The sequence below is a fragment of the Glycine soja genome, chromosome 11, assembly GCF_004193775.1.
Source record: "Glycine soja cultivar W05 chromosome 11, ASM419377v2, whole genome shotgun sequence".
Classification (NCBI taxonomy): Eukaryota; Viridiplantae; Streptophyta; class Magnoliopsida; order Fabales; family Fabaceae; genus Glycine; species Glycine soja.
Genome location: NC_041012.1, coordinates 49,382,731 through 49,454,819, shown reverse-complemented (window position 1 = coordinate 49,454,819; position 72,089 = coordinate 49,382,731). Strand labels below are relative to the sequence as shown.

General features: G+C 30.7%; 5 protein-coding genes and 1 long non-coding RNA gene across 7 annotated transcripts; 5 read left to right on the top strand and 1 right to left on the bottom strand.

Moving 5' to 3' along the window:
- The first annotated feature begins 10,444 nt into the window (after positions 1 to 10,444).
- LOC114375001 lies at positions 10,445 to 12,304 on the top strand. The gene is made up of 2 exons (XR_003658677.1): positions 10,445 to 11,723; positions 11,904 to 12,304. It is a non-coding gene; the product is annotated as an uncharacterized LOC114375001 (long non-coding RNA).
- A 12,667-nt stretch (positions 12,305 to 24,971) lies between these two features.
- Positions 24,972 to 27,592, top strand: LOC114374100 (high affinity nitrate transporter 2.4-like). The gene is made up of 3 exons (XM_028331699.1): positions 24,972 to 25,859; positions 26,242 to 26,357; positions 26,480 to 27,592. The coding sequence occupies exons 1-3, from the start codon at positions 25,050 to 25,052 to the stop codon at positions 27,144 to 27,146; spliced, it is 1,593 nt and encodes a 530-aa protein (XP_028187500.1). The 5' UTR covers positions 24,972 to 25,049; the 3' UTR covers positions 27,147 to 27,592.
- Positions 27,593 to 38,414: 10,822 nt separating this feature from the next.
- Positions 38,415 to 43,982, bottom strand: LOC114374003 (cell division cycle protein 48 homolog). The gene is made up of 9 exons (XM_028331583.1): positions 43,846 to 43,982; positions 43,538 to 43,703; positions 42,812 to 43,040; positions 41,108 to 41,874; positions 40,605 to 40,826; positions 40,441 to 40,512; positions 40,072 to 40,353; positions 39,478 to 39,837; positions 38,415 to 38,890 (listed from the first exon to the last, which is right to left on the bottom strand). Exons 1-9 carry the CDS (start codon positions 43,872 to 43,874, stop codon positions 38,594 to 38,596), a joined length of 2,424 nt encoding a protein of 807 aa, XP_028187384.1. The 5' UTR covers positions 43,875 to 43,982; the 3' UTR covers positions 38,415 to 38,593.
- Positions 43,983 to 47,679: 3,697 nt separating this feature from the next.
- Positions 47,680 to 54,110, top strand: LOC114376963 (ABC transporter G family member 3). Its single transcript, XM_028335307.1, has 12 exons — positions 47,680 to 47,889; positions 48,678 to 49,311; positions 49,416 to 49,495; positions 50,254 to 50,540; positions 50,665 to 50,836; positions 51,117 to 51,230; positions 51,335 to 51,463; positions 52,107 to 52,298; positions 52,445 to 52,531; positions 52,938 to 53,210; positions 53,374 to 53,481; positions 53,692 to 54,110. The coding sequence occupies exons 2-12, from the start codon at positions 48,840 to 48,842 to the stop codon at positions 53,950 to 53,952; spliced, it is 2,175 nt and encodes a 724-aa protein (XP_028191108.1). The 5' UTR covers positions 47,680 to 47,889; positions 48,678 to 48,839; the 3' UTR covers positions 53,953 to 54,110.
- A 921-nt stretch (positions 54,111 to 55,031) lies between these two features.
- On the top strand, positions 55,032 to 61,977 carry LOC114377416 (dolichol kinase EVAN-like). Of its 2 annotated transcripts, none has more exons than XM_028335908.1 (14): positions 55,032 to 55,366; positions 55,450 to 55,562; positions 55,679 to 55,867; positions 56,042 to 56,146; positions 56,314 to 56,384; positions 56,475 to 56,555; positions 56,631 to 56,845; positions 57,516 to 57,705; positions 58,637 to 58,702; positions 59,207 to 59,295; positions 59,400 to 59,514; positions 60,513 to 60,564; positions 60,652 to 60,752; positions 61,094 to 61,516. In XM_028335908.1, exons 1-14 carry the CDS (start codon positions 55,122 to 55,124, stop codon positions 61,133 to 61,135), a joined length of 1,674 nt encoding a protein of 557 aa, XP_028191709.1. In that variant the 5' UTR covers positions 55,032 to 55,121; the 3' UTR covers positions 61,136 to 61,516. The 2 variants fall into 2 exon arrangements, with proteins under 2 accessions (XP_028191709.1, XP_028191707.1); XM_028335906.1 differs by lacking the exon at positions 61,094 to 61,516 and adding an exon at positions 61,523 to 61,977 and having other exon boundaries at positions 55,034 to 55,366.
- Positions 61,978 to 70,504: 8,527 nt separating this feature from the next.
- Positions 70,505 to 71,170, top strand: LOC114374034 (auxin-responsive protein SAUR20). The gene has a single exon (XM_028331620.1). It carries the CDS (start codon positions 70,582 to 70,584, stop codon positions 71,014 to 71,016), a length of 435 nt encoding a protein of 144 aa, XP_028187421.1. The 5' UTR covers positions 70,505 to 70,581; the 3' UTR covers positions 71,017 to 71,170.
- The last annotated feature ends 919 nt before the right edge of the window (positions 71,171 to 72,089 follow it).

Genomic DNA, 72,089 nt, shown 5'->3' with positions numbered 1-72,089 from the left:
TGAGATTTTGAAAGATATACTTGAGATATTTTTTTATCTCTAAAGACTAAATTAAATCGAATAATTTCTTAAAGGACTAAATTAATTAATTATTTATTCAAATTCTCACTTGTCAATAACTATTCTTCAGAACAGCGTTGGCCGTATGTAATATATACTATAAGATAAGATTTGACTAAAGTTTAAAAGGCTTAAAGGGCATAATCGAGGAGTTAATAGTTTGAACAATAGATCTATACATGATCTTATGCTGATCTTTTATACTGCTAGCTGTAGATATTTGTGGAACATTTCTGTAAGTTTATCCAGTGCCTAGAAACCTTAATTATGCAAGGAGGAAGTTGCCAATAAAAAAAATGCGAGGTGGAAGTCTGAAATTATCATTTCATAAATGGTTCTACGTAATGTCAAATTTAGTTTGAATTTCCGTAAATAATTACAAATAAAAAAGTAGTAGAATTTTCATTTGTTGAAATTATAATAAATCATATAAAATATATATGAGCACCACACAGGGTTTAAGAAATATTTGAATTTATAAAATTTGATTAAATAAATTTTGCAAAATCTTAACCATAGTCATAAACTATTAATTTAATGATTTTTTTAATCAAATTATCTCATTTTTTCTTTAGATGAGGAAAAAAAATTATTTTCTAATGAGTCAAACTAATTTTTTTTTCATTCAATTCATATCAATTTTTGGTCTAATGAATCCATCTAAACATAAATAATAAATATAAATAACAATATGTAACGCTTTTTAATTAATTAAGAATTATAAAATTATTATCATCATTATCTTGTTTGTTTCAATATACAGGAGTGAAAATTTGATATTTTTTTCCTAGTATGTTGTTCTTCAAATCCTATGTGCCGGTTACAAAAAAAAAAAAAATCAAATCCTATGCTATGAGTTTTCTCCGAATGGTTTTTTTACGGCTTATTCAATTATTCTTGATGAATAATGATTTAATAATTAGTATATTCTACTTAAGAGAGTGAACTCCGTGAAGTTCACACGTATTGGAAATAAGAAAGGTGAATGTCCCAAACATCGCGATAGGTTTCAGTTTTTGCGTCCCGCAGGATTATCAGTCCACAGATTACTCATAAATTAGGCAGTATATATATCGAAAGTTACTCTCGATTAAATTATAAGTGACACTCACCTTATTTTATGTTTTTTTTTAGTGAAAATACCTTATTTTATGTTAAAAAAATATTAATTCTATCAAACTGCTCAACAGAACACTTATTCCTGTAATAATATTGTGAAATATTAACTTATAAGCTTAATTACATATTTTATCATCTAACTATCATTATTTTATAAATCTTTATCACTCATATTTTTTCTTCACTTTCATCCTTTCAAAGAATCAATATTCTTCATCTTTTACTTTTTTTCCTTCCTTTTCTCTTATACTAGGGAAAAAGAGGCCATCCGTGTCTCTTTATATTTTTTAAATAATAAAAAAAGAAATTCAATACAGTAAATAAAAAATGATAGAATAAAAAAACTAATAATATGAAAATAATAGGAAGTTAATGTAAGTTAATTTTTTTTTTTAAATTTAAGAAATGGTTTAAAAGTAAAATTGTCCAATAAAAATAGAGAGTTGTTAGTGGGTGATTAATGATTTAAAAAAATATAAAAACCAAAAAAAGTTACACAAAATTATATCTCCTTTATATATTGGTATAAATTTATATTTTAATATTTATACTTTATCAAACACATGATTAGGTTGCTTAGTTACTAAAATAATCCAATTTCGATTCACATAAGAAATAATCTATTACAGGACTGGTGCATAATTTTGATTTTTCAGATCCATTTTTTCCGATGTTATTAATCGATAGTTTATTTTTACTAATATTTCCCTTGAAAAAAAGAAAAGAAAAAGAAGAAGAAGCATTTTTTGAATGAGATTTTTATCTTGGCTGATGGGTACAGGTGGGGTGCTTGATCATATTCATACCTAAATAAAGTTATATAAAAATTTCCTTTTATATTTAAAAGATGACGTGTGAGGTATATTAGAGAATCTACTCTTGGTGGATCCATCAAACGTTGAATGTCATTGAAAAGGCAGCATATAATAATATATGGAGGCGAAGTTGCAGGCAACAAGGAAAGGCAAGTATGTGGGGACATGATGATGGGTGTGGATGCAATTTTTCATTTTTCAGAGTTCAGCACTTGAAGCTGTTTGATTGCTGAGTTAGTAACGATCACCGCATTCAATGTGCATCCCTCGTCTTGGTCGTTGTCTGGGACTCCACTCCCTGTTTCCTTATTGCTCCACTTGTTTCTGTTAGCTTCCTCTTTATTACAAATTATGTTTCTATAATTTAAAAAATGCCAAGAGTAAATTAAGGGCAAATTTTTGCAATGGAATGATTCATATAATTAAGAGATAAAATATAATTTTCTTTCTTCATAGTATTATCGTTTGGACTTAAACTAATTATGATCAAGGAATAATTTTTAAACTATGAATTCGCCATGACGAGGAACGAAAAAGAAAGAAGAGATTGTAGTTATGTTTTTTTCTTTATAAAAGAAAATAAAAAAGAGCAGCGGCAAAGCCGCAGAGCCAGACCAGATTGTACGGATTGGGCCATGCTTTTTTCCATGTGGGACAGTTAGTGGGAGCCTCCCTTTGACAAGAGAGGGAATTCTTATAAAATGAATTTTTAGACTAAGTATTCAATACACAAAAAGTACGTTACGTAAAATAATTCGTTCGTTTTAAATTAATTATCTCATTTAAAAAGAAAACATTTAAAACAAAAATCACATCTAACTTTCTAATGTAATATTAATTATTTATTTTTTTTACTAATGTTCCTAACAAATGCGACTTTTGCTTTTTCAATATAATAGTATTAATACTAAGTTTTTTTTTCTGAGAGAAAGTATTAATACTAAATTAATATTGTAAAATTATAACTATTTTTAATCTATTTATTATTTTTTCTTGATTTATGTAAAATAATTTAAAAAATGCTTATTTTGATTAGGAGAGAGTAGTTTTTAGATTCTCAACTAATTAATCACAAATTATTATAAGTGCTCAATGTATGAGTGGTGTTTTTTTTCTTCTAAATTTTATTTAGTTGAGTTGTGTTTTTAAAATTTAGGATATATCACAAAACTCATTGAATATTTACAGAGATATTTACAAATTATTTATCAACAATATCTTTATATCGAGATTCAAATCACATCTTAAATATGAATCTAATCCTTAGTAATTGAGTTAAATTGGTGAGATAACTTAAAGTTAATTTAATTTGATTGTAACTTACCAGAAAGAAAATTAATTTTACAAATCTTCAAATCAATAAGTCTGGCGGAAGAAGGAACTAAATTTTGACAGATAGCATTTGCATTGTTCCTTCCCGTAAATTAAAGTGTGAGTATCAGGATAACTTCCCAATGATTACATATTAGCAACTTCTCGTAATGTGAAGAAGAAAAAAATGTTGAAACTGGGAAATGAATCATCATAATCAGATCCATCGAATTTCAATGTTTTAAATTGCGGTTACAACCACGGTTGCAATTACCTCCAAATTAGTAACGTGACAAATTACAGATAAATGTGGGGCAATTAAATTAGCAATATTGTCTTTTCCAATCTAACCTCCAAAGTTCGTACGACATGAGTTAGAAGTAGAACCAAACGTGGATGGTTTTATATATATCTAACATTCTAACGCAAGAAAGTAGGAAGCAAGCGATGCTTCTTGAGAAATTGAATGTTAACATATCTACGTGGGTTGAGAATATAGTGAAGAATACTTCTAATTTTGATGGTTGGACCACCGGTGAATGTGCGGTCTTCAAATTTCATGCTACAAAAGGCAGAGTCAAGAGTGAGTAATAAGTTGTACACATAAACCTTTAATCTAACTTTCAAGTTGAATTAGAATCTTGATTTTCAACAAAGAATTGAATCTGGTTCCGAATGATCACTAATGAACATATACATGTGACATACTATTTCTGGCGCACCAATTAAATTTCGCATGAAATACATTGGTATGGGGAGGAAAAAAAGAAAGAAAAAAAAAGGGATCTATGCTGTTTCGAAAACATCAAAATCCAGCTGTTGATATCAGTAGTGAGTGGGGGAAGAAAGTGAATGGAGCATTATAAAATTCCAATGGGTATGTGTGAACTCATATTGCAGTCTGAACAAGTGAATGGTCTCTGCATGGGCCATACAACGAGTTCTCAAATATCTCTCTTATTGCGAAGGACATGCCAAATTAAAAATTTGACTTTGTCAGGCATATGGAGCTACTTGGTGTTGCCAAACGTTTGCCCAGGAAATAGATGTGTCAGCTTTTATCCACCATAACTTTTAAGTATAATTAATTAAAATGGTTTTAATTTTAATTTGAGGCATTCTTTTTCTAGTTATTCTAGATTACTATGACTTTAATTTTAAAATTTAAAAAAAAACTTAACTAAGAGTAGATCGAAGCATGATTACGTGAGAACTGAGAACATAGATAAGTTAAACTGATAAAAAGAAAAAGAAAAAACCAAATAAACTACATCCACAAAGAACTACGTACCTTGGGTAACTTGATATAATTAAAAGATAAAGTGAATGAAGTCTTGTTTCTGGGGGGGTTCAGGACAAGGGTGCGCAGAAGGCACAAGATTGGGGGACCCGTATTCTGCTCTTGTAGTACTCAAGGTGGCTCCTCAGCCGATGGTAGACGACGGAAGACTTGCTCAGGGACCGATGGGGGTACCAAGGTGGCGACATCTCGATAGACTATATCACCTAGCTAGCTAGCTATGTTATGGATAGTTTGAGGTGGTAATAGTATAATTAGGAGTTAGAGACTTCATATTTTAAAAAGGAGAACAAAGTTACTATTTCTTGGCACTAATTAGGAGTATTGAGTCTTACATGGTTATTTATTAATTTCTACTCATGTTTGAATTCACAAGTATTTCTAGAAAAATAAAATATAAGAATATAAAATGAATTCAATTTCTTCCATAAAATAAATTCAATCCATACATTTAACTTCTATAAAATCTCTCATATGTAACTTTTCCAAAAGCTAAAAATGACATTAGTTAATTTTAACATTTGTGTTGCTATGCTGATTTCACATTCAAAAGACCTTTCGTAAGATATCAAGGAACTTTGTCACCACACGCCATCATACACAATTGGTATACATATGACAAATATAATATTATATGTTAAATTATCTATGTTATTAATTATAGAATCCATCCGATTATGTAATTCAACAAATGACTTATTGGTAACCAACCTAGTATCTCAATCAAATCAACAACCGATATGATTTTAATAACACTCTTTGAAAGAGGATGATGATCTTCCAAAGAATTATTGGTATAAACATGGATAGGGAGGTTGCGGCCCACCCTTTGATTCTCATTTCAAGTTGAACTGTATTGCTAAATGCACCTCCGTTATGTATTTTTTGTTTATTTTCCCCCCAAAATTACCCTTTTTCTAATAACTAATTATGTTTCAAAAACTATTTTCTAAAAGTGGTAGTGTTATCCAAAATTTACTTTTCATAAGCAAAAAATAAAGATTGTATGAATCTATTAAGAGAAATGCGAAGTAGGACTCTCTAAATACCATTGTCTCGAAGTCTGTCCTCTACACACTCTCATTAACACTTCCCCTCAATGCCTAGTCCTCCCCTATGCACCCCTCTACTGTTGCACATGTTGTTTCGTCCTCAAGTCCATTGGTATCATTGAGATTTGGATTTGCCCCTTCTACGAACAATTCAATCACTTTCCCCCATTACAGCTTCATCTCCAACAAATACTTTTCCACAATACACCATCGTTGAGCATGACTCAACCGTTGGCAGTGCAATTATGCCCCAATGTTCCTCTTCATTGTCGACACATGTATAATCGATCATAAAAGAGACTGGGTTCCTACATTCTGTATTATGCAGGCAGTGGAGTTGTTGCCTAATACACCTACCCTAACCATCCATTCTCGAGCACCTCCATCAACCCTCAACCCTAATGGATTATTTTCCATTCCAGGTACACAGTTGGGCTACAAAAATGAAGAACACATTAAAAAAAAGATTGATCTACTGTTAAGATAATAAAAGTTTACATATATTTTAATTATAAAAATATGGTTGAATTTAGTTTAAATTATTTAAGAAAGTTTTACAAGTTTTAATTTTTAAAATTTATAAAATTATTTTTTTTAAGAAAAAAATAGATATCATCGCTTAATAGTGATGGTATATATTACTTTTTCAAAATCTGCTAATACAATTAATACACATCATGTGACTAAATTATTATTACTTAAACCCTAATAATAATAATAATAATAATAATTATTATTATACACATGACATGCATACTGATCGAATATATATATATATATAATTTGAGTTAATACTCACTAGGTCAACCTATAATTGAATAACCTAATATCTCTACCAAATTAATGACCTACCTAGTTCAATAATGTTTATTTTATGTTTATCAAACTTAATTAATGTTACCAATGACCACTTTTTCTGGTAATATTTGACATAAGTAACCCTCTAACATTTAATTTGTTTTATTTAATTATAAGCGTACTATAATATATGCATATTAAATTTTAAGTAAAAGAAGATGTATATTAAATTTAAGTTATTTTAAGAAATCTTAAGTAAATTTAAAGTGCTTGTTAACACAATAGCAATTGCATCAAATTGTCTCAAGTAATAAAGTACTTGAAAGTCGAGTGTCAAATTCACCGAGACTTTGTTTGTACTTAAATTGATACAAACTCAATTTGCAAGTAAGAAATAAGAAAAAGAAATAAAAAATTTAAATGTAAAATTTAAATAAGGTAAGAGATAAGAAGGATAAGAAATTTAAAATTGAAGATTAGGAGATAAGATAAAAACTTAAATTAAAATATGATAAAGATAGAAGATAAAAATGATGATTAAAGGTGAATTCAGAATTTAAAATATGTAGGGCCTAACATGGCTAACTATCATTCATGTAATATTAATGTTTTTCTTTATTTAATGTTTTTTCAATTTTCACCAACATCTATTCACACACTCAACCCTGATCCCTAACGATGAAAAATCTAATTTATTTATTCTCTCTCAACTTCCTTTGCAAAGATAGAATAGTAAATTACAATATGGAGATGTAGGCAAAACAAAGTCTCTATCCTTAGCAATGAATTGTTTAGATGTCATTTTCTAGTTCTTTAGAAATTATCATTTTTCAATATAGAACCCATGAAACAAATTCATAGATGATCAGGCCATACAATAACAACAAAACACAGGAAATAAACAATAAAAATTGTCATTGCATTAAATAGATAGTAAGAAAAGATTACATTACAAGGAAACTTGGTTGCTAGGCTCCCAACAATAAAGTTTCAGCCTCTTGTTATCACGAGAGATTTTACACTTTAGAGCCTGATACGGATAAAAGAAGAAGGATGAATAGAGGAGGAGAAGGAGATAATGAACATAGAAAGGGGGTTTCTCATATTAGAGATACTTAAACTTAGGATGTATTTATTAGAGAGAGCTTTGAGTATCTGTGTGTTCGGTGTGTAGGGATTGGTACGTGTCTTTTTTCCTTTGTTTTCTACTTCTTCTATAGGTCTAAAGTAGCATAATTTTCACATGACCTCATGCTTAGCGTGGACTTTCATGCTAAGTGTACCTTTAAGCTTGCTTGTTCGTAGGCCTTGTTCGTGTTGAGCCTGAGTTGAGTTGATCGTTAAGCCTGTGTTACACGTTAAGCGAGCTGTCTCAGTTTTCATCTTTTCCTTCACGTTTTTACATTAATTTTCTTTCAAAACACTTAAAATTTTATTCTTTTAAATTCTGCTGATAAAAAATTAGAGTGATATTTATTTCTTTATTATTTAATTAAAAATAATATTAAAGTGAATAAATTATAATTATTTTTAGTGAAAATTAACTATCAATTTAACTAAAATTTTACGGTTATTAGTACTACTTAATAATTTTTTAATTGAATATATGAGTTTTGCACTACCTTTGAAACAAATGGTGCTAGGAATCGTTTGAAATAAGGAACGTGGACCTTCACTAGTTGTGACTTGTGACACTTTAATAAATATATAAAGAAAAATAAATACAGACACCATATATTTTTATGCCCTACACACTTAATCAGAAAATATATTATATGAAAAAATAAAGAAGGATATAAAGTAAAGAGAGAGATAAATAAATAGATATCAATATGGATATAATTATTTTATTTTATAAGTGATTATAAAATTTATTAATATATTTTAATTTTGATTTTTATTTATACAGTCAAACTTTATTAATTAATCTTACTCAATAGTCTTTTCAAATGATCATTTAAATGCTTTATTTGATAAAATCATTAAATAAATAAACATGCACCATCTACGTAAATATTTTTAATGTTATCTCAACGCCACTCAAGATAGTAAGTTTATTAAATTTTATAATAATTACTTTAAATCATATTAAGGGTGATGGAAGAATTTTTTTTATTTTTTGTAGAAGTGAAAATAGGTTAGATCATTTTACAGGTCTGCTAAAACAAGTCAGACTTGTTTAAAAAATAAATTAGGTCTAAACTATTATAAAGGTAAGACTTTATGTCATTCAAAAAGTATTTTAAATTTTATAAGTTGGCATATTTAAGTAAATTAATTAATATTTTTTATTAATATTATTATTATATTAATTTTGTTATGATGAATTAAAATTATATATTTATTTTTAAAAAAATATTAAACATGTTGACTTACGTAAAAGTTAAACCTATAAACTTATTAAAGAATAATTTTTTTCATATTTAGAGTTGTTACAAAATAAGCTTTTGAATCAGGAAAGTTAAATTAGATCTTAAAAATAACTTTATATCATATAAACATGTTAGTTTAAAATTTTATACAATATAATATTTTATTTTTATATTTTTCTTATGCATTGAGTAACAATTATTTTAATTTTCATAGATTATAATTTATTTTACATATCTTTTTCCCTATTAGCTAGGGATGTTCACCAATATACTAGTCATCTGTCAACCCAAATTGACCCAAATCAATCCAAGTGATTTTGGATTGAGTCATTTATGTATTTGAATCAAAACTAAACTAAACTGAATCGATCAAAACTGTTCATGTACAGGTTGAGTCACGAGTTTCGATTTATAGATCCGATCCAGACCGAACCGAACCGATTAAAATCAATAAAATTTTTTAGAGTTATTTGATATTGGGACTCCAAGTGTTGAAATTGCTAGTGTCAAGACTACTAGTGTTGAAACTTCGTAAGGTATTACTTTTAGGTACATTATTTTTGTTTCAGCCTTTTTCATGTTTATTTTTTGTCATGTTTAGAATATTAAGGAATCATATTTTATTCATTTGTTTCAATAAATCTAGTTGCAGCAAATCCGGTTGCAGCAAAACTTATTACAAGAAATTAGTTTGTAGAAAATAATTGTGATTCAGACTATTATAGAGTAAATTTCATTGAAGAATATTTTGTTTTAATTTGTATTAGTCTATTTTAGAATATTATATTGATTGTATTAAATGAATCAATTTTATTACTTTCAGACATTTTTGATAATATTATCTTAATTGTATTAGATATTTGGATGAATCATGATATAAAATAATAATTTTAAGAAAAAAAATGATCAAATTTAAAAGGGTAATTTGTTGGCTCAAAACGAACAAAATCATTTATGAATAAGTTGGATTGGATTGGATTTCAAAAAAAAATTATAAAAATTGAACTGCACTAAACTAATCAAATTTGATTAGGTTGGATTTTAAATTTGACCAAAATCTGTCCAAACTAACTTGCGAACATCCTTACTATTAGAGGAAAATTAGATGAAATGGACTTATAAATAAACTAATAAACTAAATTACACTTTCAAATAAGTTTTACAAGGCCTAAGTAATACGTTAAGCCTAGACTTCAAATTTTTTAAGCAAATTCTTATTCAAAATAGCTTAATTTTATTTTCACCCTTATACTAACAATATAGACTTTATAGTGCAATGCATACCTATTGATTCAAAATAAGTTATCAGAGATAATTTTTTTATTTAAATTATAATTTAAAATTTTTAAAATGCCAAATTAACCAAACATGCACATGGTTGGACGATCCTATGGTGTGGAAAATGAGCAGGTTTTTGTGGCATCAACCGTCCGCCAATGAAGTTGAAATTAGGGTTTAGGGTAGATTACAATGCGTATCTGGCCACATAAAACCCGGTACAGTACCTTATATACAGCTCAGTCCAACCAATGGGAATATAGAGAAAGCAAATCATATATATATTTTCAACCAACACAGGCGCGTTCCTCCCTCTATATATTAGTCCCCATTCTTCATCTACTGTTACCATTCAACACATACTTCCTTCTCTCTCTTCCTAACTTTTCTATTTTCTCCTTCTCCTTAGTTTTCCCCTCAGGGTTAGATCTCAGGCGTTTTGCGACATACTGTGTATATATATTTAATATAATCTATATCCATATATCTCTTCCTTCTGATTCTAATCCGATCTATAATCTATTTCAAGCATACATATATATAAATATGAAATATTTGGAAGTACCCTTTTTTTATTTTCTTTTGAGAAACCTCTCCTTCCTAGCTATATGGATTTGCCAAGGTACGTGAGTCTTTCCCTCTTTAAGGGATTACTGTTGGGTTTTGATTCATACATCAGGGGTTCCTTTTTTTTCTTTTTCATTTTTAAATCTCTTTCCTTAAGTGAAAGTATATGGCTTTTAATCGATACAACAAAGCCTGTAGATTGTAAAAGTATAGTTAACAGGCTTTGAACCCCGTTTGTTTTGATTTTCTGGAGGTTCTGAAAGTAAGCGCTTTTGTTGTTCTTTATAGAGTTGTTGTTGTTGAATTTTCTTGTTTTTTTTTTCTTTTTTTTTAATTGGGGTTTTGGCTTTTCTTTTGTTCTTGAGGTATGAATTGAGTTCATGTGGTTAGATTCCATTTGGGTACCCCAACTGGCCTCGTGTGCCAAACATACACTAACCACTGGCAACAAGCCACATCAGCTACTCCTCGTGGCCTTGCTGCTAAAATTCCACATAAAATCTCAATTTTCCGTGTCCCCTCTTTCTTTTCTATTTTTTACCCGCTCTTTGCTTTCTCTCTGTTTGATGTTGTTCCCCCCTTCTTTTTATTTTATTTTCTCTCTAGACAATTTTCCGTGACATTAATTGGTCTTCACTCTGAGTAACCTATAAGTCTTTTTACCCCTATATAAGTTTCACTAAGTTTGGTAATAATGCAAGCTTCTAAATATATATGCGCATATGTGTATATGTACCTTTCTTTGTCAGCAGCTATAGTTGCATGGACAGATTGACAGTCGTTGTTTGCGGATGTAGCATCATCAAGATTCACATGCAAATGAAGGTGGGTGGGACTATGATGCAATCCAAGTGCTCTGCCAATCCATCGGTCTTTTTGATGTGAGAATCTTGATGATGCTGCATCAGCCATAAACGGCTTTAAAAAGTTGAACAAGTACTAGTTGAACCCCCCAATAAAAGAGAGGAGATAAAAAAAAAGTGTGTGTAGGTCTACACACAGCTCAGACTTCCAGATACTGTCCATGAGATCATGATGCATAACAAGACAGGTGATTCTTTGTGCTGCTTTCCTTTCTGTTGTTGTCAGGTGGCTTTTATATATCTTTTGTTTGCAATTTGCAGTGACAAATTTTTATTTATTCACATTAATGGATGGCCTTATTGTCTATGCTTCTTCATTCTTTTTAAATATTATTATTGTACACTAATTAGCCCTTTTGCATTTGCAGACAATCCTAGGTTATCGAACATTGGCTATTTGGATTTTGGAGGCTGAGTGGAGCGGCTGTTAGGTCCTTTATGTGCTGACTTCACAGATCTATGAGTATTCCTTTTCAACAGAAAATGCTCGAAAAATGGTGTCTTTTCAGGTTTCTTAATATATATTGAAACATCACTTTATCCAAATCTAGCTAGAGGCAATAAAGACCACACATAATACAGAGAGAGAAATTAATATTTGGATGTTAGGTTGCTGAGTGGTGTTCATGTTGCCTATATTATTATAGTAATTGTTTTATTTAGATCATCAGTATTTAGCTTCCAGTTATTCAGATTCATTGATCATATCTATCAAATTCTATAACCTTAAACTTTTACCTAATGTTATACTAAAGAACTTCAGCCTGCAGTTTTGTGGTGCCTAATTATAGCATGGTAGATAATAGGAGGATCTTTTAATATTGTTATCTTGATAACTTGTATTTTTTCCATCAACAAGTATTAGTTGTTAATTTTGTTAAAATATTACTAAAAAAGATTTGAATCCGTAATTTCTTCTTATCTCTTTCTCCTTTTAACCATGGACCAAACCAACCTCATGACTCTTGATAACTTATGTTAATTCCTGATTCTTGTAGTTTTCTTGGTTGGGGGGTGGGGTTCCCGTGTCTTCAAGGTTTGTCCTTGTTACAACATTTAATATTATATGTAGGAACGAAATATATATTAAGTAAGGACATTCTTCCAAGTGGCTTGCTTCTGAGGATCACTGAAAATTGAAGCTGGTTTGGGAATTGGATATGCCAAATCACGGACTTTGTCTTAGATTCAAATTCAAGTTTTGGCTTTAGCATGCACAAAATCCATCAGTAATCAATCTGGTTGGTCGAACAACAGCTAGACCCTTGGTAAGTTTTCTATATATATATATATATATAGAAATATATATATATATATATATGGCAGAGATGTTTCAACCCTTCCATTATTATTCACCCCTCTTATACATATATTATTGATCAAAGATAAGTAGAAGATTTTTATTTTAAAAAATGGTATATGTATATTTCGATATATTCTTCATTATTTTTGATGGTGATGATTCATGAGTCTATTTAAGATCTTGTCATGGAAAATTGTGTGCTCGCATCGCTGTCCAATCTTGGTTCACATATTTTCTCCACTTGTTCAAATTATATCACACACACGCTCTTCACTACCTTGCCCTATTTCTTTCGTACTACACACAAACCTTCATGGTCTCTCTCTCTCTCCGTTGGAAGAGGATACCAAAGGGCCATTATTGTGTTTTGATTTTGACTGACATACAAGCAGTTAACGATCCTAGTGTCTCCTTTTTGCTATAAAAGTTGAGAAATTATTTCAGAGTGAGGAATATATAAAAAGAGAAAAGAAATGAGTGTATGATATTATAAGTAAAGTAACGAAGAGATCCAAAGAAAAAATAATTTAATTAGAATGTTGAGACAGTACAAAAGTCATGTACACTATTATTCAATTATGGATCGTTAATTATTTTTATAATAATTATTTTAAGAGTTATATATATATTTACGATAATTTCTAAATTTTTAATTAGATAATAGTATAAGAATATTTATATAACAATATATCAAAATTTAATTCAAATAGTATCATAAAATGTGTTATACGATAATATTATATAAATAATATAACTTATAAAATTCAGGTGAAAATTTTTCTATAATGACGAATATAAATTAATTATTTGGTGTGAATGATGTTAAGGGTTTTGAATTTGATGCATACGAAATAAATATATAATATGTTTGCATTTGATGCATACGAAATAATGACAGGGAGTAGTGCATTTACAATACTTTTAATAAAAACTTCATTATAAAAAAAACTTTTTACTTTTTTTTTTTACCAATGATATCAGAACACAGTTTATCTTATTTTAAATCCTTTTATTCATCCATCGATCCTTTTACTTGGTTTATATTTGATAGAAATAACTAAAAAGTTAAAAAATTATTTTATAAAATTATAAGTGTTTGATAAAATTAGTTGTTGAGATAGTTAAAAAATATAAACTGACTTAAAAATAATAAATTTATGATTTATTTAAAAATGATAAGTAATAAATTTGATAAATATATTAAAAATAAAAGAAAAGAAATTATAAAAAACTAGAAACTAGAAATTAGTATTTTTAAAAAAATATTATTTTAAGTAGCATTTTAAAAAATACTAAAAAGTAAGAAATCTTGTTTACAGCTTAAAAACTAACTAAAAGTATAAGGTGAAATATAATTTTAATCAATAAATAAAATATTGGACACTTTTCATGATTTCAAGACATTAAAATGTGTTTTTTTTTTCTTTACAAAAATTTAAAAGAATTACTCGAGGCTAAAAGAAATCGTGCAATTATTTGAAAGGGAAAGATTGTCTAATAAGTAAAGAAACCAAATTGGCAGAGGGTAGAATCTCTTTTTTTTTTCTTTTTTTTTTTTTTGAAGATGAGGGTAGAATCTCTTGATTCCATTGTCGCTCTTAATGCTGCTAAATGTAAAACTGGCTCCAAGCTAACCTATAATTAAGCTTTAGCTAAATTCCTTCGACGAGGCAAATAACGTGGTTAGAAGTTTATTAGCAAATGGTTAATGACAGTAACCATCGGTTAAAACGAATATTCTCATCCAAGTTGGGGAGTTCATTCTGCCACTCCAATATATTAATTACCTCCAGATTCTCATACGTCTTTTGCAAATATTCACTTCGTATATGTGAATAAAGTAAATTTTCTTAGCCTGTGCAATTAATCAGTATTGTAATATGTATGTGACTTCATATACGGGAAAGGAGTGAAGTTAAAATAATAATAATATGTAAATTTATATTGCATTTAGTTTTTTTTGGGTCAATATAGTTCAAGTTGGGTTATAATTAAGTTTGGAAGAAAAATACATTTTTTTTACAAGTTCTTCTTTAGTTTTTAAGATTTTGATTATAAATTCTTTTAAAATAATAATTTAATTAAAAAGTATGGTGGTATATTGTTGTTTATGTAGTTTTTTTGTCGAGATTTGTCAACTCATTTTTTTAAGAAAAATACGCTTTCATTACTTTTATTTCTGTCAACATTCACTTTTAATTTAATTTAATGCAAGACCAAATTTATTTGAAGAGAAAAAATATTTTAAAAATGCATAAAAAATTATTTTTATAGACTATTAATAAATTCAAAAGTAGTTTTTATTTGGTTATAATTATAAAATTAATTTTTGTTTAGGTAAGACATTATAATTTTTTTAATAAAATTAAAATATATTTAGATTTTAATTTGTTTAAAAGCTTAAATAAATACATTTTTTTTTCAAAAGGGAATCTAGCTGAGATTTAAGATGGCTGAGTATTGTAAATTGACTAAATTCCACGATAAAAAAAATAACACACCTTTTTTAATCATGGAAAAAAAAAAAACTACTACTGCAAAGCAAGATAACTACATGTTTCCCGATATATTGACATGGTGCTGTTAGCATTTCAGACAAAGTAACAATATCATTCCATCCATTTTGAACTCTTCTTAACCATAGCCTTATGTCTAGTCGTACAGAAATTGCTGGGACACCTTCGCATGTTGTGCTAAACATTATAATAGTTCATTAGCCCTGGGTTAATTATCTTTTTTTCTTCTTCTTCTTTTTGCTTCGAGCCGTGGATTATCATTATATTATTGCGTACTGAATGCATGTATATAAGCATATTAAATTTAAATTTGATTCCTCACTTTTAAGAATAATTTTTTAATCGTAATAAAAAAATAGTTTGTTTCAAATCGTTTCCCTCTCGAAAGTCAGATATTCCTTTTCCTTTTAGCAAGGGTCTCTTATTTTATTAACTTTTTAAAATAGTATTGGTTAATATAAGAAATTATATTTATAAATTTTAATTCCATGCATTTGATTATTAATGCTTCATATTAAATTAATGGCTAACACATACAATATATATATATATATATATATATATATATATTCAATTTTTAAAAAGATTATCTCTTGATTTTTTCATATATAATGATTTTAAAAGTCTTATCCTTTTAATTTTTTCTAATATAATAAAAAATATTTTTTATTTTTAAGAATATTTTTTATATTCTTAACAATGAATTAGAACATCTTTTATTATACTTTATTTTTTCCTAAGATATGTAATTTTACTATTATTTGATAAAGGTGATACTTTTATTCTATATATTTCCATTTAACACCAATACCAAAAAAACAAAAATATTCCCCTTCAACATGTTTTTTTTTTAAGTTTACTTCAAATTAAAATAAAACAAAAATATAAAAAAGTTATTAACTACTTTTTATAATTATATGTTAATTATCTAAAATTTAAAATATGTATGATCATTTATATAATATGTCACATAATTTAATATCAAGGAGGATTAGTAAAAGGACTAATAACTATAAAATGGTTAACCGATTTATGAATTTCTACCAGAACATGTGCTCACAATTAAGGGGTTTAATTGTGTCTAAAACATAATTTTCTTTTGAGGAGAATAATACCTGTACATGAGAAAAAAAATAAAGAAAACGCCACATAATTTAAAATTTTCTTTATTTGACACGCACTGCAAAAAGTAATTATTCATTAATTTTTTTATGGATATTTAATAATGTTAAGTCATCGAGACTTCAGTTTATATTAAGTATATGCTTGGAACTTACTCCCTCCAAACTCAATAATGTACTCAGTATGGTTAAGTCATTTGACATGCACTGTAAAAAAATTACTCAATAATGTTAAGTCATTAAGAATTAAGTTTAGATTAAGTATATATGTTTTAAACTTGTTTTTAGAAGAAGTGTTTTAGTAAGTTATAACGTATAATTGTGTTAAAATACATTTAAGATGTTGTTATAACGTACATTATAATAAATAGCTGGGTATATATTAACAAATATTTATAGGGTTTGTATACTACGAGTGTTCGGGAATGATCTTCATGAGGTGTTTCATGAAAGAAGTGCGATGCAGGGATAATTTTAGTGAGAAATGGAGAGGTAGAGAAAATGATTATTTTTTTTCATAAAAAGTACTGATATGTCCCTACAAAAAAGAATTTTTTCTTAAAATTGATTATTTTTTTTTTTAAAAAAATTAGCAAACCTCATATATGTGCAAAATCAGACAAGTGCCTATAATCGTTGTTTTCATTTTTTTTCCAACACAAGTGGGAGATTAAATATCTATAATTTTTCACCAATTGAAAACAAAATTAATCTTTAATCTAATGAATTTAAAGATACTAATAATTTATGATTCGGAATAAAAAAAATAACTTCAATTTTTTGCCTTAAGATTGACATAATCATATTATTGAAATGGGTTTATATGTTTACCCATTAAAAAGTATTATTAAGTTTGGATTTTTTAATTCAATCAAAAGTTGATCCGATTGTTGATCCAATTCCTGGTTATTTTAAAAAACACTTTAATTTATTTTTATTTAAACTTATTTATGAAATCGAGTTGAACTTTTTGTTGGAATTTAACAAAAAAAATTAATCGGTCAATATTTAATTTTGAACTTAGACATGTGGTCCTTACATTTTTTTTTTTTAATTTAGGCTTTAAAAATTGAAAAAATAAATAAATAAATAAATAATTACCTATAAAGTTAGTTCGTTTTACTCGTGGCCCATAAAGAGTTAGAGTAGGCTAATGTTTTTGGCTACACATTTAAATTGGCTTAACTTAGTATAAGTTAAAAATCATTAGGGTAGTAATTAGAATGACTGGGCCCGTTTTGGCAATCTTGCCTCCTTGACCAATTAGATAATTAAATTGCGTCCATGGCTACATCTGTCCATCATCCAATCCAATCAATGTCTAAATATAACTCCTTTAGCAAAGCAAGAAAAGCAAGAGAAAATTGGATTCGATGAGTCTGTCCAGAATCAAAACTATTTCAAGCTAGGAACCATAGTTTGAACTTTGAAGTGGGATGCTCAAAGCTTTGTTTGACTATAGTTCCATAATTTCGTACAAAATGTTCTGAATGAATGAGATTCTTGTACTGCGTGTCATTATCATTATGAGGTACACATTGATCTCCGTCTAGCTTATATAGGTGTGATTGTGAAGGTAGAATTGATGACGTTCTCCTCCTTTTACTATTCATCCTTAACTTGTGTCTAATTGAGGAATGAAAATAGATGTATAATTATAAGAAATTAAAAGGAAAATAAAGATAGGAATAAATTGGATAAGAACATATGATAAGAAAAAATAGATGTATAATTATAAGAGATGCTATTTTAATTTGTGCTCTAGTATCTTCCATATATAAACGAAAAAGAAAGCATTACATGCTTACAGCACTTTTGCTTTCAGTGGCGATAAATATGTCAAAGTATGAACTTTAGGATTTGTATTCTTTTCAAATACAAGGTACATTATAGATATAAACAAAATCAATATTTTTTTTTCAATTTCTCCTACCACTAAAAAAATAAGGATTACTGTTTATTGTTAGGTCAGAATTTTCAGTATATATTTATTTAGGAGTTTAGTAATTAACCAATAATGTAAATATTTTTTTATATTGTCATTCAATAATAAATTAATATTTATCATAAATTTTTTAACTTTTATAACAATTATTTAAAAGATTAGACTACCTCAGATGATTTTTTATTTTTATCTATCATTGATTAATTCATAATTTTAAAGTTTTTTCTTGTTATATTTCTTGTTGTATAAATTTTAGACTATAATAACATATTGTATTTTCTTATGCACTGCAAGTATACCATTTATGTATTATCGACCCTATCCCAGACGAATTATTATATATTTGTGTGTGAAAAATCAAAAGCTTGAAATAAAATTTAGTGGATTGGGCCCTTTATGTTGGTTGGATATTATAAGTTTAGGGTTTTTTGGTCCCCGCGTATCGTACGTTATGGTCCCTGTGTATGTCATACTACTAGGCGTAAATGGGGCAGACATGCATCTCAAAGGACGGTTTTGGCCTTGTGTCCCGTGCACAAGATCTCCTTAGACAGCAAAATCACACCTATAGTATTTTCTTCAACTTATAATAGACTTTTTTCATAAATACTTTTATTTATTATTTTTGCCATAATTGAACTTGAAGTATATATCATGCAAAAGTATCTAGTAATGTTCTTTTTACGATGAAGGAATAAACTAGGCGTCTAATTATCTCTGATGGTGCATTATTTATTTCTGTTAGATATATTTATATTATAATGAACGATTAAGATGTTTGATAGATGGGTGCACTGTGTCTACTTGTCTTAGTGTTAATTTGATCTGTGTAATTTTTTTGGTTTGATAGGCACTGCAGTTGGAAGCCGCTGTGTGCTCGATGACTCAGTTTTTATTCGTACCAATTATGCTTTTAATATAATTCATCATTGCCCAGAAAAAAAGATGTTCGATGTGTAAACTAGTTAAATCTGCAACATCTTAACTAAAGTTGTGATTTCACTGATTCTGTCATTTTGCGATATACTTACAAAAGGGAGGGGTTCAACTCAACAAGACTCTTTTATCGCAATGGGCAATAACCTATTGTCCTCTTTTCAGTCTCCTTTTCCCCTCAGCCCACCTTGGTCACAAAGGTGATCATAAGAAATTAGAAAAAACCTAGCTGCAACAAGTTGTCTAGTGTTTCAAGAGTGAATTTCCTTGCAAATGGATAACATGGTTAGCTTTTCAATCCCATTCAATAAGCACGGCCAACTTTGCACTTCTCTCTGTACCATGTTTCATGTTTCTGATCCCATTGTGATTTCTTCTTATGAAAACTAGTTTCTATAGTGTATTTTTCACGGATTTGACATTTTTTAATTAAGAGACAAACAAAAATAAACATATGGCTTCATTCAGCAATGTATAAATGACCATTGTTATTTAATTATAATTCATGTATAACAATTCAATACGTAATGTTCTTTACTCAAATACATGTATTACAGAGGATTTTGGCAAAAATTAAAATGCCAACTGAGTAATGCGTGGAAAATCTCTTTTATCTTTGGAATTTATTTTACTCCATATAAAACGTTTAAGTTTTCTACAAATAACCTATAAAAGATATTTGAACTTCAACCCCCATATTTTTAAGAGAAAAAGGATTATAGTATAAATTTTTTTACATTATTATTTAATCAGAACCCAGTATATATCATAAAATTATTAATTTTTATGATAATTAATTTAAAAATTATATCAATAATAATTTTTATTAAAGATTATTTTATATCGTAAGTTTGTTATCATTAAACTATTTTTAATTGTGAATTTAACAAAGGTCTTTCATTGAGCAAATGCTGCAGTCCAAATGATGAAACGGGCAACTCGAATCCAATCATTGGCACGAGCTGCATGGAATTGGGCTAAAAGAGTCCGAATTTAATATGGGCTTAAAATTTGCAGTTTATTAGGGGATTGCTATTTCTATTTTTTTTCTTTTCACACCTTTACTTTCTATTTATATATTTTTAAAATATCCCTATTTGCAGTTCTCCTCTCTACCTCTCTCTACTTGCATTTTTTCTTTATTTTTTAAACAAAACAAATCAATGGTGGTGAGAATGAGTGACTGTGATTTCCTTGACTGAAGGTCATCCAAACCCCTCTTTCCCCCACTAAATGAAGAATGATATATAAATACTTAAAAGCATGTAAAACCAAACAATATTATGAGACGTCTTTTGAAATATATACTTACATATACATAATATAAGTTGAATTATATAAAATTATGTTAAAATGCTAATTAACGTGATTTTAAGTAAATATTGATGTTTGGTTGTACTTGTACATTACAAATTTGTCTCCAAGTTTAAATTTAATTTATAGTTGAAACAATTTTAATTTATTTTTGTATTGAATCAAAACTCCTTTACTAAATACGTACTTAAAAAAATTCAAATATAATTTACTTTTAATTCAAAATCAACTTTAACCTAATATAATTTATTTTTACAAAATTAATTTGATTTAAAATCAATTTTACCATTGATGGTTGTGTTTAATTATCCAGTAATTAGGACCTTTTATTTGACTTTCTGGCTTACTATATGGTTATGAAACTAGAACAAGAGTACGAATTACGTGAAGCAGAGTGCTTATCCATCGATCAATACTCGACATTGTGTAACTAATTGTCACGGGACACGTACTTTGAGTTTTCTTTTTTTACTTTTTTTTATTGCATGTACTTTGAATATATTTAGCAAGTTTGAAACTTCGGAAAGATTGTTGGTCAATTACTAAAAAAAGCATGTAGATGTATAAATACACACGCGTTAGTTATATCATTGGAAGCTATTTACATAAATATATATAGTTATTTAAAATAGTCAACTAAAAAAATGTTAAGTTATTACATTGAATAAGTGTATGATGGTTGCTCTGTATAATTTACTAAACTTAGACTAAACATGCATATGAAATTATTGGTGATTTTTACGTTATTATTATTAAGATAAAAAAACTATACCGACATCCAATTATAAATTATTATAAAATAGTTAAATTATTATTTTTTATAATAATTATTTTCAAAGTCATATAAAATAATTTATAATTAGTTAATAAAATAATATTTTAATAAATTATAAAAAATAAACTCTATTATTAATATTATTATTTTCTTCAAGTCTCATCATATTTATTTTCTAATTTCTATATATAATTACCAAATGTTTCAGTTCAGAGGTTCATTGACTTTTGGGCAAGTATTTGATAGAATCCTGATTATACAAACTTTATATATATATATATATATATATATATATATATATATATATATAAACTCTTACCGTTGCATTTATATATTCTTACTCTTTCTCTATCTATATAACTAGGTTTTTCCACAGGAAAAAAAAGGCTTTCCATCCATTAAAATAGTATAAAGTACTGTAATGTAAAATATCCGGCCTATCCAAGAACTCGAATATGCCCCCGAGATTTTTAAGATATTGAAGTATGAACTCCTTTTGAAAGTATTAAAGGATTCAGCAAGATTGGGTACCCAAAATACTCAATATATCAGAACATACTACTTGGGTACTTGGTGATGCCAAATACTCAGGTGCATCCCGCTATAAGATACAAGTTGTTAAAAACATTTCAGGTACCCAAATACAGGTCAAGAGATCTACTCTTCAGAAGGTATGTAGGTATTCAGTGGTACCTGAATACTCCCATACTCAAGGTATTAATTCCTTTCTTTAAACATACTTGGCTACTCGACACAGTCAAATACTTGAATATCCTAAATATATGAGAATATTCATAAAGCATTAGACAAAACTTTTAAGATAACGAATAAAACCCTTAATAATAATTATGAGAATATTATCTAATATGGTAATGATATACAAAAGCCACCTCCAAGATGTATTTGAATTTGTATAAATAATTACAAGAATAATAAGCTAAGATACTATTCACATATATTAAAGACATATTTATTGTTTTTATCCGAAAATTGACTTGAGGGTCAGAATACCTTATACAGGCATTTCCACTTCAGAACATGGATACCAAATAGTGAGAGAGGAAGATTTCAAGAAAGAAGCACAGAGAAAAATTATTTGTCTACCCTTTTACATTTACAAGTATATTTAACAAGATAAAGTGCAATAAATATTAACTAAAAGTGCAATAATTAATTTTAAATTTCAACTAAAAACAATATTTTAAATTTTAATAATCTCGTAATTAATTTTACGTATTCATTATAATAATATCAATTATTAATTTTTCAATTAAAAATTATTAGTATATTTTTATATATGTTTAATTTAAACTAAACTACGTTCTGCATGTTAAAAAAGTCAAATTTATGTAAGTCAATACTTAAAAAAGAGAAAGGAATTCAATTGTACCACAAACGTGAGCCAGTATCTTTTTTACATTAACGTGATAAATACAAGTTCTTATAAAATCGAAAAGCACTTATATTCAATGAACATTGGAACAAACGAGCGATTATATTGCTATTAATTATTATTATTACTGTGAACACACCAAATAGTCCTTTAAGAAGTGACACAAAAAAGGTCTACGCTTCCTAATGTGGTAAGGAAATAATATCCGGCGGAACAACTCTAAGAGCTCGTGAAAGGGTAAGCTAGGTCTGTAAGATATAGTTTCTGCTGCCATCAATTAATTGTTGCAATTTTCAATTACAGAGCCGTGAGAGAGAGAGAGAGAATACACGACTTGTTTATACTAATTTTAATCTAATAAGACAAACACAAGTCTATATATATGACTTGGCTAGCTGATTATCAATTTGATTATTGATTTGCATTAGTTAAGAGTTTTTCATTTTCATCATATATTGGAGTCAACCGTCGACATGATGATACAACAATAAGATGGATTGGGATGACAAGTAATCCTGACGAGTAAGGTGAATGCATACATTATGATAATATGTGATGATATTTGTTTTTTGAACAACTGATTATATGATTTATGTGAAAACCACTATGTCTATAATTGATTGACCTGCATGTTGTTTACCTTTGTCAAGGCCCAATTTTAATCAAGTTGGTCGCGTAGTGGTGGATTAATAGTTAATACAACTTGCCAAACATATGGATATTGAACAAGGGAGCCATTTTTAAATTCAAATTAATTAATAATTTTGATATAATGCCGACACAGAACAAGTACGACTTTCTGAAATAGTCATTAAATATGTGTATATTAAATTTTGAAATTGAAACTATATATATATAGTTAAATTGGTTTCCAAGAACATGAGCCACTAATAAATTGTTTTCTGAGATGAAAATTTTAAATTTATGTTTAAATATGAAAAAAGTATGACAAATTTATCTCAAATATAATTTAATGAAATTAATTTTTAAATTTTGTAACGTAATGTAAAATTGATTTTCAAAATATGTAAATTTATTGTTAAATTGATCTTTAAATATTATAATTTAATAATAAAATAATCTCATAAATTTAATATAAAGACTAATTTATGGAACTTTTTATATATTTAATGATTAAATTAGTATTTTTTATTTTTCAGGATCACGTATTATAATTTTATGAACTAATTTGACTATCTATCTATAAAAAATATAGTACATGGAAAGAAGCCGATCATCCATTTGCATTTCAAGAATTGCGAGGAATAATCTAGAAAATAAAGTACAACTGATTAAAAACCGGGATAAAATTAAGTATCTGTATATTAAATTTTGAAATTAATTTTAAAATTAATCATCAACTTTTTAACAGTTTAATTATGTAAAAGTTTGATACTATATAGCAATTAATAAGAAACTATCATTGATATAGTACATGTTTACAAAATTACTCCTGTACCGTACGATGGAGCATTGCCTTCACACTCTCAATTCGTGACCCGGTAACAAATTAGAAACTATTGCTATATATGCTCCAATAATCTGTCCACTTATCAAGAAATAAGAGTCATTATTAATACAGATATAAAGAAACAATAGTATAAAATAGTAACCCTTTAAAATTACTTTTGGAGAATTGTTTACTCCTAGTTATTATCTTAAAAAAATTGAATCATATAATTATATATTAAGTTTTGAATATGTGTTTCCATCTTATAGTTTATGAGATTACCATGTGTTTAACAGATTGGGATCTACAAACTTTAAAAGTAAGCAGTAGATACATAATAGTTTTATAGGCCTGGTTGGTTAGCTGAAATTTACAGCTACTACGCGGATAATGAACCCCAATGATGAAAACATGCAGACGCATGTTGCAGCATGGAAGTATTTTATTTAATAAGAATAATAATAAGGTAAGTGGTAGTAATTAAATTCCATATTCAGTATCATGGGAAATGAGATTCTTTGCCTTTGGGATACACCATTAGGCTTTTAGCCGTTCCACTGTGTATATGCGGCGAAATGCATTACTCCATGGCCCTTGGGAATCCACTTGCCTCCTATCAGACTCTTACGTAGTCAACGCCTTCGCCTACTATAAAAACACATGCACTACCACACTCCTTCCTTATACCATTCACTACACCAACACACTTTCTTCCTTAATTTTCTAGCTCTTGCTACGTACTTGAATTCAATTAGTTATTAATGGCTGAGATTGAGGGTTCTCCCGGAAGCTCCATGCATGGAGTAACAGGAAGAGAACAAACATTTGTAGCCTCAGTTGCTTCTCCAATTGTCCCTACAGACACCACAGCCAAATTTGCTCTCCCAGTGGATTCAGAACACAAGGCCAAGGTTTTCAAACTCTTCTCCCTGGCCAATCCCCACATGAGAACCTTCCACCTTTCTTGGATCTCCTTCTTCACCTGCTTCGTCTCGACATTCGCAGCAGCACCTCTTGTGCCCATCATCCGCGACAACCTTAACCTCACCAAAAGCGACATTGGAAACGCCGGGGTTGCTTCTGTCTCCGGAAGCATCTTCTCAAGGCTCGCAATGGGTGCAGTCTGTGACATGTTGGGTCCACGCTATGGCTGCGCCTTCCTCATCATGCTTTCGGCCCCTACGGTGTTCTGCATGTCCTTTGTGAAAGATGCTGCGGGGTACATAGCGGTTCGGTTCTTGATTGGGTTCTCGTTGGCGACGTTTGTGTCGTGCCAGTACTGGATGAGCACGATGTTCAACAGTAAGATTATAGGGCTTGCGAATGGGACTGCTGCGGGGTGGGGGAACATGGGAGGTGGAGCCACTCAGCTCATAATGCCTTTGGTGTATGAGCTTATCAGAAGAGCTGGGGCTACTCCCTTCACTGCTTGGAGGATTGCCTTCTTTGTTCCGGGTTTCATGCATGTCATCATGGGGATTCTTGTCCTCACTCTAGGCCAGGACTTGCCTGATGGAAACCTCGGGGCCTTGCGGAAGAAGGGTGATGTAGCTAAAGACAAGTTTTCCAAGGTTAGTCATCTCTTATTCTTTATCTATATATTAATTCTTTCAGAACATAGATAATATGTTTGAAAAAAATTTATGTAATCATGTTATAAAATAGTTTTATCCTATCATTTAATCACCATATATATATATATATCATTTTTGATGAATTAATTGACTTTTTACAATAAATATCTTAAAAATCATATTAATAATGATTTTTAATTAAAAAATAGTTTAAAATGAATTTATTTTATTAGTATGATTACTGAATTCTAATATGTGAGTGATTGAATGATATTTACAGTATGAGTCTTATTTATATGTTTGACTTCTCCATTAGTGGTGAATTTTAGTGGAGAAAACAAATCTTAAACTATGTAACGGATTTCACTTTTTTGTTCAGGTGCTATGGTATGCCATAACAAATTACAGGACATGGATTTTTGCTCTCCTCTATGGGTACTCCATGGGAGTTGAATTAACAACTGACAATGTCATTGCTGAGTATTTCTATGACAGGTTAGTTCAGCTCAAAGGCATCACAATTATTTGCATATATCACAATTGCATTAATTTAATAACTCTATTACTACACATTGCTGTTTTTAACCTTACATAATGAGTTAATTGATACAAAACAGATTTAATCTCAAGCTACACACTGCTGGAATCATTGCTGCTTCATTTGGAATGGCAAACTTAGTTGCTCGACCTTTTGGTGGATATGCTTCAGATGTTGCAGCCAGGCTGTTTGGCATGAGGGGAAGACTCTGGACCCTTTGGATCCTCCAAACCTTAGGAGGGGTTTTCTGTATTTGGCTTGGCCGTGCCAATTCTCTTCCTATTGCTGTATTGGCCATGATCCTGTTCTCTATAGGAGCTCAAGCTGCATGTGGTGCAACTTTTGGCATCATTCCTTTCATCTCAAGAAGGTCTTTGGGGATCATATCAGGTCTAACTGGTGCAGGTGGAAACTTTGGGTCTGGCCTCACCCAATTGGTCTTCTTTTCAACCTCCAAATTCTCTACTGCCACAGGTCTCTCCTTGATGGGTGTAATGATAGTGGCTTGCACTCTACCAGTGAGTGTTGTTCACTTCCCACAGTGGGGTAGCATGTTTCTACCACCCTCAAAAGATGTCAGCAAATCCACTGAAGAATTCTATTACACCTCTGAATGGAATGAGGAAGAGAAGCAGAAGGGTTTGCACCAGCAAAGTCTCAAATTTGCTGAGAATAGCCGATCTGAGAGAGGAAAGCGAGTGGCTTCAGCACCAACACCTCCAAATGCAACTCCCACTCATGTCTAGCCATAGCACTTCAATCAAAGAAGATCATGAAACATAATTACTGAGCAGTATTGGGAATGAAGAACCATGAGTGAAGATTTTTCTAATAAGAAATCTTGTAACATGTAGACATAGAATGTTCTGGTTCTGGTTTGCGTGTGGTGTAAGAGTTGTCTACTTGTGGTAAGTCATAAGTATCATAATCAGTATGTCAATGCAGATCTTGATGCTGAGTATCAATAGTATCAGTTTAGTTAATTTGATTTAAAATCAATTTTACCATTGCTGGTTGTGTTTAATTATCCAGTAATTAGGACCTTTTATTTGACTTTCTGGCTTACTATATGGTTGTCTACTTGTGGCAAGTCATAAGTATCATAATCAGAATGTTCTGGTTTGTATATTCTGTACTTGAAATGGAATCAGAAATGAAATTGATATTGTACTCTTTGCAAGTTGCAACTCAATTATTGTTGAGTTTTTTTTAAGAGAAATTGACCTGTCTCATTTCGTGAAGCATAGAACATACCAAGAAGTATATAATAATCTGATAAACGACCAAGCAGATACTAACGCAAGGTAATGCCAAAAATTAGATGAATTAAATAATTTTAAATTCTCTTACAACATGTTATCATATCATATGAATTTACCTGGTTTTGGTTCCGTGTGGATTGCGAAACAGAACTATAACATAGATATTATATATTTATTCACGTAAGGAGTGACTCATCTTTCGCGTTGGCTCAGGAAAAAAGAATGGTGGCCAACTAACCATTGTGTTGTTTGCTATACGCTACTTCCTGTTTCATTCAATTTCCCAAGTTTTTTGGACGGCAAAAACAACTACGCTTTTGACGGTGTTGAGAGGAAGACATTACAAGTAGAAATTGTGGGCTACTACGTCACCAGATGCATTATTTTCAGATTTTTATATTTCTTTTAATCTCTTACTTTTTTCACAGTATCATTCCTCACATTTTTTTATATATATTTATCTCTGCCTTCTATCAATCTTACATATAAAAGATTATGTGAGATAAACACTGTTGTTTTTATTTAAATAGAAAAGACAAACACATTTGCAGACCAACAAGTGATCAGTTTGAATGGAGTATGACTCAAGTTCTGATTTTGTGAATAAAAAAAATAAAATGTCACAAAAAAATGACCAGTTAAATTCTCCTATATGGAGATTATTTATTTATTAAACTTGTAAATGCATTACACCAAGTCACTACTAAATTGTTTTTTTCGGTTTAGTTTATGTCTATCATATAGGTGTAAGTTTAGGCAATTACTCCATGCACCTTTAAACTTGCTTCTTGCACATTTTTAAGCTTTCAAAAGCATTAATCAAGAGTATAAAATTACATTTTGTATGAAGAATGTAAATTTTTAGTTTCCAGAGAAAAGCTAATCCAGAATATAATTTTACATGTCAGATTAGGTGTTGGAAGCAAGTATTGGGGTGCAGAAGCAACTACCGTAAGTTTTGCCACTTTGCCATCGATTTCCCATACAGTCCGACATGGTCAAGGGCCCAAAGAAAGAAAAAAGGGGCTACATTCCTACGATCCAATCCAATCAGGTAGATTCCAATTTTCCAATAACACACGGCTAAATATCCAATTTAGTCCTTAAATTTACAAAAGTCTAAACTTGGTGGGTCTCTATGTTTTGAAAATATAAAATTGTCTTAATTTATAAAAATTAAGACAAATCTATCTTGATTTACATTTTTTTATTTTGTTAATGTTATTTGAAATATTATCTTAATACATAAAAAATGTATTCACAAATAGAATAACATACCATTAATGTCATAATTTGAAAACACAATTCAGAATTCTAACAAAATTTGAAAAAAGATATACTAACAAGTAATCACAACACTCAATACAATATAATCACAAATGACAATCCAACATAACAAATTATATTTTACATTTGTATACATTTTTTTATCAAAATTTGTTTTATAAATCATAAGAATCATATAAATAAAAAATACGAATAAGAAAAATTTTCAAATTAATTCAAAACTACTAAATCTATAAACACGTTTAAATATATATTATATAAAGTTTTTAATCGAATTACAGACAGATTTTTTGGTTAATTTAATTTTAATTTTCAAATTTTTATGATTAACATTAAATGGATTCGATTTATGAGAACTACTAAAAGTAACAACTACCCGGACTAACGTGCGCAAGTAAACAACACATCTTAATAAAACGTGTCTTCATTGCTGGGGTTTCTCCAGCACAACATTATGTCTAATTAGTTGAAAACAATTAAAGAGTGATGGTACAAGATCCAGCATTAATTCCTGTAACTTATTTCGGATTTACTATGGTTAAGGGGCTATCATAACTATCTGAAAATGGAAAAAAGTGAATTGTGTTTACCCGGAGCTAAACTATTACGCCATAAAGGATTGCAATGAATTAGCATGGTGGTTCCACCGAACACAACAGAACCATCCCCCCACTAGCTACGTTAAAAACGACACCCTTTATCTATCCCGTATTACTATGTTTAACTGCTAGTTTTATGAATAAGTTTCGGTTGGCATACCTATCACCAAGTACGAACCAGAGATTGCTGAGTAACTAATGTTTGAGAAAAAAATGTAGTAATATGAAACTGAAATTGATTGAAGGGTATAAAGTTATGTACACAATTAATTCAATGACGAGCTTCAATAGAAAAATAATTAATAACTTTAGGTATTTATAAAAAAAAAAATCAGGTAATTGTAGGCTGTGTTTTTGTAGACACTGCATGTATTATTCATGGGATGTCCTTTTGTTGGAACCTAGTAGAATTATTATAAATAACAAAAATTCTTTATTTAAATATTTAACATAATTACATGTTCGTGATTTAAACTCAAAATTACTAATTAAACTAAAATAATTTCATATATGTTAACTCATGTGTTTGAGGTAGTAATTATAAGCCATGTTTGGTTAATAAGAAATTGAGCAAAGAAAGAAAATAAAGAACAAATATACATAATAATATATATTTTTATTTTATTGAAGAACAACAAGAAAAAAGGAGAAATAATTTATGAAACAAAATTTCACATATCACTTTCAACTTCTTTAATTTCCATGCCTCAAATTCCCCCCTCACCAAAAATGCCTCAAATTTCCCTGTATTATTAACTGATTCTGGCTTTTGGAGGGTAGTCATATTTTTTTTCTTTCTATTTTTGCCTCCGTTTTTTTATTTTTTTTTTACAATGTTTTTTTGCCTACGTTGGGGATGAATGCAATGGATTTCATTTTTGCTAAATGAAACAGATACGGCCCATTGTTATGAGAGGTAGGGATCATTAGGATTTGTATTATGCTATTGAAGAAAAAAAAGGAGGGATTTGTCTTATCGCTTTTTTGTTGAACAATTTTTTGTCTTATCCTACTATCTCGATTTAGTATAAAATCTATTTAGATAAGGATCTTAAGGATTTGTCTTATTCTCCTACTATCCAGATTTGGTATAAAATTAATTTTGACGAGATTTTAGAAAATTGATGTAGATAAGTTTGGGTTACACTTTACAATTTTACATTTTTAATAATTATATAAAATAATAATTTTTTTAATTTGATAGAATAATATTATGTATAATAGGATATTATATTATTATCAATATTATTTACATTATGTTCATATATATAAAAGAAAATTAAATTATATCAATGTAATTTATACCAATTATTATATATATTATTCAATAACTTTAAAAGTTATTAAAATGATATAATAGTTTATCTAAATTAATTTATAGAATTTGATCATTCATATATTGTAAGTTATGGAAAAAGATCAAATAAAATAATATTTGATGAAGTTATTTTCTTCCAAAATTCTTGTGTTAAATTTTATTAATTCAACTGTTTAAAATTTTGATATTTACTCAACCATCATATACATCAAAGTTTAGATAAATCAAAAAATTTAATTATATAATCATATACTCAACATTTACTTATATTTTTTCTATTTGGTGAAGTGTAAACTAGTTTCAAAATTTTCTTAATCAATAAGAATTTTTATTTAATAATTAAATTAGTAAAAATTGATTTGTGTAAAAGTTATTAAAAAGAGAAATATCTCGCCTAAAATTTAGAATGCTGGTTATTTTATATGTAAATTCAAAATAGTACTTGATAACTTTATTTTTTCTCTATCTTTATGTTTTTGTGAAATCATATCATTTATTATATCTATATTTTTTCTCTCTTTCCTCTTTTTCTCTCTTAAGGTGTTAACTAGATTTTGTTTGTCTTTGTCAACAAATCTTTTTCCTAAAATGTAAGTAAAAATAGTCAAATTAAGGTATGACTCATACATTTATTAGATCTTTGTTTGGTCAAATTTAAATCTAAGCAATTAATCCTATCAACATTATAAGTAGAGAGTAAACTAAGCTCGTGCCAATTTATCTGGTGAATGTACAACATGGATAAAAGGCTTAGAGCTTGCCTCGTATTCTTTCTCTTAAATTTTACTATCACGCTTATAGGGTTGCTCTTCATGTACTTAGCCGGGTCTCCATCCGATTAACAGTGTTATTAGTCTTGAACGAAGATATATAACATGTGTTAACACTTAACAGTAGCAGTGGCATTAAGGATTGAAGAAGAAGAAGAGCTGAGGTATTATCTACCTACTTTTGAGTTTTGCCTGTGTTTTCCCAAGTATTTGTCATCCTTCCTCAACCTTAATATTAATCCTTTACATCTATATATCTTTTTTCATCCCAGAGAGATTCAATCAACAAAAACATAATTCTTCCCAATTGGTTCGCCGAAATATCCCCGTATAACCTCTTTTGTCATATGGGAAACATACGTATGCGAAGGAGGGAGATGATTGAGATGAATTATACATAAGGATGATTTTGTATTATTATTATTATTATTATTATTATTTAGCATTACTTATTCATCTTGTCTTTTAGAGAGCTAAAACAAAACACAAATAATTTTTTATTTAGAATTTTTTTTCCTACTTGTAGACTTGTTATTACGTGAGTATCTTTTAAGTTAGTTTAACAATAAAAAATAAATGGAAAAGATTAAATCATTAATTGGAAATTGGAAATTGGTACCGACAATTAAATCATTAACTCAGTTTTCTCACTCGGTATATCTTTTCCGTTTATATGCATTTGGAATTCATACGTACAAGATTTTAATAAAAAAACAAGCATGCACATAATATATTTATATCCACTTGGTCACTCGATCGTATATGATCATCAGATTTTTAATTGACTTACATTTTCATTATTGCAAAAGTGTTCGTACAAAGTAGTCATACTCAAATTTAAAAAGGAAAAGTAAAAGTAGCAAACAGTTAACCAATACATGAAAAATATTTTTTTTCCTATAACAACAATTTTCATTGCCATCTGACTGGTGGTGAGGTTTATTTGGGACAATAGTAAATACAAAATAAACTCACAATAAATGATTCACAGTTTTTTTTTATTTGAGCCTACATAATGAACTAAAATTTGTATATTCAACTCCATCTGTTGCTATAAATTAAAGTGTTTTAGTAGAGCTTATATAATTGCCTAGTAAAAATAGTTTCACTTTTTTTTTTTTAAGTTTTACACACGGATGTAAGTAGGTTAAATATATGAAGTGATGGCGAGACATGAAATAGGAATAGAAAAGAAAGATACACGCATATAAACAGTGAATGTGAAAAAAATAAAGAGTAAAGAATCAACATTCAATAACCATGGCTAGAAAATTCCTAACCTATAAATACATTGATAAAATCTGTCGATGAATACGTCATGTGTCTGGTTGCGTGTGAAAATTATTCCCACAATCCCAGCAGACAATTGAATGAGTATTATAAATTTTTAAGAACTATGAATATTTTTGCGGTTGGAGCGTGCTGTTGAGCCGTTCGTGCAAAGCAAGTGCTCTATTGATATAGTTTTAAGTCAAAAAATAAGTTACATGTATATTGAAAATTTAAAATTTTTTTATCATTAAGGTTTAAGTGGTTTAAATGTAAAATACTAGATAAATCTTAGTTGAATGGATACATTGAAAGTTATTTTTATTTCAACTTTCAAGAGAATTTATTTATTATAGTTGGTGACAATTTTTATTATAAATAAAGAAAAAATTTAGTGGAGAAACAACACACATGTAAAGGGAGTGTGTGAGAAGAGAAATTATGAAATAAAATCACTTTATTAAGAGAAAAGTGTCGTTTTGTGAGAGTATTATCATTTCTTGTAACCATTGAGTGAGATATTCGATTTTGTAGAATGATATACTATTTAGGATATGTTACAATCTTGTAATCATTTTTGTGATAGCGAAATATTTTTTGAGACAATTTTGTTAATGTAGACAAAAGGTGTTAAATCACGTTAAATTTTTGTGTTTGTTATTATTTTTCTACAGTATAATCTTTGTATGTGTTCTCACGATACTTTGCAGGTGTAAATAATTGTATTTGTGTAAGCATTGATTACCCAAAACTATTCCATTCCAAGAAGAAAACTCAACCGTGTTTAAATAAATAGGCTTTAGCAATTGGCAGAAAGGGTGTAAATAGTAAAAGGCAAGGCGACAAAGATTTGTTGAAGGTATTATTAGATTTGGAGGCGGAGCGCAACTCTAACCAGTGACGTGTATCGCGTGAGGAGAGTAAATTTTGGGCCTGCTTCTTTCTGAACCTTTTGTCGCTTCTACGCCATAACCAACCCTTCGCCGTGACATTACTGTGGCACCCCGTTGCACAATAAATTACTAGTAAGCACTTCAAATTTCATCTCTCTCTCTCTCTCTCTCTCTTTTAGTTTTTATTATGAATTCATATATACTTCTTCACCTTAGATAATCTTTTTTTCCAAAAAATTTAACACATTTATATATTTAGAACTCAAATTAAAAATTATTTATTAAGCTGAAACAAGTTCGTATAAACTAATTCATATCCTCGGTGATTCGAATTTGATGTCACTGAAGTGCCCTGACAGGGAAACTGAATCTCTTTCGTCCGTTTAAGCGGTTTAAAAATTTGTTGAGTTGGGGAGTAATAAATATAGTGAAGTTTGAACATTTTATTACGGGCCGTTCGACCATGTATGAGGTTTGGTAAATGGTTCTGGTAGAATCTTAATTCCATTCTTTTTTAGTTTTGGATAATTATTCCTGTCAGTAATAAAAGTGCAGGACGCAACCATGTCTATTATAATTCATACCAAACTTAACCAATTGTTCCCACGGACTCTGTATATAGAAATTTGGATATATTTCATGGGATGGAGAAGAATCATAAGCGGAGTTGCACTTGATGTTCATTTCTATCCCCTTTAAACTTCACAAGATACATATGGGCTTGTAGTTCATCCTCTCATTAACACATCACCTCATCTATCATCACTTAAGTATGCCCCGATAAAACAGTGAAGTATTAAATCGCAAATTTGTGGCTATATATGGGGTATTTTTATGGCTAAAACTTTACATACAATTACTGATGGTTTTTGTGTGTTATTCTCCAACCATAATTAGAATTTTTAATTTGATAAATTATGTTTTTTTTCAATGCAAATCTTTAGTTGGTACATAGATTACTATAGTAAAACTTTAATTTTGATCGGAAATCAACACTAAAAGTATCTAAAGAGAAAGCATCTTATTATAAGTTCTGTTCTATTTTTATTTTGAGTAATACTTTTGGGGGGTGGGGTGTTTGAGTCTACTAATTTTCCTATTACTTAAAATTAAATAGAAAAGTAAATATATTTAGTATTTTAAAATATTCGAATATTAATACTTTATTTATTTAATAAATCACATTTAATTAGATGTAAAATGATTGAGCTACTTTTCAACAATGCTAAATAGTACCAGAAAAACTATGGCAAAAAAACAAACAAATTCAAAGTCAATTAATCGAGTTTAACGTGACCATTAATTCACGGAAGAGAGATAATAAATTTTACTTAGCAGTAAAAATTGTGTCGGTAGTTTTCGTACTTATTCATTTCATTAAGACAAACTTTTTCATAATTTGTAGATAGGGGGCAAAGCTGCGTGCCAGCCCAAAAGAAGATTATTGTGGCTGTCTTATAGGGTTACCCACCAATTTAATGAAAGCTAAAGACTATGGCGATATTCATGGTAGAAACTTTGTTAATTGTCTTGAATTCTTACAATGACTGATCAACTGCCATGAAGAAAAACGCAAGAAACTTTTAACTACATTATTATGTAACCTTTAATGTTCCTTAAATGCGTTCCCCAATTGCTTGACAAAACCTAGATTATTTTTCACAAAAGAGTGGCTGTTAGATTCTCCTTTTTTTGTTTATAAATTGGAAGAGTTTTTTGTGTCATGTGGTGACTGCCGATAAAACATATGGATCTGGTTCCTAAGTGAATTGTTCATTTTAGCGGAAAATAAAGTACTATTGCCAAGAGAAAAACAACTGTTAATACAGTATCATATAAACATCCAAATTAAATGTAGATGTACTTTTTTAATCAATGACTAAAGTTATTTATTTTATCTATACTTACTCTAAGACAATTCCAAAAGATAATACTTAGATTTGAGAGATATTTTTTTTTAATCACGGTAATTAAGATTTTGGGCTTCTCCAAAATTTCGAGATATTTTTATAAATTTTAGTCTTTTAGGTTAATTATGACATTAATATTCAATTTCAAACTTATTTACGTTTAAAGTTGATCATTTCTCTCAAATAATATATTAGGTGGATAAGAGATATGAAAGGAAGAAAACAAAACAATATAAACAAATATGTTAGTTCATTAAATGGAAACCGATACAATTATTAGTTCAAAACTAACTATACCAAAACTCCTACATTAATGAGGGTATAGCATATAATTTGTCATATGGTAGATGATGTAGTAAAAAAAAAGGTTGAAACAGATAGAGCATGGCGCATGCAAAGTGATATAAATTAGTATGTACAAAAATGAATAATAATGAAGAGAAAGAAGAAAAAAATTGGCTAGGTGCAATAACATGAACTCACGAGCTTCCTCGCTTGCTGCCTGCACAGACCAAACGTGCACCCACCCTGCCAACTCATCAAAACCCCAAAGTAAATAGCGTACCAATAGCTATTCACGAGCCTATTTAAGGCACTTAGATTGGAACCCCTTTGCAAACAATTCAAGCAAAAAAAGCAACCTCTCTTTTCTTCACAAGCTCAAATCAAATAGTGAGTAGAACTTCAAAAAAAATTCAAACATGTCTACTACACATTTTTCCCTTCTAGCCATTTTTCTCCTTCTTTCACTAGATTCTCTTGGCACAACCATGGGTGGACGACTCATCCCCCCAAGTGCTCCAAGTACAGTTACAAGGCCACTAGTTTCATCAGAAGTTGAAAACTACGTGAAGCCACAGCTGAATCACAAGCTGAAAGCCTTACAAGGAAGAGAAGTTAAGGGGTGCTTGCCAAAAGGTTCAAGGCATAACTCGGCTCCTAGCAGATTCGTGAACTACAAGACACTAGGCTCTGGTGGCTGCTCTAGAATTCATTCAGGGAAACCTTGAAGATGTTTTTGTTGAATGGAATTGAAGAACTTTTTTGCATATGGGTTTTCATGGTCAAGTGTGGTAGAAACTTGAAGGATGAGAAAGTCACTTATGTTTTTACTTTGCTTATTATTAGCATATTTGGCTTCACGTTTCGGATGTGATTTTGCACGTTTTGGTTGTGATTTTGAGAAGCTAATAGCTTTAGCTTCCACATCCCAAAGGTGATTCCTCTGTTCCGGACTGGTTTCCAAACATACTATATGATGGATATATTTTGCGGGTTACAATTTTGAACGATGTGCATGGGAAGGTGAAGATGCTAGTGACTTTTCCTGCTATTAGATATACGTATGTAGAGCTAATGCTTGAGACATTAGCCAAACGTTGGAGAAAGAAATATGATATTTATTTATTTATTTTGAAATGCTTAGGATGTAATACTGAGTAAGTAATTTGCTAGAACTCCGAACTACCGAGTAATATGGCTATGGTAGTGTTGTATATGTCATCGTTTAGTGTAATATGTAGTTCAATTTTGTATTATGGGTGGATATATAACCTTTTGATTTGCTGCTACTGGTTGAATTTTGAATTTGATTCCCTTCTGTAACATGTTTTTATGTCTACTATATTTGAAACAAGATCCGAACCACTAAAAATTCGACACCCAAGGGCCAAGGGAGTGAGTATTCTCTAGGAAGTTGAAACCTGGTATCCTCCAGCGAAGGTGTTCAATGAGTTATGATATTCGTACATTTAATATTTCTTACAATTCACTTCTATTCCAATTTTTTTTCTTATTTTTCTCTTCATTTCTATATTTATTACATTTGTGGTTTTCTATATTTTCTTTTACTTTTTTTTATTACTTTTTTCTACTCTTTTTCTTCTCATTATATCTCTCTTTCTTCTATTTCTTCTACTCATAAGAGTGTAAATTCAATATTTTTTGTACTCAATAGATCAACTAGGATGATTTACGGAAGGTTTCGTGATGCATCTTTTATTTAAAGTATTATTTTTTTTCAAAAGATACTATTTCTAGCTCATAAAAAATAATAAAACAATTTTCTTTATGGTTTTTGAATTATTTTTAAAAAAATATACATAACTATTATCAAATCTGAAATCAACACCGCTACTTACTACGAATTACGCAAAACATCAAATATACGGTGTAATTTTTTTATTTAATTAAAAATAATTAGAAAAATGTAAAAGGAAATTACGCAGAAATCACCTTTCGTACATTCCTATGTTTGTTACGATAATTGATTCTTAACATTTAACATGTTCCTTCTGAAATATATCTTTTGATTTAGAAAGTACGAAAAAAAGTGGCCTACGCGCGGCGACGCTGCACGCTGAATTATTTACCAAATGGATAATGATCCTCACATACATTTTGGATATAAAACAAAAGTGGAAGAAAGAGAGAAAAAAAGAAGAAGAAATATGATACGTTACCTAAAAAGAAAAAAGAATATAAGAGAATAGAGATACTTTTAAGTAAAGTAAATGTATTAAGTATGATTTTTAAGCTAGTTACTGAAAAAAAATTAACAAATTTATATGCGTGTCTAGTTTTCTTTCTTCATTTTTCTTGCAAAAAGCCTTAAAAAATGCTATGCGTGTCTATAAACATTCAAATTTCGTATGCTTTTCTAACTTCTAAGTGCTTTGTTATCCATAACCTGCACTGCACTTCCCCTTTCTACAATATCTTTCCATAAAATGAAGATACGATCCATATATGGTATTTAAGGTTTAACCCGGTAACAATTCAGGATAATTGAGTACAAGAAAAGCAAAATATAAGACAGGCTTCAAAGTGATATCCTGAGAGGTGAGGTAGACATGTGATTTCATACATCACTGTGATAATAAAGCCTAACTATATAGATCATCTTCGTCAGCCCCACCAGCAGAAGCTGCAAAGGGGTCAGATCCAGTTGTAGTCCTATCTCCAGACTCTGGAAACCTAAATTCACTTCCAAACCCTCTTGATTGCTGTAAGGTCTGAGCAAATGCCTGATATTTGCGAATATCAGCATCACTAACACTCCTCCGTGCAAACTTCATTGACTCCTCAAAATGAGCAGCCTTGATCTCCGCAACTTCGTCGTCGACGGTATCTTCATCCATGGCCTCAGGGTTTTCCCTACTCTTCCTCTCTCGCTCAATGTCCTGAAATAAACCATGGAAATGTATTAGGTCCAATCTTGTCACAATAAACTCATCGACTTTTATATCATGCACCAATCAAAATCTTGAAACTAAAAAGAATCTCAGTGCTGCCAAGAAGACTACTGGCACCATTGTAGTAGCCCACCCAATCCAACCAAAACCAATTCATCCACATAGTATACATCCCTAATCCAATCCAAGTTGTGCCTTTGCATCTTTGGGGCTCAGATATCATTACAGTGATTAGTTGAAGTAATTTCCAACTATATAGAGACAAAAGTCACCCCCAAAACACAAAACTATATAAATTAGCAGACACTTTCATTAAGTCAGAAGCAGTGTTATCAATAGTGGATGGCAGAAGGCTGAAATTCCACCATAAAAACACACCATTGCGCCTTATGGCAGGGCTGCCTTCACAAATTGCCTGGGGCGGTTGGCAAAAAATACACCACGCCATTCTGCCATGGCTGCTATTTAACAACACTGGTCAGAAAAGAATTTGAAGGTTTCTATATGTTGGCATCCAAGACACATGTTCTAAGGCTCTAAGAAAGGAAGTATATATCTATTAACCAAAAGCATACCTTCTCTATGTTTTCTCTTATGGCATATTTGCATGCTCGCTGGCATATTTCTGTAATATCAGCACCACTGAACCCTTGAGTGTGCCTAGCCAATGCTCTCAAATCAACATTTTTTGCGATAGGTGACTTCCTCAAGCAGGCTTTAAAGATTTGATGCCGGGAATCCTCATCAGGGAGAGGAATATAGATCAATTGATCCAGACGGCCTGGTCGAAGAAGTGCTGGGTCAATGATGTCAGGTCTGTTAGTTGCCCCAATTATGAACACAGTCTTTTTGGCAGACATGCCATCCATTTCAGTCAAAAGTTGATTTAGAACTCTATCAGCCGCACCACCAGCATCCCCAACACTGCTTCCTCTCTGCAAGAATTACACAGTAATGTGCATACACATACATTGAGAATAACAAATTAAAGAGATGTAAACATTTGTGACAATATTAAATAATAAAAAGAATTCAGTGGCTTGGATTCTCAGATTTTTTTCCAAACAAGTACAAGCAATAACAAGACAAGATTCAAATATAATTCATTTTAATATCGCTCAAGGCTAAAGCATGGTAACATGTCCGACTAAGAGTGTGGAGTGACTAACCTGAGTGGCAATAGAGTCAAGCTCATCAAAGAAGAGGACACATGGAGCCGATTGTCTGGCCTTGTCAAAAATTTCTCTAACATTAGCTTCACTTTCACCAAACCACATTGTAAGCAATTCTGGACCTTTCACACTGATGAAGTTAGCTTGACATTCATTAGCAATTGCTTTGGCTAACAAAGTTTTCCCACATCCTGGAGGACCATAGAAAAGTACTCCTTTAGATGGAGACATACCAAACTTCTCAAACTTTTCTGGGTGCTCAACTGGATATTGTACAGTCTGAGTTCACACAAACAAAAATCAGTAACAGATAATTTCATATAGAAATATGCAAGATGTAATTGAATATAAGGAAATATTTATTACCTCTTGCAGTTCACGCTTGACATTTTCAAGGCCTCCAATGTCTTCCCAGCTGACATTAGGCACTTCAACAACCTGTCAACAGAGACATTTAATAAGAAAATAGATCACAAAGAAGAAAAACTCATCAACAAATGATTTCAAAATATAGCAAAAAAAAAACTAACAGTTTCACGTAAAGCTGATGGGTTGCTTGTTCCAAGGGCAGTCTGGAAATGCTCATTTGTAACTGCCATGGAATTCAGTACTTCTGCATCAATAGTCTCATCCTCCAAGTCAATTACATCCATCTTCTCCCTAATGCATTGCAAAGCAGCTTCAGTGCAAAGGGCAGCAAGGTCAGCACCAACATACCCATGAGTATCTTTTGCAATTCTCTCTAAATCAACCTACAGAGGAAAACCACAACAATTGAGCAACGGAGCATTAAAGATCAAAATTAAAAAGATAGGTTATAAAACCTGATTGGATGTACAGACATTACAATAGAAGAGACATCCAGGTAACTGTACTAATACTGGAATTATCTTAGTTAAATAGTACAGCATTGATGATTATAATTCATGAATGGAACCCATAAGCACAAGATGTTAGCCATGCCCAATAAAGGCAAAAACAGAGGTAAAAATACCCACCAACAAATATCACAGTTTAAGTAATGATAACTTACATCATCAGATAGCTTCATGTTTTTAGTATGTATGCGAAGGACTTCAAGTCTCCCAACTTCATCGGGAACACCAATATCAATTTCCCTATCAAATCTACCAAACCTTCTCAATGCTGGGTCAATGCTATTTGGACGATTAGTAGCTCCAATAACAATAACATGAGCACGAGATTTTAATCCATCCATAAGAGTCAAAAGTTGTGAAACAATCCTCCTTTCAACTTCACCATGTGTCTTCTCCCGCTTGGGGGCAATGGAATCAATTTCATCAATGAAGATAATGGATGGTGCATTCTTTTCTGCTTCTTCAAACGCTTTCCTGAGATTGCTTTCACTCTCTCCAGCAAGTTTGGACATAATCTCTGGTCCGTTAATACAAAAGAAAAAAGCTCCAGTTTCATTAGCTACAGCTCTTGCTATTAATGTCTTCCCAGAACCTGGGGGTCCATAAAGTAAAATTCCTTTGGGTGGTTTCACACCAATTGATTTAAAAAGCTGTGGATGCCTCAATGGAAGCTCAACCAACTCACGAATCTGAGCCATTTGTTTCCTGACACCACCCACATCATCATACCCGACTTCATCCAGTCTCTCTTCATCTTCTCTTTTCAAAGGCTCCCCCTCACAGAAAATTTCAGTGTCTGGAGCAACAACACAATATTCTCCAGGATCGGTTTCAACCACCTTGAACTCTACACTTCTCATCCCTCCCCGGACAAGAAATAGATCTCCTTTTCTGACAGGACGGTAAGCTTCCAAGAAATAGGCTGCAAATTATTATACATACAAAAAAAAGTTAGAACATTATACAAACACAGAAATATTCATATACTCTATTTTGCCATGATATATAAAAAATTTAGGAAACTAAGGATTGAGGATGCTACAGATAGGTAAAGCGTCAGTCTGAGATGTATTGAATAAACTAAAAAGGAGATAAAATCAAATCCCAGAAAATTATGGTTGGTTTGGTTTGAGAAAACATTTAATTTAAAAAAATATCACCTTATTTTCACTTTGTTTCCTATTTCCCAATATTTGTAAAGGGAATGGTAAAAACAAGAAAATACTATTTCAGTTTTTGCTATGTCCTATACAAATATTTGTAAAACATTAAACAAAGCAAGAAAAAGGTAAACTTTTTATGATTATTAGTACAAACAAAAAACAATCTCAAAAACAAAACAAGCCCCTAATTTCTCCAAGGCTCCTCACTATGTGTCCAAGAAATATAGCTCATTAAGTAATCGGTGTGAGAAAAAAAGGACGATCCATAAGAGCTTAGTCAACCATAACCATGTAGGGATAAAATAGACAGTAAGAGCTCTGGTTAAAGGTAAATCAACAAGGGCTTCCAACAAACAGAAAGACATCAAAGCCAAAGCTACTGAATAGAATAAGGAAAAATCCCTACCAATACTATGTAAATTTTGCAAGATGCAAAGCTTATTATAAATATCAAACCCTAAAGCAAGGCTGAATCTTTACATCAAGTATTTAAAGACACAAATTGAGAAATCTGTTTAACAAAAAATATGGAGAGGCAACACACAGTTGCAGAACACATCAAATTTATTAATGAAACATTAATCTAAAACTGTACTCAAAACATAAACAAGTCAGAATTCAGTAATGAAGCATCATAATAACTGAAGCTGTTCTAAGAGATATTCTAGCTCAGATAAATGCAAGGTGTAAACTCACGTTTCAAGAAAGCATCAAACAGATTGCCAGTGACACCTTCAATGGTATCATCAATAGGCAGAATGTGCACACGTTTCCCATATTTAACATCCGGGCACTGGTGCACAGACACAACATCTCCAAGCCGAACCCGCAAATTTGACCTCACAACTTTATTCATCCTGATCTTCGGCTCCTCACAGTTCTCATCAGCAAGAGCTATGCAAATGGTATCCTTCCGTTTCTTACCCTGCAACACAAACCAATTACACATGACTTGGAAGTAGTCACAGCATAGAATAGCATAAACATCACACACACCACCATAACAAACTAACAAGATCACCATCAAACAATCCAAATCCATTCAAAATTACCAAATTTTTTTAAAGAAAAATACAAACCAGCATGCTAGTAAAGGAATCCAAAGTAATTTTTTTTTACAAATTGTTAGATGTAGCATAACATAGTTTTCATTAAAAATCTTCAATTTATTCATCTCTTACCAAGTAGCTTACAATTTACATACTCCAAAGAAATGCCCTTTATTTATTCAATGACACACGTACAACAAATAATTGCAGCACTTTTAAGAAGTCTCTTTTTATTTTTATTTTTTTATTTTGTCTCTATCTCTGCCAATCTCATGTAGGAGCATATTCATCCTTATTTCTTCATTTAAGAATTGAGTGAATACCTACGAAGGAAAACGCAATGGGAAAGAGAGAAAAGGGTTAAAAATGTAACCTTGATGAGGATAGTGTCCCCTCGGAAAAGCTGAAGCTTTTCCATGGTTTGGGGATGCATGGTGACCACGGAGTTGTCGTCGTTGACAGCCTCATCCACGACAAGCCGGTTCGGCGACTTTTTGCGTTCCAGAATCGCGGTTGAGAAGTCCTTCTTCCCCGATTTCCTGCGTTTCAAAACAAAAACTTTAGCATCAAACAAACCTCACAGTCCAAAGAGCTCTTAGTATACTGAGCAAAATATAAAAAAAAAAAAAAAAATCTCGATTCTTGAAACGAAATCAACGAAGGTGCAGAGAGTTGACTCACGGGTCCGATGATTCGCCTTGCTGAGACATGCTTGCTTAAATTGAAGAAGAAGAAGATGATGATGATCAAAGAGCAGAATTCACAACGCAACAAAGAAAGTTCAGAACCAAGAAGGTTTGGTATTTTTTTTTTCAAGGTTTTTTTCTCTATTTAAATAAAAAAAAAGTCTTGTTTTACAAGAAAGGTATTGTTTTTTGTGGGCCTTTGGTTTTAAAAGCCCAACCTGAATTGGGCTACTGGGTTGGGGTCGGCCTGTATTACCTTGAGGACCAACTAGTACATCTTAAGGCCCAATTCGTTTCTATTACAAAAACAAACAAGTGGACCAAAAATCCAACAAAAACAAGCAAAACAAACAAAAGGAAAACTATATCGGAATGTTAAAAGAATATGTAGGAAAAAAAAAATAGAATGATGCTAATAAGTAGCACTTGCAACAGAACTGATGAAATTTTTTTGTTGAATAAAAAGATTAAAAAAAGTTATACTAAAATTGGTGGTCTTGATTATTTTAAATACTGCGAACATTATGATAAATTATTGCTACCATGTACTGCAATGATTGCTATGTTGTCATAATTCTCCCTTAAAATACAAGTCTGCTCCGATAAAAGCTTCGTGAATAAGCCTCTCAATATTTGACGAAAAAAGAAAGAAAGAATCTCATACAAGTTATAATTATAATTAACGTGTCTAATGTCATTGCATATATCAATGCCGATAAAAAAAATGGCATGAACTATACTAATTGTGCGATGCTGACAGTGATGAGATAAAAACGTTAAATCTGTAAGCAAAAAAAGAAAAAAAAAAAGTTGAATCCGTGACATAGTTATTCTTGTATCCCTAGCCGTTCTTAGATGGTCCCTTCAACATCTTTTCATTTTGTTATAACTAATAAGACATTTTTAATAGGCTATAACTAATAATACGAACCTATAAGATTCTCCATAAAATCATATTTGTCAATTAAGAGAGTAATAAATCCTATTGAATAAGATTCAGTCATTAAGAAATCGTACAATTTTTTTAAGCTTGGCTCGTGACAAATGTCAAGGGCAAGTACAAATTTGGCCAGACTAAGTTATACTCCTTACGAAATTGAATTATTTTTTCTAAAAAATTAATAATATTATAAATCAAGCCATTAATCATTTAAACATATGAAAAGTCGAGTTTCACTTTAACAAGTAAACATAATTTTTATCAATAAATTGTCAATAAATCGATGAGGTGCAGGTATGGAAACAAGAAATTACTGTAATTGAACTCATTCTTGGCTCTTATTGCAAACAAGGAATAACGTATCTTTTGTCTAAAAATAATAATAATAATAACGTATCATTATTGCTCTGGATGGCAGAAAACGTGCAGCATAAATGCGTGTTCGATTTTGATTGTAGAAAGCTTTAACTCGGATTGAAAAAAAAGTTTGTTCATACTAGATAAGTGTCACTTAACTCAAATTTGGGTTTGATTATTGCATAAGACACTATTGAGAAGAAGAAAAAAATTAAGTGTATGTATACTCTAAATTAAGAATTAATCTTATAGTTGTTGGCAAAAATAATTTGACACATGGATTCTTTAATCAGGATTTAGAATTTGAACATTAAATCACAATTAAAAATATTATTTTACTTTAAAATAGATTAATATGATAGAAAATAATTAATTTCATGATCAAATAAGAAATCTTAAATACTTTCAGGTTAGAAAAAAAAAACTTGATCTCATAGTTTACTAAAAAAAAATGAAATATGTTGACATATTTTAGAGTTTTATGAGATAAACAAATATCCTAATTACAGTACCTAAAAAAAGTTTATCTTTTGGGTACGTACACATTTTTTTTTCATCTTGAATTCGAGTCAGTCTTGATATCCAAATGTATTAAATATTTGGTACGAAAATTTGCCACCTATATAAAACTGAAACTCATGTGAAAATACATGAGGTATGAAAAAAATAAAAAAAAAATACTATAAAGATGAAAAACACATAACTCATTGTTCAACTTTGTCCGCAGGGTTGCCAGCAGAAAGAAAAAAGAGAAGAGAAGCCTAGCTGGTATGTGCTTGAACATTCTGTTACTTAATTGAATGGAAGCTGAATATTATAATATGGGTCCGACAAATCATGTCATGTATGATTAGCTAGCTCGCAATTTTTTCTTTTGCCTTTGTCAATATGTATCAACTGTTGTACACATTTTGCGCAGTTTGATGAGTAGCCCATATAAAGTATTTTATAAAAACAAAGGGTATGAGGGACTTTATGTTTTAGTATTCGTCTCCGATGGAGTCGAATTATATGATTAACCTTTGAAGTGTAGAAATTATTTGAAATAAATTTTATCTTTTTTAACCAAATCTTTTCTATACAACAACCAGATAATTAAATTGTATATTTAAGATTTAAATTTAAAATTATAAATTAAATTCATTGAACCCAAACCCAATTAATCGACATTCAATAATGGGAACTATCACCTTCTTTTTTTAATCAAAGAGAAAAGAATATATACTTATAATGATAAAGTGATTACTTGAATGATATGGTCTCAAACTCTCTGAAAAATTTATAGCCAAACAATACTATAAACATGTATTTATAGAATTCTATATACATATAAATATGAAAAGAGTTAAATTATATTAATGTAACTAAATCAATTATTATATCATTTTATAATTTGATATAAAATATGATTTTTATCGATTCTATCTATGAATTATATCTATATTCACTCAAGATTGTGTAGGTCAAATTTTATTAAAATTGAAAAATAATAAAAAAGTAATCAAATGATTCATATTTTAATATATTTTAAAATTTTTATATTACATTAATGTTAATATATATATGAATGAAGTAACAAATATTTTTTGAATTAATATGAAATTATATATATATATATATATATATATATATATATATATATATATATATGATTTATGTAAAATGAACATTCAATGTAATGATAAATTTTAAGAAAATATTATATAATTATAAATTATTGAATGGTTTACTAATTGATCAAAGTTACATCGATTAAGAAATATACACCATTCGACTTATTTGTTGTCCTAAGGTTCGAGTTGCACAAGGATAAGATGGACCAAGCTATCAATTATCATGACCCAAAAGCTAGGGGAAAGACAATCTCTTATGGTTGAGAAAGTCAAAGGACAATTGATATTGTATGAAACTCTACATTAGGATGTGATGACAAGATAAAAAAAAAAAGATATCACAACTTGACATATGAAAGATACACAACCATGCATATCATACCATGTATAAGGGGTAAGAATGAGCCTATATATTGACGCGGTAACATATAAATAGGAGTAAGTTACATTAGTTAGAGTTAAGAGAAGATATTGAATTGACTTAAGATAGAATCTTTCATCCTCTCTCTTTATGTTTTCAACAGGAACAAGAAAATTTTCCAATTATTTAATTAACTATAATCAATTTACATAAATCCTTAAAAAAAAAAAACAAACCAAAATTGTAATCAAGTTGTATAGCTCTCCAATGTATTAGAAATCAGAACTCTCTTGGGTGTCCGGAGGCAAAGTGGTAAGGTGGTATTATTACCGAATCAATGCAATGAGATCACTTGAAAAGGGTAGGAGTAATCTATTGGCTGTTACAACCATCCTTGTCGTGTTGGCACTCGGAAGCCAACATCATTGCACAAAACACTTGTCTTAACAAAAAGGAAAAAGAAACACTAAATAGGTGCTACAGCCACACCATAAAAGAAAAGACAAGAAGGGGAGAAAAATAGTAAAAAGAAAAAGAAATAAAAGAAGGAGGATAAAAAAAGTGTGTGAGAGAGAGAGTGCAAGCCACTGAGATGCGAAAATGCTAAGGAAAGAAAGCAAGCAATACAAAAAAACCCGGGTTCTGCGGGTCAAATCACTCTCTTTCTCTCATATAAACCACGACTAGAGTTTAGTGTCATTCCGCTTCTTCACTCTCTTTCTCCCTTTAACTCTACATTCTCTCGACACATGCTTTGCTAGATCACAGGTATGTACCATGTTGTTTCCTCTCAATTTCTTTCCTTGTTTCTTTTAACTAAGGTTTGATCTTTTTGGCCTTCATTAAAGATTGAAGCTTTTGTGGGGTTTTGTTTTGTTGGTTGCTCAGTTTAACTTGGCAATAACAGCGGAGTCTTCATTTTTTTTTCTTACCCTCTTTGTTTATTTGGGTTTTTATGTTTAGTGTGTTCTGTGAAGTTTGTTTTTTGTTGTGCTAAATGGTAAACGAGTAATGTCAAAGAGTTGTATATGGCAAAGTTGAGAGAAGGGGTTATCTTAATGGGAAATCTCGGGTGCAAGGTTTGATTTTGAGGTTACTTGTCTCACTTTTCGTAGGTAATAGATATGGGTTTTGTGTTTATGGAGATGAGGAGTGAGGAATAGGGCATGCCTGCATTCTTTGCATACCTCAATCTCCCTTTTACTTGTTAAGGTTCTGTCAATTTTTTTCTGGAATTTTATCCCATTTTGCCTTTTCTTTCTCCTATTGTTCATTTTGCCTTGCATGATTAATCATTAATTTTATCCCTTTTTGCTTCTTGGTTTTTGCCTATTGTTTCATTTTGCCTTGCATTATTAATCATTAATAGTGAGTTTCTATCTATTTCGTGAAAAGATAGTGACACTTTAGTTCATTGCATTGTCCAGGTTGTCATTGTGGTGTCTGCGTTTTGATTCATATACGAGACTTGATGAAATTTGTGATTTGGCCTTAATTTTGTACCTTTTATTTATTTTTCTCTCTTTTTTAATATTGATTTGGGATTTAAATGGCAGGTTGTTGGTTAACAGTGTTCTGTGTCAGAAAATGTTGTGAATGAGAGATGTGTATTGCTAGCAGTTTGACTGCACAGTTGAATTAGTATGCTACTAAGGGGATTCTGCTGGATGTCAAATGATGTTTAAGATTTGATATACAGTAAAAAGAAATTGGAGACTATGGAAGAAATACAGTCTCAATCAGATAATTATAGATCTTCGTCATCGTCGGCAAGCAGCCCGGCAAGTAGGGTGCCATCAAGTAACTTTTTCTACCTGCGTAAACCTGGTTCACTTAGGCAGCCCATCTCTTTTGAGGATTCACCTGAGTGGGAGGATACTGATATTGATGTTAGAGTTGAGGAAGGAGGTGACTCTATTAATGTCGCAACAACACCAGCTTCTCCCTCTCTTTCAAAGCTCAACAGTGGGTCCCTGCCGTCTCCACGTCTACCGGAGGGTGCAGTTATTCCGCGGAAAATTGCTGGGGCTTCAGTTGCCTGGAAAGATTTGACCATAACGATAAAGGGAAAAAGGAAGTACTCTGATAAGGTTATTAAGAGTTCAACTGGTTATGCGTTACCTGGGACCATGACCGTAATTATGGGGCCTGCTAAATCAGGGAAATCTACCTTATTACGAGCCATTGCAGGTTTTGAAGCATGCTTCCTTTTTCCTTTCTTACTAAGCATTTCGTGATCTTCTCATGTATATTTGAATAGTCACAGCTAAAATGGATTTTTCTCTTTACCTCAGGAAGATTGCATCCTTCTGCCAGGATGTATGGTGAAGTATTTGTGAACGGAGCAAAATCACAAATGCCCTATGGGTCATATGTGAGTTCAGCATCTCATTGGCTGTTTAATATTGAATCTCCATTGTGTTTATAGCAGTGTTGTTTAATAGCTGCTATAGCGCTACTACAGTGCTATTGCATTGTGGAATTCCTTGGAACTGCAATCGCAACTCCATCCGCTATTGTGGCTGATATGGGTGTTGTGGTTGCAGCATGCATCCTCTTGTCTCCAGCGAGTCTCTGCCCAATTGAACTTTTGAGTTAATATTATGCCAACTTTTTTATGCATGTAACTTAACTTTTTTTTTTTTGTACATAAGTAATTGATATATATCATATATTTTGACCACTATGCAAATGAAACTTTTGCTATTTGAACACAATGCCATCTGCTATATAATATTGCTGATTATTGGCTTTCTGTCATTTTATGCAATCTGTAAGTTGTAATACTGGTTTATAGTGATCAATCTGATTGAACTTATTTGCCTATCCATCATATCCATGCTTTCATGTTGTATATTGATTATAAGCTGATAATCTTTTTTTTTGAAAAATGGATGCTTAAGTTTAAAAGTATCCTTGGAAATTGCAATAGTTGTCTTTCAGATATTAGCATTTTCTATTATAGAAGTTCATTTGCATCATAAGTACTAAATTTTGGTTTTTGAAGTTGGGATCACAGGGTGATTACGGGATGACTTTGGCTTGTTCTTTACCTACCTGATTTATAATTATTGTTATTTTTAGTTTGCTCCACTTATATATCTATATTGAAAATTGTTTCTTAATTTTCAGGGTTATGTGGAGAGAGAAACTACTCTGATTGGATCCCTCACTGTGCGGGAGTTTCTGTATTATTCAGCTCTTCTTCAGCTTCCTGGTTTCTTTTGTCAGAAAAAGAGTGTGGTAGAGGATGCTATACATGCAATGTCTTTAGGTGATCATGCAAATAAACTTATAGGTGGACATTGTTATATGAAAGGACTTCCTAGTGGGGAGAGAAGGCTTGTTAGCATTGCCAGGGAGCTTGTGATGAGACCGCATATTTTATTTATAGATGAACCTCTTTATCATTTGGACAGGTGTGTATTTTACTTCTTTTAATTCCTTTTATTGTAATATTTATCTATCATTTGCTTGGTTGTGTTCTATATTTTAGAGCCTTTTTTGTTAATAACTGTTTGCTATTTATCTATTTTTCTTAAGTGTCTCGGCACTTTTAATGATGGTTACATTGAAGAGACTTGCAAGTACTGGTTACACTCTCATAGTGACCATCTATCAGAGTAGCACAGAAGTCTTTGGCCTTTTTGACCGCATATGTCTACTTTCAAATGGAAATACCCTCTTCTTTGGAGAAACATTAGCTTGCTTGCAGGTAACTTCTATACGTTTTGAATCTTGCACATGAAATTTGATTAATGAGGAGTTAGTAATCCTTTTTAATCTACAAATTAAAATAAATTAAGGGGCATTGATTTTTGATTTTTTTTATGATTTGTAGGGATACCATTTTGTATTTATTAGTGAAATTTGATCAAAGATGACTTTTGCAAGATTATCATGAACTTCCTTTTTTTTCTACCCTTCTCTGTTATGTGTATGGAAATTGGAATATGTATCTTATTACTGACTTCTATAATTTTATGTTGATGAAGCACTTCTCAAATGCTGGATTTCCTTGCCCAATCATGCAAAGTCCTTCTGATCACTTTCTACGTGCAATTAATACTGATTTTGACAGGATTATTGCAATGTGTAAAAACTGGCAGGTGAATGTTTCTAGTTAATTGATGATTGATGTGCTCAATGCATTTTGGATGTCTCTTATTATATTTTTATGGTAATTTATCGACATTATCACATCATATAATAGGATGACAATGGAGATTTTTCTTCTGTGAACATGGACACTGCTGTTGCTATACGCACTCTCGAAGCAACTTATAAGTCATCAGCGGATGCAGCTGCTGTTGAAACTATGATTCTGAAACTTACTGAGAAGGTATACTATAACTGCTGAAATAGAAACATTATACAAGTTAGATCTTCTGTTAATGTGGACTGGGAATTTCACGATAGGTCCCTTCACAAAATCATATTACAAATTGCCAATTTATAGATTTTAATACATTATTTCTACCTATCATTTGAACAATTGAGTTTAGTGGTAGATTGAAAGTTTTGGTTGCAATTAGTCATAGTAAGCCTAATGGATTTTTAATAGGAGAGTCAAAGATTTACAATTTAGTAGATAATTCAATCCTATCATCTTAAAGTGGACGAGCAAGTCATTGATAGGTTTGGCAAATATCATTTATTTGGAACTAATGGGTAAGAAAACTGTGCTTCATTTGAGGGACATTACAAATATTTAGGTTTTTAGAAATTTGTAATCTGGGAGACTGGGACATTCTGCATATGCTAATGGCCAATTGGAGATAGTAGATGGTGTTTCATTGAAGACCATTCAAAAGGGACTTGTACTGACAGATGATTTTGTTGAAATATGGGACTTGCACTTCTCATGATAGCCTGCTTAGAAATTTGTTTCAGGCTTTATTCTGATCTGCTCTACTGCATTTAGAAGGCAGTTAGTGTTGGATGTTGACTTTTGGAGACTTTTTAAAGCATGCTTGATTTTGCAGGAAGGTCCAGTTCTCAAAAGCAAAGGTAAAGCTAGCAATGCCACTCGGATAGCAGTTTTGACATGGAGATCTTTATTAGTTGTGTCAAGGGAATGGAATTATTACTGGCTGCATCTTACTCTTTACATGCTTCTCACGCTGTGTATTGGTACTGTATTTTCTGGTCTGGGGCATTCTCTGTCTTCTGTTGTGGTGAGTAGGGACATGCCAATTGCACTTTATCTTTCATTTTGTATCTCTTAGAGTTTATACCCACATTTATATATCCCAGAAGTTCTAGTCTTCTAGATACTGTTACAATACTTATCAACTAAGTTTTAACATCTCTCAAATTGCAGACAAGAGTTGCTGCAATTTTTGTATTTGTATCATTCTGTTCCCTTCTAAGCATTGCTAGGGTGCCTGCACTTTTGAAAGAAATCAAGGTAATTTTGTGCTTGTTTCACTTCACCACAATGTTAGTTTTCCTTGATGTGCTTAATATGCATATAATAAATGTAATTGTTCATTTGGCAAGCATTTTTAAGTTGTCTGCATTGTCAATCCTTTCTTTTGTTTAATGCATTGGTCTATACAGACGTCGAGTACACAACATATTGCCTTAATTTATTTAATGATTTTTACTAACTCATGAAAAATTTAGACCTAAACTTAGAAGCACTGAAATATGGATCACACAACGCGCTAGCACTACCAAAAGTTTTATAATTTTATGCTACAAACAATATGTTATAAATCTGTTTTAACTTTGAGAATTGGAATATGGATTCTCTACAGTTTCGCTGTAATCTCTGAAAGGTTGACAAAGTAAAGTGATTTGCTCTTCTGCAGATATATGCCTGTGAAGAATCAAACCAGCACTCCAGCACATTAGTTTTCTTACTTGCACAGCTCTTGTCCAGCATCCCATTTCTTTTTCTCATCTCCATTTCATCAAGTCTAGTCTTCTACTTCCTCGTTGGGTTGGAAGATCAATTCAGCCTGTTAATGTACTTTGTGCTGAATTTTTTCATGACTTTGTTGGTGAATGAAGGACTTATGCTAGTTGTGGCTACTTTGTGGCAAGATGTGTTTTGGAGTGTCTTGACACTGTTGTGCATACATGTGAGTTCCACTGTCCTTTATTATAGATTATAGATGCAAACCAAAAGTTACATGCTGCTCAACTACCAGTCTACTGGTCTATATTTTCACTCAAAGTCGTGATTACATAAGAACTTTAGCTGTTTCTTGAACTAGCCAGTGATGCATATGTATGCCATTTCAGGTGGCCATGATGCTTACAGCAGGCTATTTTAGAGTTCGAAATGCTTTGCCTGGACCCATGTGGGTGTATCCAATGTCATATATAGCCTTTCATACTTACTCTATTCAGGTAAATTTATGTGTTTGCATCTTCTATTCACAGCTCCTAGAGAAAGTAATTCTGAGTAGACTAGACTTTTATGTTTGTTTCTGATTTTTTGTTGGGATTCAACTTCCAAAGCTAGGAGGATCAACCAGAATAATTGATTTAAATGATCCCATCTTATTTCCCTAGATGGGTATTTATTGAAGCATTTACTTACTTGTCTGTATCTGGTAGGGGCTATTGGAGAATGAGTACCTAGGAACCTCCTTTGCAGTGGGGCAGGTAAGGACCATATCTGGGTTTCAAGCTCTCCAAAATGTGTACAATATCTCCCCGGACACCAATTCGAAGTGGAAAAATTTGTTGGTTTTGTTTCTTATGGCAATTGGTTATCGTATTTTTGTGTTCATCTTGTTATTTTTCTCTGTGGGGAGAAAAATATCGCTGCGTAAATGTTTCAAGTGTAATAATAGGGACACAACAGATACAAGTTGATGGGAAGGAACGTTGTTCAGCCATTTACTTTGTACAATTCCTTTTGATCGAGTTTTGCTTGTTAACTCTTAGTTTTGTGAATTTATCTTTGACTAATGAAGAGAAGATGTAATATTATTAACCTTGGTCAATACCAGGTTTAAGAGTTCTATTATTCATTATTTTTTACAAAAAATTTTCCCTCTATCTTATCTTATACTTGTTCTCTTTCATGTGTTAGTACTGCCAAGTGTTTCCTGTAGGGTCCACTCGGTATAGGAGAAAGAAATGGAAAGAAAGTGAATTCACTTGAAAATTTTGAATTATTAAAATAAAGTGTAAAAATATAGGTTCTCTTTCGTGGTTTTGTTTCATTAATGTTGTGGCATATCTTGACACAATGTAGGATGAGACAAAAGGATTAACAATTGTCAAGGGTATAATTGTATACGTAGTGAGGGAGGAAAAATCATTATTTTTTCTTGATTATTAAGTAGGGAAGGTTAATTTATAAACTACCACCAAAGCTAAAACAAGGTGAATGAGTCATGTAATGTAAGTGCACCAAGGAGCAATCATCTGGGTTTGGGACACAGCTTGTAATTCATAGGGAGGAGAGAAATATTTGAGTTTTTTATTTATTGGTATATGCACTTTTTCCAGTAAAATCACGACATGGCTTGATATTTTTTTTCATTTTTTTAAATAAGAAAAATTGTTGAGTTAAAAATAATAACTGTCTGAGGAGTATCTCCAAGGCATACGTATTAAATAATTTTGTGTTTTTAATCTTTTTTTTTCATCAAGTAGTTGGTTTTCTTTAATCAGTATATTAAGAATAATGTTAGAATTTCCCTTTTATAATTACTACACAATGGAAATGAAAAAAAAATGCAATCATGTATGTTTTCATAACTATTTCATACTATTTGCCATAGAAAAATTAGGATAAAACATTATAGCGGACTAAGCGATTTAGGGCCTAGAAAAGCCCACGGAGCCCACTAGCATTCATGAACCCAACAAAAAATTGCAACGAAAATTAGAAAGTTGGTTGATCTCAAGTGACGATTAGTGAATTACTAATAGCGTTGATAATATTTGAAAAGCGCGTAAATTGACCGTGACGAAAGCGTTTGGAGAGGAGTAGGAATTAGGAATTGAGAATCCGTGTGTGTTGCATTGTTGTCATGCATTGCATGCGTGATCTCATCCTCTTCCCGCGTAAAACCCGATTCTGGTGGCGTCCTTCCATGACGACGTCGTTTCTCAACGGCGAGAGAGCGGTGGTGCTGTTCTTCATCTGCAGAATCCTCTATTCTCTCCCTTTCTCTCTCCTCTTCCATGGCCTCGCTCTCTCTCTCCTCTCGCTCTCCTCCTTCTTCCTTGAGATCTCCTTCGATTCTTCCAATTCCCCTTCTCTTTTCCGCACCAGGTACCTACCGATTCCCTGATTCTCTCTCTCTCTCTCTCTCTCTCTCTCTCTCTTCGTTAATCGGTTAATTAATTCCTTTTCAGGCCAGGTGCTTCTTCCGGAATTCTGCTCGGCGCTGTCACTCTCCCTTCTCTTCTTCTCTCCAAATTGGTACAATTGTCGCGGGGATTCTCACTCGCTCAACTTCAACTTGAAGGTTTTCATTCTAATTCATTTTTTATTCTCGCTATGTTATGATCGAGACCTGTTTTATTTATTATTAGGAGTTGCAATTTGCAATTTTGTGATGTGTAAAATTTGAATTTATTATAGAGATTCAATATCTGACATTGCAATACTGGGCCACATCTGCCAGCGCCTGCAGCGTTATTTTCCTCCTCGCCTTTGCTCGACGTCGTGCTCCTTTATCCCCTTTTCATTGGGGTGTGAGGTTTAGTTTATGCTCCATTTTCTTTCAAGCTCTTGTTTCTGTTGCTGCCCTTTCTACCACGTCTCAAATTGGTATGTCTTTGTTGGGAGAATTTTTTAACTGTCAAATCTAATATTCCTGTTATACTATTACATATTGTTAATGACTGAGGATACCTACTTTATCCTTTCACTTTAGAGGAGCCAAATCAATATAGGTTTCAAATGCACCTTCTGCTTAAACTTACATTACCTCTTCCTTGGCAGGGTTGCACCCAGCACTGAAGCTAATGTGGGCCTTTTGTCATGGCTTGGCATCTGTGAAGCTAATTCAGCTTTTCCTCAGAACTTTTCCCTCTTGTGCTTCCATTGGTATTTCTATTTTACACTTTTGGTCTTAGTCATCTATTCTTCTTGGTGTTTGGGATTTTACTTTTGTCACAACTGATATGGGATTAAAAGTTCAGGGTTGATTGGGGAGGGGATGGGGGGTTAATTTATCTGCTCTATTAATAATCATATTTCCCCCTCTGATACAGGGGAAACATTTTTGGTGACTTCCGGTATTGTTCTCTATTTTGGTGACATGTTGTTGCTTACTATTAAAAAGGTTAGTGCTTCTTAACATAATATTGTTCCCAGATGACCTACGTATATGTATGTATGTGCATAATAATGGGTGATTACATTGATTGAACAGTTACATGAATTATTGATGTCATCAGAGTTAGTTACTGCAGAATATGAAATAAGTAGAAGTGAGATAAGCATTATAATTCAGGTATTTGTCCATAAGTTATGAATTTATTATTAATGGTGTAACTAGATCAATTGAAGTTGTCTACTTTTGTTGTAGGGGCTTGTGCTTGGTCTTCTGCTATATCCAATAGCTTTGAAATATATTCTCCAAATATGGGAGTGGTCTATAAATACAACTTCTGCTGAAGCAAGAAGATACTATGAGATTGGGAAATCTCTTATGTTTGTTGCTTCTCTTGGAATTGTCCTGATCATGATTGTACCATCATGGATGCAGTTTGTGCATGAGTTTCAAATGCATCCTTTTTTCTGGTATCTCATCAATATCTGATATAGGTGGATTATTTTGTTTGCTGCCTGTTACTGATGTTTTCAGATGTGATCTGATACAATATGGAAGTGATAATAATAGGACACTTGAAAAGTAGTTTTGTTAATGCTATAAATTGAGTAGGATATAGTTTGTTATGCTGGCAGCTGTGATGCATGCTTACCTGTTAGGTGACAAGGCAATATAAGCTGCTAATTCCACCAGAAACCGTGGAATGAAGAATGTTGTCATATTTGATTCCACTGTATCCATATTCCATACTCATTTGCAGAGTTAATCTTAAGGACATACATTTGAACCTTATATTGACTATGGTTTTTATTTTTATATGAATGTGAGCATCTTAAAAAATCTGAACACAATTCTCCAAAAAAGTGGTTTGATATAAAAGCAGCCTAAATTTTATGCTCTCCTGTATAATGAATCCACATCAGATTGTTCAGAGAGAAATTAGTGATAGTGTAAAATGAATCTAATTCAACTAGAATCCAGACAGTTCAGAAGTTGAGGCTTGTTAAAATACAATTATCACTATGATTGTAGTTTCAGGTTCAAATTATTTTGTGTCAAACAGGTGTTCTTCACTTTATTATGATACCAGCTATTTTGTTAGATTACCTATATTTTCACTTTTGAAACATTTCATTGCAGGGTGCTTTCCTTTGTTTTGTCGGAGCCATCCAAAAGACTGACTTTATGTATCTATTGGGTGTGTATAATTTGTGTTTCTGTTTTCCGATTCTATAACATCTCAAAGAATAGTAAGATCGAGAGAATTCTTTTGCGGAAATACTACCATCTGATGGCTGTCTCAATGTTTTTGCCTGCCCTTATCTTCCAGGTGAGTTGGGACTAAATGGTTCTATGGTCTCTATTTTATTATAGAAAAGGGATTTTTGCCACTTGGCATCCATTATCCATTTTCTGTTTACTAATCTGAAAAATGTACAAACATTCCATAGACTTTTACCTTGTATTGAAATAGCCGCCCTTTGCCTTCAAATCTGGGCTTTGCCTTTAACTCTCTGAAACTTGTAATAGATCCTCCCATATCTTAAGTTAAACAAAGCTGTTCATTATATTACTTGTACTTAAGTACTTATTGATCAATACAGATGATGGTCTCTAATTTTCCCACCTTATTAATTTTTTTTATTTTAAGTTATTTTTTAAAATATTATTCAATAGCTTATATTTTTTTGCAAATAAAAAATAAATAAAAAGGAATGAATTTTCTCTCATTTTTATTAAAATAATATGAACAAATTAGAGATATTGTAATAAGTATTAGTCAATACATACAACTCATGTGATCACTGATTTTAGCTTAATTAGTAGACAAAAGGATCTATTGCAATTTTTAGAAAGCTTAAGGGCCTCACCTGGATCTAAAGTTTAAGGTGACTTCTTCAAAAGGAGGTAAAGTTCAGGCAGTGTCTACTTATTCCCCCCTTGAAATTATACCCCTCAAAAAATATATTATTCTCATGTTTATTGTATAGGTTTTCCTCTTTAAATTTCTTTTTCCAAGGATTTTTATTTTATTTTTTAAATAATTCTTTTACATATAGTATTTTAGTGTTATCATTTTAAGGTTGAGAGTATGAAATAAAAAAGAATGATCGTTCCATAATGCAGTTAAAAACATTTATCCTTTTTTTTCTTTACACCTGTGCATTGTAGGGGCCACTGCTAGTTTGGATACAAATTTTATGTTGATCACCAATACTACTGTCTGTCTGATTTACTGCTGACTGTTCTATTTCTTTCAGCCAAAATTTCTTGATCTAGCTTTTGGTGCAGCTTTGGCAATTTTCCTGATGTTAGAAATTATTCGAGTAAGTATCTTGATATAAATTCAATTCAACTAAGCACTAGGAGGGGTGATGTCATATTTTGAAAAGCTTGCTGTGTGAGTGTGTGTTCATGGTTTATTGTTGATTGTGCCAATAGTGCAGAAGGAATCAAAATTTCAATTCAGATACTTAAAATTTGAAGAACTGCTATGAAAGAACAGCCCACCATTTAGAGAGTATCTTTATGTGGCAAGGAGGGTTTATTTGGCTGGGTCCATTGAGATGTATGTGCAATAGTCCTTGTTTTGATAACAGAAAAAAATGGGAAAGGGGTAAGAATAATAGAATATGTAATTAGGATACATTCTGCAAGAACAATTTTTCTAAAAATGTCATGAACATTAGAGTTTTGGATTTCATGAAAATTTGTTGCATCATTTATAAATTATGACTAAACGGGACATAAGAATTGCAACAGTTGCAACAAAAGATAGATAGACATTTCTTGATTGCCTTTATATTAACATTTTTTGACAATTGACCTAGGTATGGAGAATCTGGCCTTTGGGACAACCAATAAATCAATTTATGAACGCATTCACTGACCACCGTGACTCTGATCTTCTCATTGTCAGGTATCAATCCCTTTTCCATTATAACTCAAATTGTAGGCCATGCTGTTTATGATGCATAAGAGCTATATTTAATCCCCTTTCACAACTATTTCTTCTTTGTGCAGCCATTTCTCACTCTTGCTTGGATGTGCGCTTCCTATTTGGATGTCTACTGGGTACAATGATCGACCTCTTGCTCCTTTTGCGGGAATATTGAGTCTAGGAATTGGAGACACAATGGTAAGTTTGTTTTTATTTTTTGTTGTGTACCTTCTGAACTTCCTGGCCATTGCAAGTAATTAGCATGAACTCCTAAATTAAAGAAATTCTCGAAGGTGAATTGTATCTTCTATTAAAAAGGGTAAAAAGTGAACTTGTGTCGTAGTGCATAAGATTAAATATGGTTCATACATGTAACTGTTTTGGTGTTTGGACCAGTCAACAATAAGAGCAAGGACCTGGATCAACCTGGAAATTTTATACTGCAAGTCTGATAAATTTTTAAACAAGGAAGTTTTTACTCCTCTTGTTTTAGGCAGTCATGATGATTTTTCATAAAAAGCTAATTATGATTTTTTTTAATGAGAAATTTGAATACTTCAATAATTTATACAGTTTTACATGTATATGTAGACTAATAAATTTCTAGCAAGGCTATCTGAAGGATGATGATTGGATGGATGACATTTTATGTTATAGACATGCCAGACTGAAGAAAACCATTAAAAACTGTTTTTCTTTCTAAATATTTATTTTTACAGAAATACAAAAGGGAATTATTCTGTTAATGGTGGGTTTTCTCAATAGTTTGAAGATTTTTCAATCCATTTCTATATTTGAGTTCTCGTTCTTGAATCTCACAAAGTTAAATTATATATTCTTTCTCACAATGTGACATGTTTTCCTTATATTTTAACGCATTTTCTCAGCTTTCATATTAAATCAAAATCAAATCGACATTAATTACCATTTAAATAATTATTCAAAAAATATGATTAATTTCTATAATCAAGACCTAAATTTCTTCAATCAATCAATAATTAAACAAAATGGAATAAATTGTAAATCATGATTAAATTAATTTCTATCAATTAGATTATTTTTAAAAAAAAATCAAAATTAAAAAGCTTCATACATTTTTTGTACTTTTATTGAATATTTTGTATTTTACAAGAGTACCCATGGAATGCACGGAATACTTACTAGTTTATAGTACTTGATTCTCTAATTTTTTTTAGGCATCAATGGTTGGACACAAGTATGGTGTTTTGAGGTGGAGTAAAACAGGCAGTAAGTATTTTCATTATTAATGGTTTTTATCGGAGTCTTCCATTGTGGGATGTGAATGTGACAATATGTAGCTTTCTTACTTGCCAGAGAAAACTGTTGAAGGTACTGCAGCTGGTATAACTTCTGTATTGGCTGCTTGTTCTTTACTCCTTCCACTCTTCGCATCGACTGGGTACATTCTTACTCAGGTGATTCTCTACTCTGTGGGTGTGTGTTATTAGGGGGGCAGGGTGGGTTTGGTTAATTGTGGATGTTAGTAAACTTAATAGTAATAAAGTTTATAACCTTTAAGTTTTGTAGAAACAGAACTTGATTTGCCTGCATAACTGATCTCCAGAAACCATCTGCCTCACGGGTTTTTCCCTGATGTCTCAATTCAGTAATTCCAGTATTGTGTCAGTCTTAGCATAGACGAGGTGTCCCACATCATTCTTGTTTCACATGACCCTGGTTCATATAAGCACCAAAGCTTTACATAGTACTATTTGTTACCACTGGCCTCTGACAATTTCTTGTGTGAATGAGTTAGGAGCCTTGTGGCCAAGCATTTCTCCTGGATTCATGCATATAATCCAAGTGCAGCATGTGGAGTTAGGTCAGAATTCAGATACCACGTATAGTAAGGCTTAAAGGAGTACTGGCTCTCCTTTCCCCCAACTCTATTCTTTTCTCACCCTCGTGCAAGTAGCCCCACTTTAAGGGACGACTATCCTCTTCGTTTCAATTTCTCGCAGATCCCCCCACCCTTAAAGGGAGGGAAAGGAATAGAAAGCTACAACTATGCTATAATTTCATATTATAGTGCCTCGCTTAATAGGAAAAAAGTACATGAAATTGCCATTTATAGTTCAGAAAATGAAATGAATAAAGCTAAGCGATGGAAATCTGCTATTCTACAGTATTAGTTCTTTAGGATTATTGAGTTTTTCTTGATGAATTTGTTACCAACTTTTTGCAGCATTGGTTCTCTCTTCTTCTAGCTGTGACTGTAAGTGGTTTGTTGGAGGCCCACACAGCACAACTTGACAATGCATTTATACCACTTTTTTTCTTTAGTCTTCTCTGTTTGTAGACACACAGCCTAGTTAGTCTTGGACGAGCGACGACGGGGTTCTGCAAATATATATATGTTGTCTCTGGGTACCAATGCAATTGTACTTTAACAAATTTAGGGTTGTGGTATACATAGTAGATAGTAGTTAGGATTGTATCTCTACAGAAATGATAGATATACGAGTGTTCATTTAAAGGGTTTATACCCAACACACATAACATAATGTATGCAGAGTGACAGTTTCCCCATTTTTGTTGAAACCTTCGTGAGGCCATGACGAGAGGAGAGTTATTGAACATCTAGTGGACAATGGTAAAGAAATTGTTAATATCTCATTTTCATACGTATTTACTGTTTTATTAGTTTTACATAGAGTCAGTTCTTTGTACAGTACGCATGTTTTAACATAAAACATGTTATTGGGATTAATCTAAACATATATTTTAACTATTTTTGACGCTTCAATATTGATTTTTTTCATGTTTCAACACAATCTGGCCGTACTTTTTTTGCGGTGATAGTTGCTCGTTGTGGTGGAGCCACGCACGTGGCTTTCGTTTGCGAGAGGCACAGTAGAAAACTGTTGAAGTTTGAAAATGTGGCATTACGCCCGTACGAAGTTTACTGATTTTACATTCTTATTTTTTTCTTCTTATAAATGCTTTTTGAAAAGTATATAATTTACTGTACAAAAATACCAAAACAAAGATATAAGATGAGTTGGTTGGTTAAAGAAGAAAATAAAAAAAAAGTCATGGGTTCTTAACAATGAACAACTAAAATTTATCGATAAAACAAAATTATCAAAAACAGTTTTCCAGCTTACTATATTCTTCAGTTTGCACAAAATTTTCTTATATTGAGATATCTTAAAGATATCCCTCTGTGAGAGTGGCTTGCAAACATGAAATCGCCCATTAATCTCAAAACATAAGCTTGGCTAAAACGCTGCAGCTAAACATTATTACTTAGTGATCTTCAATTTTGAAAAGAACACTCATCTATCTAAAACAATAACATCTTCCACTTTTTCCAAAACTAAAAAAAAAAAACTTCCACTAGTTGTCTAGTAATGCACCTTAAATAGGTGAATAGTAAGTTTTCAAGTTTCAACTATTTTGCCTATTAATCAGTGGTGTGACTAATTACTAGTTTCTCATCAACTGGGAGTCCCATCTAAATTGCAATATCTCCAAGAGGGATGATGCATTCTAGGTGGCATATGGTATGCAGTGCCTTAGGTCTTCATCTATCTATCAAGACAATTATCAAAGTGTCACTCGACTTAGAAGAATCCTAAAAGACTTACCTGCGTCTAATGCGAAATGATATGATGAGGCTGCGTCGTACCCCCCTACCCGAGTATGTTGCGTTTTTTTCTTCTTTTGATTTATATACGATTTTTTTTATCACCATTACACATATGTTCTAATACTGAAACATGTACTTTTGCAAGTATAGCAACGATACATTTAGTGCAGGTGTAGTGATATATGATTGTGTTGATGATGATGCAAAAATATATATGTAATTCTTGCAAAATAATAAAATTCATGTGTCACAAATTATTTCGATTACATCTAGCATATTGCAATACATTACACAAAAAATTATTTGTAAATATTAAATTTTAATTTTCTAAATTTTAAAATTACACTATAAATATTTACGAAAGTAAAAATGATTAAAAAAACTAGATTATTACGAAAGATAGTCTAAAGTTTATTTAGAGGGGTATATCAATAGATTTTAAGCACTACAGAAAGACTTTGGTCTGCTGTCTCAGTTTGTCTTGTTATGTTTTTATTTTCATCATTGGATTTTATTTACTCGAGCAAAAAATTGCACTCAATTATATCAATTCAATATTTCGAAAGATTATTATTTAAGTTTTGGCTTAAAAATAACTTAAATAATGAAAATTAACAAATTAATAATTAACATTTATGAATAAAAAAACAAAAAATTAGGCGACCAAAAATAGAAAGTATCTATGCTTGTCATCTCTTGGAGAATGCTTCTTTTGTTGGTTCTCTTCTCCCTCCTCTAGTTCGTGATTGGGTGCTGTTCATCGACCATGCGCTTTTGATCATGAAGGTCTTCGTGCTTCTCATGCTTAATTTCCATGGCTTATATTGCCGTGTTGCTACTTGCCGCGTATTTTGTAGGTAAGTCATGTCTTTTTCTTCTTTAATTTTGTGTTTTTTTTTGTCTTTTTCTTTTCTTGTATTCTAATACCCCTCCCCCGCTCTCATCCTACTTCATGTTTATAACTGCAAAATTTAAGTTTAATTGATAGTTAATTTTAATTATAAATATTTAAATTTATTTATTTTTACTATTATTTTTAATGAGATAATGAAGAATTTAATATTATGTTAATTTTTTACCAACAAGATTCAAAAAAAGAAAATTACAATTGCTTTGGAGGAAAATTTATACAAAAACTTGAAGAAAAAGTTGAAAATTTGGACAACCCGCTTAGCACACAAACTCAAAACTCGAAACTTTCTAATGAATACATTCTAAGCCTGAGTATTTCACATAAGGAAAATTTTCTTTCTATATCCATTATCCACTTCTCCCCCTCTATTCATCTCTCTTTTTCTATCTCCATCAACCCCTAAAGTATAAAGTCTCTTATGACTATGAAAGACTAAACCATGACAAACCAAACTCTTGTAATATAACTCTTCCTTATTATCTATTTAATGTCTTATTGTTATTGATTATGGTTTGATCATTTATGTTCATGTACTGCTTAGAAAATGCATATAATGCATTGAAAAATGATTATTTTCTAGAGAATTGGAAAAGGAAATCTAACTAAAAATTATGGCGGGGAATAGAGTGATATTTGTTTAGCCTATTTCATCCATCTTTAAACTTAATGTGATTTGTTATTTTATCTTTGCAAAAGAATTTGGGAGAAAAAATAAATAAATTAGGCTTTCATGTGGAGAACCAAAGATAGAGTATCATAGTAAATGCTAATAGAAACTGAGATAATATTATATAGTTAACAATTAGTAACATTGCATCACAAGTAGTTTTGACATGTTAGGTCTCAACACATTTATAATTTTTTATCTCTTCTACTCTATCAATTGCTTAAAAAGTAAATTTATACAATCTAAGTACAAATAAAGTTTATATGGACTAGACACTTGAACTTCCATTTTACTTTATTACTTGTGACAAATTAATACACTTACTAACAAGTTAACAAAATTTTCCTATAATTAACTTCACGGGTGACTTCTTATTTAAACCAAACAAAAAAAAGAGTAATAAAATAATTAACCCCTGTGAGAAGAATTAGTTATTCATAGAAATAAACAATCAATAAAATTATTATTAATTTTTTTAAAATAATATTATTTATTAGTAGCCATTAATTAACTATTAAGGCTGCCCTAAGCCTTACTATTTTGGCTCTACTTCTAAAATATTTTGTGTATTATTAGTATTTTCTTCTTATAAAAAGGAATTTATTAACTTGTTAAAACGTTTTTTTAAGGGAACTTGTTAAAATGTAACATTAAAGTAAATATTTTCTAAAATTAGTTATGTTTATCATGTTTTTACTTTTTTAATAGTAAGTAATTATTTTATTTTTCTATTTAGATGACGTTTAGAATCGGAAATATTTTAATATTGTTAGAAAAGTGACATGTAAATACAAGTTTCTCGTGTTTAATAAAGGAGAATAAAAGTATTTTTCAAACATTGGCCGATAACTAGGAATATTAATTTGTGAATAGATAATAATTAAACTTTTCCACCTTACTTTAATTTTTAATAATATTTTAAATTATGATATATATTTCCCATTACTAAGCATTTTAAATTATATAAATTAACTTTAAAACCCTATCACAATTTTCATTGGCATTTTAAACGTTTTCAGTTTTTTAATTTGGCATCATAGTTAAGTCGTTTTCGCCTAATTAATAAAAAGTCTTATTTTATATTTTAAAAATATAAAGAAATGGACTTGAAAGTGATATGACTTCTTCTAAACAAACTATATACCGTCGAAATATAGTTACATGTATAATTATAATCTAATTTTTGTGAAACAAAATGTAGTGATATAGAAAGAAACCAATTGATAAGATTAACGAAATGTAAATTTTTCTTAAGAATTATTTAGAAATATTTCTTATACATATATAGCCGATCAAGTGGTTATTAGACTTACAAAGTAAATTTAAACAATTTAAAAATGAATGGGAATATTTTTAGTTTTTTTTTTAATTTAAAATATTGGGGGAAGTTAAAATCATTATATAGAGAGAAATTAAAAGGAAATTGTTTCAACCTTGATAATTCTTACCACCACTTTTCTAAATGTTCAAAAAATATAATAATTTTATTCAATTGTTTTTAAAAAAGAATTCTTCTCAAAATTCATTGGAGTTTAGATAAACGTTACCCCGGAAATGATTGCTATCTAGTTATTTACTTATTTTGATGGAGCAGTTAACAACGTGAATAAAATTATAGCCAGCTAGATTATTCGAATCTATAATTCTTGACAGGTGTAGCAAATAAGGAAAGGAAAATATCAGTCAGACACAGCTATAGTTGTATAATAGTTCATCCAATGGTAGCTTCAGCATGGCTTCATTGAAAAACAAAAACTTTTTTGTGCTGTTTCTTGATTTATATATTGAGTGAGAGGGACTAATTAGATCTCAATTTCCCAGCATGGGGTACACTTGTACGTCAATGTGGGCATGCAAAGGTATTAAAGACACACAAAAATATTAGTTTATGGGGCCATGTCCAAGTGATAGATCATAGATATATAGCATGCATCACCATGGAAACGGGTTAACATATACCGGGAATCCCGTAAACCCGACGCAATTTAATTTTTAAAAAAGGTTACATATACGTGGTTTAAGCCTAAATATATAAATGTTTGTTTTTAATCTTTTTTGGAATGTGTCAAGTATAGTTTTTGTTTTTCACAAAAAAAATTATTACCTTGATGGTTTCTTATAAATTCTTTGTAGTTAAGTTGGTGTGTGGTGTGTCTTCATGTATTAGTTTTCTTAGGTTTTACTTTGACCATTTGAAAATAAAATAATGCATGAGTCATCAAATCTAGTCTGCTAAAATTTAAATGATTTCTCCTCAATGTCTTAGTATAAGTATTCTTTGTTCAAGATAATATTAATATAAAGTATTATCATTTTTGTCGATAATAAATTTTTACAGAAAAAATAATTAAGTTAACAAACTTTAATGAATCTTTTCTTTTAATTATATTTTTTTTCATTTATAAAATTAGAATTTAAGACTTTACTTCACTCAATGACATGTTGTATATTTACTATAAGTATGTGTGATTTGTTGGCCACTCCTCCATAAATTAGTGTTACTTACATTTTTTGGAGCATTGGTAATAACAAATGTAAATGAGCCATGACATGATCTAAAAATTCGGTGTACCAATCTTCTACAGGTTTTGTGAATCAGTAAACGGTCCTAGCCTTATTATGTTCTTATACTTTATAGCCACAACATTCAAAATTGTACCTTCAGCCATGCGATTCAATTCAAAGTTATGCCGCGTGCAGTTCTTCATTTTTGGTCCGCGTATCATCGGTACGAAAAATTTGCCCTCTGCTATATTTTAATGTACCACGAATAAGACGAAAAAAGTTATATATATTTTCTAATAATTTTTCCATTATTTATTGCTTTACTACCTTAATTAATTTACAAAATTATAACTTGTATATTCTTTATTTTTCTTATCCACCAAGACTCATTCTCCAATAGCCAACAGTACTGATTGCTGGCCACTGTTCCTTAAATTAGTAGTGTGTTACTTACATTCTTGGGAGCTAGCCATCATTAGTAATAACAAAATAACCAGTGTATAGCTAGCCGGTGGTATCATTGTCATTAGTAATAATTAAAGTAAACGACAATTTTAACCTATATAATTAATTAACGTGACATAGTAATGCAGTATGATTTGCTAAATCTACATCTTCTACTACGGTTTTTATGAAACTGTAATAAGTCTTGTTTTCTCGGTATTATGTTAAAATATATTTGCATGTTAAAAAATTTCTAGCCATAAGATTCAAAATTGTACCTTCTAGACTTTCAAAACTGTACCTCCTGCGGTTATTTTTTTTTTCATATATAAATTATGTTTGTTAAAATATTTTAGTTAATTTTTAATTTTTTTATTAATTGAAAAACTCATTTGTGCTTTTGGTAAACAATTTTTTTAGTAATTTATAACATTTTTTAATACGTTACTTGAATAAATATTTTTTAAAACACTAATTTTTAGTTTGTAGTTTTTTATATATAGTTTTTTTTATTTTTAATATATTTATTCATTTTTCTTGTTATATTTTTTAAATTCATAATTTTATTATATTTTTATTATTTTATACTTATCAGGTTTATCAGTTATTTCAACAGTTAATTTTATTGAACTTCTAATTTAATAAATTAATTTTTTAACTTTTAGTTATCAACTAATTTTACTCAAACATAACCATAATCAATTTGACCTCTCTACTATATATTTTAATGTACGATGAATAAGACAAATAAGTTTATATATACATATATATATATATATATATATATATATATATATAAAGCTATAAGAAAATCTGTAGATAAAACGTGAAGATCATCCTTTCTGACAATGAAGGTTGGAGTTGGGACGATGAGTGACTTATCACAGCTGGATGCAAATTCTTCTGATTTGGCAAAAACATTTGCTTAAGAATGAATGGTTTGTGCAATTTCTTTGGAAGCTTCCTATCGCTTGACGCATGCCATGCATATTATCTCGATCAAACTCTCAGTACAAAACTACAGATAACATGTGCACATGGAAATCGTACGTCGATGATATGTGAAATTATGAACAGAACCATCTTAGGAAGAAGGTGAGTCAAAATCGGCTAGATTAAGAGAATCAAGCTACTGAGCGGAATGATACACGTGCCAACATTAACAGATAGATAGCAGCGCTATTAAAAGACAAATATTTATGTCATAAGTGTCCTTTAATTTGGACAAATTGGCAAGGTGAATAAATGATAAAAGATACTGTAAAAATTTTGTTATGTGAACAAAAATTAAATAAAGAAACCGTTTTGTTGATTTCATAAGTTAAATAATAAGTTATAAAAATCATAGCATGCAACAACGATATTATTATTATTATTATTATTATTATTATTATTATTATTATTATTTAAACATGGCATCTTATTAGACATAAAGAAACATTAAACATTTTGAATAACTTGAAGTTGGATCTTTTTAACTAAGAATTTAATTAAAATACACTGTGAGTCTTTTTTTTTTATAAAATATCGTGTAATTAAAAATTATTAGTTTTTTATAGTAATTATTTTTAAGTCATATTAAAGATTATTTTTAATTATTTAATAATGTCAAAATATTTACACTATAGGTATATCATTTAACTAAATAAATATTTAAAAAATTATACATGATGACTTATTTAAAAAATTAGTTTGACCTAAGCTGAACTTGATATGGATTAGATTATTGACCCCAACTACAGCAGCAGTCAAGTCTATTTTCTTATCTAATTGTGTAATGAAAAGGTTTTGCTTTTAACGGTGATGGATAAGGTTATCATATAAAAAAAGCCCTAGTGCATGTCGTGGTTTTGCTAAAAGAAGTAGCATTTTGCACTTTTCCTATTTTGTCTCCATTTTTATTTTAACCTTTTATTTCAAATTTTTATAATTTTATTTAAAAAATATATAAATATACGTCAACTTAAACATCCAATCCGAAATAATCTAATTTTATTATTTCCCTAAAACTACCCGAATTCAACTTAGGGTTACACTTTGTGTGATTATATAAGTGACATTATATGTCATGGAGGCTTGATTTTATCTCTAAATAGTACAAGCAAAGTGTCTTTCTCGAATTTAGCAATTTTGTCAAAGAAATAATATTCACAATTTCTTATAAAAAAGTTTAACCATATATGATATTTTCATAAGAGAAATGTTAATCAGTGTCCGAGCATCAATTGCTGATTAACAAAGTAAAAATAAAAATTATATTATTTTGTCAAATTACATAAAAATGTATTTTTTTTAATCATGTAAATTTTAATAATTTTTTAATCAATATCTTAATAAGATCATTTTTATAATTGTTTAACCAATTACTTGGACATTGTTATTTAATTTTTTTTATCATTGAAGATGATCTACATGTTATATTGAATTACTTAAAATTAAGCTCTGATTGGGTAAAAAATATTTTCTTATCATTTAAAAGAATAATTCAAGAATTACTTAAAATTATATGATTGAAATAATATATATATATATATATATATATATATATATATATATATAAATTATTTAATTATGATACAATACTGTGGAGATCAATTAATATAAGTTAAACAACTTAAAATAAGTTATTTAAATTGCATCCATTGGATATGCTATAACAAGGGGGGAAAAAATTAACACATGGAGTATGGAAATGGAAAGAAGAGTTACCATTAGCAAAGAGATGAATGGGATGGAATTATATGGTTAATAATTAACTAAGGAGTTGGAATCCGACACGACCAGCGAAAAGGGACGTTGCATGGTATGAAAAGTCGTAAGTCGTATAACACTGCACCCACATGCGCTGTCTCTCCTTCCCCAATTTAACACTCCAACAATAATCTCTATCTGCATTTCTACACTCTTATTTTCTTTTTCTTTTTTCAATCTTCATCTTAATTAGCTGCTACCGTCCAAATAATCTTATCTACACACTCACCCTTTGACTACACCTATAAATATAAGCATCATAACTGCCTCAAACACTCAAACAAAGCAAGCTCAAACAACCATCATCACCAAACACAACACACTCTTTCATTGCTATTATATTATCAAACAACAAACACTTGTCGTTATATTATGGCCAACTTCAGTGTCAGAAACAGCAGCAGCAGCAGCAGCAAAAAGAAGAGCGTAGTAGGAGGCATTGTGAAGTTCAAATTCGTCGTTGAGAAGCTCCAAAAGAGACTCCTAATGGGGAGAAACAAAGAAGGGTGTGATTCTTCTTTAAACTCAAGCTATGTGCCAGAGGACGTGAAGGAAGGACACTTCGCAGTGATTGCGGAGGGTGGAGAGGAACAAAAGAGGTTCGTGCTGCCACTAAGCTGTTTAACCAACCCAACGTTTTTGAAGCTATTGGAGCAAGCTGAAGAAGAGTATGGCTTTGATCATGGAGGTGCAGTAACCATTCCTTGCAGGCCTTGTGAACTTGAGAGTATACTTGCTCACCAATGGCATACCCAAACTACTACTACTGGACCAAGGTGGACTTGTAGAAAATCCATGGTATTTTGAAAAAAAATTGTTTTTGAGAAATTAATAATGTAGTAGCTACTGGAATTTTTAGTTAACTTTCTCTTCTGAACCTCTAGTCAAATTATTTTTTGACTGTCTAATTAATTCTTCCACCAAGAACTAATAAAAAGTTCCAGCTTTGAGATTACTCTCATGATACATGTTTGCCATCATTTTTTTGGGGGATTGACTTTAGTTTTAAGGAGTTTAATTACTTATTTCTGGCTTATTTCATTCACAATTCACTACAAGAATATTCCACTACTAATAATTACTAGTCATTTAGTTCGACTTCATTGATATTATCTTCATCAGATGAAAATAAAATTATTAATATAAACATGGTAGGTACTAGGTACGTATATGTATACTAACTAATTATGGTGCGCGGATATTAATTGTATATGAATTTTCTATATATTAGTATAATGCATCGTTTTATTAACGCGCGCGGGCTTATAATATTTAAAGTAACTGTTTTATTTTTGTTAAACAAAATTTATACCAACAATAAGACAAGGATCTAAGAACTGTGTATATATGTTTGGAAAACGTTCAATCCTCTCTCCAACATAAGGGGACATTGTACTCAATGATACAGTGTGTGTGTTTATCCGTTGTCACACTTTCTTAAGCACCTAAACGTGATTTAGTGGAATTCATCGAGTTTTTAAACGAAAAAACAAACACACTGGCACTAGCTAGTCTAACTTTTATATTAATTAATTTCCTCCTTCAAAAAGTGTGAACACCCATTTTAGATGCTTCAAATATATGGTACTCCCGCAACCAGGAATTGGATGTATGTATTAATCACCTGTTCACGGCCAAATAAACGCCAACATTAGCATGTTATCGTATGTTTACTCAATTAAATTCACAAACATTTCATTTTGTTTTATCTCATGCAAATATTATTCATGTTACATGATTCCAACCATGCTTATACTCAAATTTTAGCTTGGGATGCACACTAAGTAAATTTCGTTTATAAATAATAATAATAACATGTTTAGTAAAACAATAATTAAATTTTTAAACAAGATTTTTTTATCTCAAGTTTGTAAATTATA

Bases quoted from the DNA above. Each gene is read 5' to 3' on its own strand.
- LOC114374100 (XM_028331699.1), top strand. From the start codon at position 25,050: ATGGCTGAGATTGAGGGTTCTCCCGGAAGCTCCATGCATGGAGTAACA. The intron at 25,860-26,241 runs GTTAGTCATCTC...TTTTTTGTTCAG, and splicing joins CTAAAGACAAGTTTTCCAAG to GTGCTATGGTATGCCATAAC. The intron at 26,358-26,479 runs GTTAGTTCAGCT...GATACAAAACAG, and splicing joins GCTGAGTATTTCTATGACAG to ATTTAATCTCAAGCTACACA.
- LOC114374003 (XM_028331583.1), bottom strand. From the start codon at position 43,874: ATGTCTCAGCAAGGCGAATCATCGGACCC. The intron at 41,875-42,811 runs GTGAGTTTACAC...AATAATTTGCAG, and splicing joins GTTTGATGCTTTCTTGAAAC to CCTATTTCTTGGAAGCTTAC. The intron at 40,513-40,604 runs GTTAGTTTTTTT...CTCTGTTGACAG, and splicing joins CATCAGCTTTACGTGAAACT to GTTGTTGAAGTGCCTAATGT.
- LOC114376963 (XM_028335307.1), top strand. From the start codon at position 48,840: ATGGAAGAAATACAGTCTCAATCAGATAATTATAGATCTTCGTCATCG. The intron at 49,312-49,415 runs GTTTTGAAGCAT...TCTTTACCTCAG, and splicing joins CTTATTACGAGCCATTGCAG to GAAGATTGCATCCTTCTGCC. The intron at 50,837-51,116 runs GTAACTTCTATA...ATGTTGATGAAG, and splicing joins AAACATTAGCTTGCTTGCAG to CACTTCTCAAATGCTGGATT.
- LOC114377416 (XM_028335906.1), top strand. From the start codon at position 55,122: ATGCATTGCATGCGTGATCTCATCCTCTTCCCGCGTAAAACCCGATTC. The intron at 55,563-55,678 runs GTTTTCATTCTA...AATTTATTATAG, and splicing joins CGCTCAACTTCAACTTGAAG to AGATTCAATATCTGACATTG. The intron at 60,753-61,522 runs GTGATTCTCTAC...AACTTTTTGCAG, and splicing joins CTGGGTACATTCTTACTCAG to CATTGGTTCTCTCTTCTTCT.
- LOC114374034 (XM_028331620.1), top strand. From the start codon at position 70,582: ATGGCCAACTTCAGTGTCAGAAACAGCAGCAGCAGCAGCAGCAAAAAG.